At 42.1% G+C, this 71,626-nt stretch overlaps 1 protein-coding gene, 12 non-coding genes and 1 pseudogene across 13 annotated transcripts; 7 read left to right on the plus strand and 7 right to left on the minus strand.

Annotated features, from left to right (window-relative positions):
* The first annotated feature begins 1,519 nt into the window (after window positions 1-1,519).
* Window positions 1,520-8,093, plus strand: LOC116675299 (G2/M phase-specific E3 ubiquitin-protein ligase-like; annotated as a pseudogene).
* Window positions 8,094-12,705: 4,612 nt separating this feature from the next.
* trnak-cuu (transfer RNA lysine (anticodon CUU)) lies at window positions 12,706-12,778 on the plus strand. The gene has a single exon. It is a non-coding gene; the product is annotated as a tRNA-Lys (tRNA).
* Window positions 12,779-15,581: 2,803 nt separating this feature from the next.
* On the minus strand, window positions 15,582-15,654 carry trnak-uuu (transfer RNA lysine (anticodon UUU)). Its single transcript has one exon. It is a non-coding gene; the product is annotated as a tRNA-Lys (tRNA).
* Window positions 15,655-17,027: 1,373 nt separating this feature from the next.
* On the plus strand, window positions 17,028-17,243 carry LOC116675300 (small nucleolar RNA U3). Its single transcript, XR_004328377.1, has one exon. It is a non-coding gene; the product is annotated as a small nucleolar RNA U3 (small nucleolar RNA).
* Window positions 17,244-18,654: 1,411 nt separating this feature from the next.
* Window positions 18,655-18,870, plus strand: LOC116675301 (small nucleolar RNA U3). The gene has a single exon (XR_004328378.1). It is a non-coding gene; the product is annotated as a small nucleolar RNA U3 (small nucleolar RNA).
* A 3,020-nt stretch (window positions 18,871-21,890) lies between these two features.
* Window positions 21,891-21,962, minus strand: trnae-cuc (transfer RNA glutamic acid (anticodon CUC)). The gene has a single exon. It is a non-coding gene; the product is annotated as a tRNA-Glu (tRNA).
* Window positions 21,963-23,891: 1,929 nt separating this feature from the next.
* On the plus strand, window positions 23,892-23,964 carry trnar-acg (transfer RNA arginine (anticodon ACG)). Its single transcript has one exon. It is a non-coding gene; the product is annotated as a tRNA-Arg (tRNA).
* A 6,431-nt stretch (window positions 23,965-30,395) lies between these two features.
* trnak-cuu (transfer RNA lysine (anticodon CUU)) lies at window positions 30,396-30,468 on the minus strand. The gene has a single exon. It is a non-coding gene; the product is annotated as a tRNA-Lys (tRNA).
* A 999-nt stretch (window positions 30,469-31,467) lies between these two features.
* trnae-uuc (transfer RNA glutamic acid (anticodon UUC)) lies at window positions 31,468-31,539 on the minus strand. Its single transcript has one exon. It is a non-coding gene; the product is annotated as a tRNA-Glu (tRNA).
* Window positions 31,540-33,649: 2,110 nt separating this feature from the next.
* trnak-cuu (transfer RNA lysine (anticodon CUU)) lies at window positions 33,650-33,722 on the plus strand. The gene has a single exon. It is a non-coding gene; the product is annotated as a tRNA-Lys (tRNA).
* An 847-nt stretch (window positions 33,723-34,569) lies between these two features.
* On the minus strand, window positions 34,570-34,641 carry trnap-cgg (transfer RNA proline (anticodon CGG)). Its single transcript has one exon. It is a non-coding gene; the product is annotated as a tRNA-Pro (tRNA).
* A 1,315-nt stretch (window positions 34,642-35,956) lies between these two features.
* LOC116675302 (U5 spliceosomal RNA) lies at window positions 35,957-36,070 on the minus strand. Its single transcript, XR_004328379.1, has one exon. It is a non-coding gene; the product is annotated as a U5 spliceosomal RNA (small nuclear RNA).
* A 2,974-nt stretch (window positions 36,071-39,044) lies between these two features.
* Window positions 39,045-46,677, minus strand: LOC116675298 (zinc finger protein 3). The gene is made up of 2 exons (XM_032507228.1): window positions 46,577-46,677; window positions 39,045-41,015 (listed from the first exon to the last, which is right to left on the minus strand). Exon 2 carries the CDS (start codon window positions 40,790-40,792, stop codon window positions 40,139-40,141), a length of 654 nt encoding a protein of 217 aa, XP_032363119.1. The 5' UTR covers window positions 40,793-41,015; window positions 46,577-46,677; the 3' UTR covers window positions 39,045-40,138.
* A 10,996-nt stretch (window positions 46,678-57,673) lies between these two features.
* On the plus strand, window positions 57,674-57,745 carry trnaa-ugc (transfer RNA alanine (anticodon UGC)). Its single transcript has one exon. It is a non-coding gene; the product is annotated as a tRNA-Ala (tRNA).
* Window positions 57,746-71,626: the final 13,881 nt, after the last annotated feature.

Here is a 71,626-nt window from a genome sequence, read left to right on the forward strand (position 1 = left end):
ACAAATTTACATTTAAAAACAATTAACAAAACGCAAAACACTTTTACCAAGAACAAAACCAATTACATTTTAAAAAACAAATTTGCTCCTCTTATGGTGGGGTGCCCCAGGGTTCAATTCTTGGCCTATCTTGTCTCTTTATATATGTGCCATTAGGAGCTATTCGAAAGCACAACCTGTCTTTCATGTTATGCGATGACCTGCAAATTTATCTGCCTATACAACCCAATGACAGTGTTGCACTAACTGCCTCCTAAATGGCATTAATGATATCAAGTTGTGGCTATCTCGCAATTTCTGACCCTGAATGAGGACAGACCGAATGTATTATCTTCAGTACTAAATACATGTCAAACAATCAAACTTTAAGTCTGGGAGCTCTGACTTCATGCGCCAAGCAAACTGTAAAAAATCTGGGTGTGACATTTGATTGTAGCATGAAATTTGACAAACAGATAAGCAATGTTGTCAAAACAAGCTTTTTCCAACTTCGTCTCCTGGCTAAAGTAAAGCCTTTTCTTAACAGGCACGATTTGGAAAAGGCTATTCATGCCTTTATTAGTTCACGTCTCGATTATTGCAACGCTCTTTATGGTGGCCTCAATCAAAAATCCATCGCACGTCTGCAGCTTGTGCAAAATGCCGCTGCTCGCTTTCTCACAATACTTCTCGGAGTGCACACATCACTCCCGTTCTTTTTACTCTACACTGGCTTCCGGTGCGTTTTAGAATTGATTTTAAAATTGCATTGTTTGTTTTTTAAGCCCTAAATGGCCTTCCCCAAAGTATTTGTCCGAGCTTTTAACTTTGGGTGGGCAAAATCGGTTGTTGCGGTCTTCCACTGCGGACTCTAGAAGTCCCGAGGTCGAGGTACAAGCAGTGGGGCGATCGGCTTTCGCTGTTGCTGGCCCAAAACTCTGGAACAAGCTCCCGCCAGACATTCGCATTATAACGGATGTTGTTCATTTTAAATCAAAACTTAAACTTATTTATTAGAATGGCTTTTAATACACAGTAGTGGTGTAACAATTCTTCTTCTGATGATTATAGGTTACTTAATCTGTCTGTTTTTTTTATGCTTTGTCTGTTTGTTGTTTTGTTTGTTTGTGTCTCACGTGAATGTTGTGTTTGTTTTCTTGATGATGTAAAGCACTTTGGACACCTGCTGGTGCTGTAAAGTGCTATATAAATAAATGTTGATTGATTGATTGATTGAAATTAACAAGACTCAAAACACTTTTACAAAGAACAAAACAAATTTACATTTTAAAAAACAAATTAACAAGACTCAAACACTTTTACAAAGAACAAAACAAATTTACAAACGACAGATTCTTCACGGAAAGGGAATGTTCCACACACCGGAAGTGACACGAAGTAATACGGAAGTGACACGGTGTTGTTGGTGAGCGCGGGCAATTCGCGTTGTAGTTGTGGAGTAAATGGCGTAAATGAAGTTTATGGTGACCGAGCATGGACTGCGACCGAGGGATATTTTGCCCGTTTTGTGGCAAACACATTAACGCGGTTTTGCTTCACGTGTGGCCGGTGTTTGGAGTTTCTAAAGGACGCGGACCAGACGGAAACACTTGAAACGCAGGCGTCGTCTCGACAGCCGGACAGTGTTAATCAAAGTAAGTGTAGCAAAACAAAAAATGCTATCTATCTGGGGCCATGTGACTAAAAGTCAGTAATGCTATGATTTTCTTGAGCGGCTGCTGACTTTCTATTTTGAAACGGAACTCTGTCCATTTCAGCCGAACATCCATGCCCATCATACAAACAGTTCATGGAGTACAGAAGCTCCAAGTCTAAAGAACGACAGGCTTTTAACTACGGGCCAAAACGAAGAAATAGGCCTAAAGAAAGAAAAAACGTCCAGGTAAGTTTGACCGTCCTATACAATTTGCAAAGCTCTATATGTATTTGTGTGTATGTGTATATTTATTTTACCTACGTATAAATTATTTATATATTATTTTACTAGATAAACGTAGGATTGATGGTGCCACATGGAACTGATTTAAAACCTCTAAGAGGGAAAACGCTCCCGGTATTTACAGACCCAGAAGTAGCAGCACCCGATCTACTGAAACAAGCTGTGCAGAAAATGAGAACATTTAACAAGGACATGCACGAAGGACCTTATGTCCTTTTGTATCCAGACTGCTCAGAGGTGGTCCATGTGCCCGGTCAGAAAGGCCATTCAAATTGGCAGAATATAAAAAGGAAATAGGAAAGGCATATTCCAGGATCACTTTTTCATTTGCCTAGAAAAACACTATAAAGGAGGTTAGTGGATCTCATGATTTCATATTTTTTACATATTTAGATACTCTGCTGGAGAATAGATAATGGTTGTTTGATTTATTATTTTGAGTGGATGATACCTCAGACTCTGATTCTGAAATTGTCATCACAACAAGGAGCAGAGCCGAATTCAATCAAGCTGACACTTTGGTACATGAGTTACTTCTCTTTTTAAAATATGTATGTATTTATGTAAATATTTGTATTGTATTACTTTATTAGATGTACATTGGATTTTAAGCATAAAATATGTCCTGGTCTATATTTCAGTGGTAAAAGTGGCTTGTTTTGATTATTTTGCGGTACTATTATACAGTAACACAGACAACCATTCAGCATTGATTTATGGTGTATGTGGTAATGGAACAACAATAGAAGCTATTGATAATTTTATCAATTTCCTCTCAGGTTTTTGAACCAAAAAATCGAAGTACTCCTAAACACAAACTAGAAGATGAAAGGTAGGTGTTGCACGCTTGGACACAAAGAAACTTTCTGGCTTGCATGGGTTGAAATTATTTCTTTAGTTCTTGACTGGAAATAATAATTAATTTTATTGGGTTACAGTGCTTTCAACCGGGTAGAGTGCTATTTAGCAGATATTTCACTACTCATTCACATACACATTAAACATTTATATTGCTATTTTTGGAGATGTATTTTCCACTTTTGCTCACCTGGAAATACAGAAACCCTGCACATGAGCTCAACGTTGCTACATGCTATTGACTGTTTCTGTAACTTGCTCCCTACCTAAAGGACACACAGCTGCCTGTCTGAGCTTTACTTAACAGAATAAACCTACAGAAATACAGTTTCTCTTTCAGGTGAATAAACACAAATGACACAAATTAACCAAACTATTAAAAAATATGAGAATGATCCAGACCTTTATTGAATTGGCGCAGTCAACCTGAACCAATTAAACAAACTTTTTTTCTGAACTTTGTCAGGGAGTCAAATAGATGTAATGAGAGACAGTGTTTTGTATCTAGTGATAATCAACCAATAGGAATTTGGGCTGCATACATAATGTTTACATGATTTGACTATTGTATGCTGGAAGGACACTTGCTGGTTTTAAGATGTCCACAACACCCACTCTAGCCCAAAGCACCCTGGCCACTAGAAAAGACCCACCTACTACTATGTGTTACTCAAAACTACATTATAGTCTTTATCATGGAGCTAATCATTTTGTGTTTTTATCATGTTTCAGACAAGCACCAGGACATTCAACAATTCAGCCAGGACAGGTAATAAGGGAGACTGTGGCTGCATGACATTTCTTGCTTCCAATGTTGTTGTTGTTTCAGACATTTTAATCTGTTTTTCAGATAGTAATATCTGATGCTGAGGATCTGGATCAACCTGAAACAAATCCAGAAAAAAATTCTTGCTACAGGTAAGTAAAAAAAATAAAATAATGACTGACATAATTTATATTTACTGATTACACGGGGAAGGCATTTTTGTTTGTAAGATGTTTTGACATGGAAATGGTCATTACCAACAGTAAATACACAGACCTGTTTTCACCCAATGTTGAGCCAGAGGATGAAGAGCCTGTTGCTGTCAATGTGAAGAATATCCAACACACAGCAATGTAATATGACAGCTTTTGACTATAGCACTCCATTATTTTACAGTGCAATAGTTCTGGTATATCTGGAATATTCACAAATGAAGTCACTTTTGTCATTACAGGGAGGAGACGGACATTTCATTACCTGACATCGTGGCAAACCTGTCGCTTCCTATTGATCATAAAAGAGTCAGTCGGTTCAACATCTCAAGGGCTAATGTTTGGGATGGGCAGTCAGAGGTTTCAAGCGTACAACATATTCTGAAACCTGTGACATGCTGGTCAAATTCACTGATGATACTGGTGTTTTGGAAAAGGGAATTGACACGGGTGGTCCAAGACGAGAGTTTTTAACTCTACTAATGAAACACCTAAAACAGTGATTCCCGAAGTGGGGGTCGCGACCGCCAGAGAGGGGGGGTCGCGAGTTGATTTCCAGAAATAAAATAAAAATTTAAAAACGATTAGAAATAGCATGTTAGCCATGATTTTAACACAAGATAAAACTAGTGGATACATTTAAAATAAAACCAAGCAACTAAATAAAAAGGGAACAGCTGTTTTGATTTTCTTTCTTTCCGAGTAGCGGTCTCCAACATTAACACTACAACTGCCGGGATTCCAAAAGTAGGCTACTGGAACCGCAAGACTCTAAACTCTATAATCTGTCATGATAAATACCTAATTGCAATTTTAATGCAGGTACTGTGTTAGGATATCTTTAGAAAAACGAAATAACACCAAAATGTACAATTTAACGTGTTTAATTATACACTTGAGTTGCCCAGGTACTTCAATAACTCATAACATGGCATAGTAGTAAAACGTAATTATTCCATTCACATCTGAAAAATATGGTATGTAAACATGCAAATAACACCTAAAAGTATTTTCTTTGAACATTTATAACCTAACCTAACCTGTCACTGCCTCCGTGTTGGTGTCTGCCGTAGTGCGCATTGCTCCTCGGACCGCGTCCCCCCACCCCGGGGTTCGGACCGCGCCCCGCTCCCTTTCCTCCTCTAAACTCGTGTCTCAGCTCCTCTGCCAGTTGCTGCCTGAACTTCCTCCAGACAATGTCCCTGCTGGTGCCCTCCTTGGAGAGGATGTGTGTGATTCCAGGCAGTTTGAGGATGTATAAAGTTGTATAAACACGTAGGCAGCCACCGGCCATCTAGCTCCGTGTCCCGCTCCGTCCACAGAGCGAGCGCCCGGCGCTGCCTCCTGGTCCAGAACGGAGTCCATCCCCGCCGTACTCACGGTGGTAGCAGCGTTACCAACCCGGGCTTTACCTTCGCCCCATCGCTGATGCCCACAGTTGTTACTCCAGACCGATTAAAACCAACACCACGAAATGCCGAATACTGTAAGGCCGAAATAGGTAAAAGGGATTTTTCTTTTTTTTGGCCTAGTGTGTAATGTATATAAAAACTATTTTAAATTAAAATATAGAGCTTTTTAACTTGCTGTGCTCCAAACATACTGCACATCCACCTCATTAGGTGAGATTAAGTTCAAATTAAAGTAATGAGTAAATTACTGTAGAATAATGTCATGGCTGTTGTGTTATTTTGTGTTGTCAATATGCTCATGTTTGGATACGCCTGTAGTGCGTGCGCGGTTGCGCGCAATGTTTATAGTGGGGGGGTGGGGGGGGGGGGGGGGGGGTCGCGAGTCACTTGCACCGTTACTTTGGGGGTCGCGGGCTGAAAGTTTTGGGAACCCCTGACCTAAAAGACCGGCCCATTTTTGATGGACCAGAAGGACATCGGTTCTTGGTCTACAATGCAAATGGTATGCATATGGGTTAGATGTGTACTATAGGCTACTAATGGTTGGTTAATGATCATTGACCATATATATCACATGACATATGCTTGTATATTACAGTATATAATGCATTTTGTTATAATTTTGCATTATGACTTCATTCACAGCTGTTAGGGAGGATGAGTACTACCTGGCAGGAAAGATGATTGCTGTGTCAGTTGTGCATGGAGGTCCAGGACCCCATTTCCTGTCAGAAGATCTTGTACATTATCTTTCAGGCCAGCCTTCATTCAAAGCACCAATTAATTTAATAACTGATGAAGACATAGGGAAAGCTTTGCAAGAGGTGAGAATAGCATAAGGGCTACAGTATGGTATGGCAGAGTTTTACATAGTTCCTGCAGTGTTTTGAGACAATGTTTAATTCCTATATCACGTGCAGAATTTGTTTCATTGATTTATTAGTCTTTGATGCTGTAAAATTACACCATGCTATGTATGTCATTAAAAATAGGCTAGGAGATATAGTGCATACAGTTATTGACTGGGGTGTTTGTCTTTTCATGTCTTTCAGATTGAGAGTGCTGCTTCATTGGATGCTCTGCAAGAATGCATGATGAGACACAGCACAATGTTACAGACAGCAGGTTGTCTGAGGCACGTGGCTACTGTCGAAGAAAAGAAAGAAATCGTGTCCGACTACCTTCAGTGGTATATTATTGACCGCAACTCATCTGTAATTGACAGGTAAGATTCTTTTTATAAATGTTATGTAAGATTTTTTAGTTAAATGCCTCATTGTCTCCATGTTTGGTTTATGCAAACATGTATATCTGTTATCAATTTGTCACTGTGACAGAATTTGTACCTTAGTGTATTTCAACTATGTGATGTCGCTTCCTTCTGTCTTGTGTCACACTACAGTGCCTTCATTAAGTCTGCACATCTTATATATTCAATTAAAAATAGATATTAATCTTTTTCCTCATCAATCTACACACAAAACATCATAATGACAAAGCAAAAACAGAAATTAGATTCTCTTCCTGACTAACTCCATAAAGTTCAAGAGGAAAATAAGTCCAGTTACCCCTTAAAGTTATCCATCCACATCTGCTACACATCTGGCTGCAGAGTGATGGTTTGAGGCTCACTTGATCCATCAAACCCTTGATGACTGCTGCTTTTTATCCAACCACCTGCTCAATACTGTACCAGTGTCACTTACATCTGAATCTATTCCTGCCCTCAGTTCTCATAGAGATCCAGTCACACGCAGAGGTTTTAGTGTACTTGTCCATGAAAATATATACAGATATAAAGAGTGTGGGGATGTTGATGGGTGTGTAAAGGCTGTAGCTTCATACACGAGGAATCCAGGCTGGAATTACTTCCATAGGTGCTCAATACTGTACCAGTGTCACTGAGAAAAGGCTCACTAACTTCTGCAAATGTGATATTTCAGTTTTTTTCTTCTTTTTTTATTAAATTTGCTACAATTTTCTCAAAACCTGTTTTTGCCTAGCTTATGATGTATTGTGTGTAGACTGATGACGAATAATATTTTAAATGAAATCTCTAACTCAAAGTTTTGAAACATTGCATGGGCTGTGTAGACTTTCTGAAGGCACTGTATAAGTGCTCAAGCCACATAGCCATTCCAGTCTTTGTCGTTTAAAACTTAGATTGTAACAATTAACTTTTAATGTGCAATGCAAAAATAGTTTTTTTTTTAATTCAATGGTCAACAGAACAATTTCCTCCCAAATGTTTAAGGTAGATAGTAATTGAAGAGAACATTTGTTTTCTTAGGTAATTTAAATTGGCACTATACAACAGTGAATCAATGTTTGTGTTCACCATGTAGATTCAGAGATGGTCTTTCAACCCTGGAGTTTTTGACTGCACTACAGCAACACCCTACTTTGCTGGCCCCTGTTCTGTGCCACTCTGAAAAGCGACTCACTGCTTTTGAACTTGAGAAACTCTTCAAACCTGACCTCAGTCCATCAGGGAGTAATCGACGACTTAAAGAAAGTCAACCCATGGCCTATTGGGCAGATTATCTCCTTGATTGTGAAGGTTTGTTAGTTTGTTTTTTATAACAAGTTAAGAAAACGCATGCCAAAGATTTATCTGAATTGTTTTTCTTTGTAGAAGGCCAGGCTGCTGTGTCTGTGGAAGATGTTTTGATGTTTGCTACTGGGCTGTCTTCACTTCCCCCATCTGGCTTGGAACCACCGCCACAAATAGAGTTCCTGAATGACTCTGCGTTCCCCATGGCAAACACATGTTCAAACTCCTTGAGATTACCACTCCTAGACTCATTCACTTTGTTTAAGTCACAAATGGACTTTGGAATTCAAAATAGTCCAGGATTTGGCTGTTTCTAAGCTATATGATGAATGACTCAGAGTTAAAGCTGTTGTTAAAGGTGCACTTTAAAGTGAAGTTGATTTTATAATGTAACAGTATGTGAGCATGTTTTTTTTTTCTCAGTTAACATTTTAAAAATGTTTTAGATATGTGACTGGGATCCCTTAATTTGTCACTGTTTTAGATGAAGAAGTACTTAAAAGAAGTTGTTCTTTACTACAAAATTTTAATAAATATTCATTATTATTTTTGATTAATTTACTTTACACTTAAACAGCAAAGCTGTGGGTGACAGATTCGTAAACATTGTGTTCAGACAGTGTTCCACCACTACAATAAAAACTCCCTTTTTGATCCTTTCATAGCTGAGCAATTTCTTTTAGATTCATGTACAGTTCTGATGCAGACTCCCAGTTTTCTGGCTTCAGTAACTGATTGTGGTCCATGGCAAAGTCCAAGTACTCCTGCATGTTTGGGTCCCCACAAGGAGTAATGAACAGGCTAGCCTCAGGAAGGGCATCCAATTCAGCCTGTTGAATTGGAAATGCACAGTCTCTGGAACCAAACCTATGTTAAATAGAAAACATAATTGCATTTGTTTTCATTTAAACTAAAACGTTAGATTAATACTTTTACCTATTTATCACCAATGTATCACCTGTGTGGTAAGTAGTAGAGTTCATTGGGCACTCCTCCTGGACATGCTGCTGTTCTGGAAGGGCGAATCCTGTGACTGTTCCACAGTCTCACACACTCATCTAAGTCCTTCTGAATAACCTCACCGAAGCAGTATCTCAAGAGACACTGGTGCTCATGACTCCCGTTAAAGTATCCGGCATCTCTAAGGTCCGTAAATAACTCCATCCAGAACTGAGACCTATAGAAACGGATAGACATTTTAGTTAAACCTTTAAGTGTATACACGTTGGAATAATAAAATCAAAGATTAGTTGTAATTAAATTTATGGGTTGTGCATCTTTTGGTCATTCAATTTTCTTTTCAGAAACTACCTTCCTTATATTTTTTCAGATATTTTTATTGTGCTCGTTTTTTCTTTTTCTATTACTCGTTCCAGAGAAGAAAATCGAATGACCAAAAGATGCAATGAGCCTTTATGAACGTTCACTCATCTCCCCTTTCTAAATATAGACCACCAGGACTCAATACGCTGGTTATTTATAGATGAGCCGTACATGTGACTGGACGCTCCAGAGTAGTAGTCACTGTGATGGTAGCGTAGGGTACATTGAATTGCAGCCATTATGCCGTTCTCAGTGCCGCAATCAGTCCTCAGTCTCATGGGGATGACACCGAGGTTTTGCACACATGACATGAAATAGTGAGCAATCACCGTTGGGTTATTATTTGTTGGTCCACATTCAAGCCACAGTACTTTACGTGAAAATCCATCTATGCATCCCAAAATGGCCACACCGAATGGCTTAAGTTTATCATAACCATCTGCGTGCCACATATAGTTAGGTCCCATTGAGTGGTAGGTTCTTCTTGTAAACCTTCTGCGTGTTCTGCTCTCACACCCTCGAGGATTAAGCTCCCGGAGCAAATTCATCACATCATCTCTCTTCACTCGAAGATTGTACTTTTGTTTAAGTACCTGCCACATCGTGCGGTAGCCAAATAGTTATCCAGGTCCACGAAGTTCCAATCTGATGGCGTTACTCACGGTGTTTGGAGAGGAATAATCCTTTCGGCGGTACAACCCGGCTTCGTTCAGTTTACTTTTAAGAGTCCTCAAGCTGATGTTTACACCGTGTAGGCTTGACATCATGTCCACGATTACAGCGTAGGAATGGCCCTCGTTAAAATACTGAACGCAATGATGCAGTATGTCCGGTGTTTCCGTCTGGTCCGCGTCCTTTAGAAACTCCAAACACCGGCCACACGTGAAGCAAAACCGCGTTAATGTGTTCATGTGTTTGCCACAAAACGGGAAAAATATCCCTCGGTCGCAGTCCATGTTCGGTCACCATAAACTTCATTTACGCCATTTACTCCACAACTACAACGCGAATTGCCCGCGCTCACCAACAACACCATGTCACTTCCGTATTACTTCGTGTCACTTCCGGTGTGTGGTACATTCCCTTTCCGTGAAGAATCTGTCGTTTGTAAATTTGTTTCGGGACTTGTAAAAGTGTTTTGAGTCTTGTTAATTTGTTTTTTAAAATGTAAATTTGTTTTGTTCTTTGTAAAAGTGTTTTGAGTCTTGTTAATTTGTTTTTTAAATGTAAATTTGTTTGTTCTTTGTAAAGTGTTTTGCGTTTTGTTAATTTGTTTTTTAAATGTAAATTTGTCTCGATCTTTGTAAAAGTGTTTCAGACTTTGTAATGTTGTCTTGCACTTCCCGGCCACCGTAGCATGTACTGACAGAAGACGCATCGACCTTGTGGAAGTAGCGTGTCCAAACAAGAAGATGGAACATGATGGAACGAGATGGAAGAATAAATTAAAATTTTTTAGATAACACAAACACACACACACACACAAAGAAAGACAATTGTACGGCAATGGTACAAAAAACAAAACGAAAACAACAACAAAGCAACAAATACAACACCTTGAAATGGCACCAGCTGCTCGTCCACCTTCACGTCGGTGCCCGGGTTGTAGAGGCGAGGCAGCTGCCGCGTCCACTCGTCCCACACCTCTCGTTCGGCCGCCAGTTTGTCCGAGGCTCGGCGGGCAGCTCTCGACTCGCGGTCGTCGAATCGCAACAGTCTAGAGTACGCGTGGAACTGCTTGATTGGCATCGTGGCGCGGAAAATGGCCCTGCCGCTCTCCTCGTGCCACAGGCTCTCCAAGGCCCTGTTGCGGGACCGGTACACGCCCGCGAGGAGCAGCAGCTCGAGGTAGGCTTGCAGGTCCGTGACGTCCATCACTTTCCACTTGCCGGCTGTGGCACATCTCCTTTGACCCTCGAGGTTCGTGACGGCCACAACCATGTCTTCGATTTGCCGCGTGACAAACAGGCCAAACGCAGACACTATGTCGTGGACGTGTTCCGCGGCGTACTCTGTGGGTTCCGGGCGCTGTAGCAGCGCGGTAGCCGCGTCTGTCGTGTCCTCTTCTTGGTCGGGTTTGTCCTTTTCGGTGGTGTGGCAATGAGGTCTAGGGACACTGGGATGACACGTTTTTGAGGACCATTTGACTTTGCCATCTTTTGACACAAAGGTTTCCTCATCCTTCTCTTGCCCTCGTCTTCAATACCCTCTTCTTCTTCTTCTTTTTTCTTCTTCTTCTTCTTCTTCTCTTCTTCTCGTCTTCTCCTACTTGTACTTCTTCATCTCTGTCTTCGTCTTCTTCTTCTTCTTCTATTTCTTCTTCTTCTTCTTCGTCCCTTGCATGTCCACCCTCTTCTTCTTCTTCTTCATTCACTTGTTCTCCTTCTTTGTCTATACTTCAACGTCCACTTGGCCTTGGTCATCATCTTTGTCATCGTCGTCGTAGCAGCAGTAGTCTTTTTCTCTGCTGTGGTTGTGTGTGTGTTGGTCCTCCTGTGACGCACACCCGTTGCCATCACAGTCACGGTGGTGGTTGTCGTCGTCGTGTTTGTCGCGGGCCTCTTGTGGGTTTTCTCCTTTTGTACCTTGGCCTCAGCGGGGACATTGCGAGCGGCACCGCTGCTCACGAGAATCCGATGCAGCTTCAACTCCAGAGTCAAACGACGGGCCATGCTGCAGCTGCTCCCCCGCTGTGCCGAGCCACGTGCAACAAGTGCACAGGTCCAAAACAAGATGACGTGAAAAAAAATGACAACAACAAGAAGACAAATGTGTCTAAAGTGTATATTGTGTGTGTGTGTGTGTGTGTGTGTGTGTGTGTAATAAAAATAATTAGAAGACTAATGTCAAGCCTTTAGTTTTCTTTTTTTAACCTCCCTTTCCACTTGCCTTTGCCTTTCCTGTTTTTACTACAACTACAAGCCACTGGCCAGAATTTCAGGGACTCAAAGGCAGGACGATGCGAGGGTAGCAGAACTAATACGACCGATTGAGTGTACCACGGGTCCCTGGGACCCGAAGGACAATGTCAAGGGTCCCCGTGTCCTGAAGGACAATACCACGGGTCCCTTGGACCCGAAGGGCAATGTTGCGGGTCCTAGGGACCCGAAGGACAACGCCACGTGTCCCCGTGACCCGAAAGGACAATGCCACGGGTCCCTAGGACCCAAAGGACAACGTCAAGGGTCCCCGGGACCCAAAGGACAATGCCACGGGTCCCAAGGACCCATAAGGCCAATGCCAAGGGTCCCTGGAACCCGAAGGACAATGTCATGGGTCCCCTGGACCCGAAGGACAATGCCACGGGTCCTTGGGACCCGCAAGGCCAATGCCACGGGTCCTATGGACCCGAAGGACAACGTCAAGGGTCCCCGGGACCCGAAGGACAACGTCAAGGGTCCTATGGACCCGAAGGACAATGTAAAGGGTCCTATGGACCCGAGGGACAATGTCAAGGGTCCTATGGACCCGAAGGACAATGCCACAGGTCCTTGGGACCCGCAAGGCCAGTGCCACGGGTCCTATGGACCTGAAGGACAATGTCAAGGGTCCCTGGGACCCGAAAAGGAACGTCAAGGGTCCCCAGGACCCAAACGATAATGTCATGCGTCCCAACTAGGACAACAAAAGGGTTAAGAAGTGCCTGGCTAGCTCAGTCGGTAGAGCATGAGACTCTTAATCTCAGGGTCGTGGGTTCGACCCCCACGTTGGGCGGTGCTGTTTTAGAGAGTGGGAATCACTGAGTTCTGCACCGTATAATGTGGCTGTATTGGGGCAGATCGTCTGTCAAGATTAGCAGGTCCATCCCAGTGTAAAAATCCCTGTAATTTACCAGACTAAAATGTGCCTGCATTCTACAATCATGGCCTGTGCTGACCTACTGTTCCTCAGATCAAACTAAAGTCTGCTGACAATGCATGTTCAAATTCTAAAACTTCAACCTATTGTTCTAGAACTGCAGCTTAACATTCCAGAACTGCAGGTTAACATTCATATTCGTAAAAAGGAAATGCAGCTTGAGTCAGTTTCCCAATATCTTTTGCCAACAGGAAACATTTGATACAAAATATTTTTACCAAAACACAGACTTGATTTTGCCAGTAAAAAGTAATAGTAATATTGTGATGAATTTGCCAAATAGGTGACACTCTCTTCTCCATCACACTCAATAAATAAACCAGATTATTCAATCCATACCTCCACCTCTATGCAAAGTAGTCTCATCCAGGAACTATCGCACCCTAAGCAAGAATCATAAACCTAGACCAACGAACAAGGAGAGTCCTGTCCTGCTCGTTTGTTCCTCACATTTTTTCCCAGTTTTTTCTATTGCGTGCAGTTGAAACAGGATATGAAAAATTGCCAACACATTGCTTGCTCCTAATCTGTGTTAAATTAACGATAAACTGGATTTTAAATTACAGATTAGGATCGTAACAGCTCCTGCCATCAGGGCTTGTCCGGAAGTTGAACCCGGGACCTCTCACACCCAAAGCAAGAATCATGCCGCTAGACCAACTAGCCACTTAAAAGCATCTTATTAGCAATTTTCCATCAAGTAAATGTGATCAGTCAGTGACTTGAAAGGCAATTGCTAAGTAGTTTGTTTGGCATGTAGTGTTTTTATGGCAACACTGCCAGATTGAGCTTTCTGATTATATTGGATGAAAGACTACTTTTGAAGCAAAATATTTTACCAAAATTCAAACTTGATTTTTTCAGTCAAAAGTGACAGCAGATAAGCCTAGTTTCCACCATCTATTGGACAACAGACTACTTTAGCCAAAATTGGAACTTGAATTTTGGTAGAAAGAAAAGCAGTTTAAAAAGGAAATGCAGCTTGGATTTGTCACTGACTTGAAAGGCTATGGTCAGGTAGATTGGCGTGGGGTCTTTTCATGGCTCCACTGCCCGATTCAGCTTTCCAATATCATTTGACAACAGGAAACATTTGATACAAAATATTTTTACCAAAACACAGACTTGATTTTGCCAGTAAAAAGTAATAGTAATATTGTGATGAATTTGCCAAATAGGTGACACTCTCTCGTCCATCACACTCAATAAATAAACCAGATTATTCAATCCATACCTCCACTTCTATGCTAAGTAGTCTCATCCAGACCCTATCGCACCCTAAGCGAGAATCATAAACCTAGACCAACGAACAAGGAGAGTCCTGTTTGTTCCTCACATTTTTTCCCAGTTTTTTCTATTGCGTGCTGTTGAAGCAGGATATGAAAAATTGCCAACACAATGCTTGCTCCTAATCTGTGTTAAATTAACAATAAACTGGATTTTAAATTACAGATTAGGGTTGTAACCGCTCCTGCCATCAGGGCTTATCCGCGAGAATCATACCACTAGACCAACGGAAACAACAGGAAACATTTGATTTGATTTTTACCAAAATACAGACTTGATTTTGTCAGTAAAAAGTGACAATTTAGAAAATTAAGTTACTTTACACTTTAAACTGTTACATCTCCTCTGAATCACCATCTGCAAATTTCCAAGCCTCATTGGAACGCCGACCACCATCTACAGGAGGTAAATCTCTGGCTAGCTATGCAGGAGTACCTCATACCTTTTACCAGGTTCAGGTGGTTAATAGTTATGGTCATATGAAGCTTCATTAAGCTTTCTGAACAATGTTCTTCATTTTCTGAACGCATTCACCCAGTAGTGTTTTATTATTGGTTGTGCATCTGTGATTGTCCTAGAGGTCTCTCAGTCCAGCACCTCTCCCGCTCATCTTTGTTAGTTTTACACTGTCCAGCATAAATCGCTGACACCATACCTCACACTCATCCATGCATACACCTTGCATACATGTATACAACCTTTGCACACAGTCTTTTGTCTCCCCTTTTCATGGGGTCATGACAAAGCATATAGGGTCAATCTTAGCCTTTGTGTGAGAACATAGGTCTCCGCATACATTGTTTTTATTAAGATTGACGACCAAATTGTTAGTTTTTCTGAAATTTTGCGAATCATTGCAATGCCTTTCATAGCCTCGTTGGCGCAGTAGGTAGTCTCATAATCTGAAGGTCGTGAATTCAACCCTCACATGGGGCAGGTGTTTTAAAAAACAAAATAACACTACTGCTGCTAAAAATACAGTGACAGGTGGTTGAATACTGGCACAAGCACATTAATGGAATTTGTCATTCTTTGGTTATTTCTGAGATTGATACAATGAAAGGAATTATTTAAGTGTGGTAGCAAACCAATGAAAAGGGTTATAGAACATATGTGGTATGTCCTTGGACATACTATCCAAGCAGGGAGATGAGTACAGAGATTTGGGTGCTAGCAAGATGGATGTAGGTTGCCCATTGTTCATTTAGACTTACCAGCAACATTGTTATGATACAAACCTGCTTGAAAAACAGTCACAATTCTTTTTAAAGACTTGCGCATGGAACACACATGAGATGATAGTGTCTGAATTTGTCCATGTCCATACAAGCATGTCAAATGGACAACTCATCTAGCAGAACGTGCAACTCTACGCCTGAACAGGGACTTGAACCCTGGACCCTCAGATTAAAAGTCTGATGCTCTACCGACTGAGCTACCCAGGCTTCAAAAGCAAGTGACTGTGGAAAAAACAATCTGCTGAACTACAGATTAAAGTGCAAGTAAATGAAGACCATTGAGCTGTTGCCATGATCACAGTCTTCTGGACAGCAGGAGGGTAGACCATAATTTGCACAATGCAACACCAAATGTTATTGCACAAACTGGTTGAAAATTGGCCAAAAAGGTTAATTAAAAAGCTCAAAGTCACAACTCATGGCGACTAGCAGACTGTGAACATCCAGCAAACCTGCATGACAGATGACAATAGCGAGCACTTCATACAAATCCCAGAATCAAGCTGTTGCCTTACCAGGGACTTGAGCTGTGGTTTTCTTTTTCGCTGAAAACGTTGATAACCTAATGCAATTTTATGGCTCCAGACAAATAAACTTTACTGCTAGTTGGTACAATAAAACAACTCTCCCTCTTGATCAGCTTCCTCTTGATGGAAAAAATCCACCAGATGACTTGCCATCCAAGCAGGGAGATCAGAACAGAGATTTGGGTGCTATCAAGATGGATGTAGGTTGCCCATTGATCATTTAGAGATAGCACCCGCATTGTTATGATGCAAACCTGCATAAAAAACAGTCACATTTCTTTTTGATACAGTGTCTGAAAGTGTTAAGGATTGCCAAAGTGTACAATTTATCATGGCATCAAGCAAAATGTGCAACTGCACGCCTGAACAGGGACTTGAACCCTGGACCCTCAGAATAAAAGTTTGATGCTCTACCAACTGAGCTACCCACGCTTCTGAAAAAGAGGGCTGTGGGAAAAAGAAGTGCCGTTATTGCTTCCTAAACCCAACCGTCCAATTGTTGTCCCACATGTCATGGTTAACACAAATATGCCCGTTTCGTTATTTTGTTAATTATTTGGCTGCTGGCTTTTCCTCCTCTTCCTCATCCCAGTCAGTCGCCGTAGTTCTAGTGCCAGGCTGAGACTTCGCTCCCCAGTGTGACGTCATCGCCGAATTGACTTAATAAACCAGCGAATACTAAAAATTACCAAAAACTAACTTTTAACATTATTTGGAGACATTTAAAAAATGATATAAATACATATATCTTGAGTGCTTTTTGTACCCAATAATCAACAGTGGTGGTTAACCTGCAACATTCTGAGACCAATTAATGCAAAGAAAGGACTGGAGCATTTATTGGATAGAATAAGTAGGCTGACACTGAAGTATTGAGACAACAGTGACTGAAAATCTAATTCAATCTACATATCGGTCTTCTTAAAGATCTAAATAGATTTTCTCACCTCAGAGTCATCTGGAGGACGTAAAGATTAGCTTCTGTCCCTCTGAACCCTGAGTGACAATCACTCTGCAGTGAATGAGATGCAGTTCCCCCCCCTCAGTCTAACTAAGACTATACTTTCAGGGATCATTTCTAAAGTTTCTGACTTGAGGAATGTGTTTCTAAAGTGTTTGGTCTCGCTGACCACGATGATGAGTCGTGATATTCCTTTCTGAGCGTGAGGCTGACAGAGAGTAATGATTCACTTCATGTGCTCTCTGTCATTGATGATCGTTCTTTGCTTCTTTATGGAGTATTGAAGAAGGGAATATGTTCAGAGTGGTAGTAGCAGATATGTGGAAAACTAACACGTGTGAAAGTAATAAAACATACTAAGCTTTCTATTTAACTGAAGTTATAGTCAGGCTTGAAGAATGTCCAGTCCATGCTGGACAAGGTTACTTGAAAGGGTTAACACCTACTTTCTTGACTTTGTAATGCCTTATGTCCGGTGTAAAAACGTAAACTGAGTTAAGCCATAATTCATTTTATTTCTACCTTTGCTTTTCCTACTTTGACATGTATAAAAATTTGCATTGTTTGAAAGCCCATCTGTACACAGTCATGTTCCACTCCCACAGGTGTTTCCACTTGACTAATCAGACTGTGTGGCCTTTACAGGCTCAGCTTGATTGACATGTATAAAAGGGGTGGAACGGTACACTGAAGTCCAGGTGGACGGGATGGCATGTTGGAACGAGGTTTGAGTACATACAGCAAATACTTGAAGCCAGGTTACTCTACGAGTGGATACGGGGCTTTGAAGGTGACGTGTAAATCCTGATTGATTCAGTGATTTTTTGGCCTTATTTGTATTTGGATCTAAAGGCTGGTTAACCACTGTAGGGAGGAGACGTTGGACAGTTTTTTTGTCTCGTTCCAGTGATTGGCATGTCTGGGTGATGGCGTTGGATATGTTGGATTTATTCCAATAACGTACCAACAACGCCGACCCACAGTCCTCGTTTTATCTACCACTTTCTCACCTGTACTACTGGAACTGACTGGGAAACCAAAGTTTCCCCGTGGGTCGCCACCACTCGCCGTAGGAGAGGCTGCTCTTCCTTAGTGCTGCTGGCTCTGACTCATATGAAGGGAAATATGGGGCAAAAGGTGAGAGCTTGCAGAACAAAAAAATCTGAATTTATATATTTAAATTTGCACTTGTAAAAATAAAATTTGCACTTGTAAAAATACACACGTGATCTTAATTTGATGTCACACAATGAAAAAAACACGAGAGCTTGTAGAAAAAATCTGAATTTGTAATTTGCACTCGTAGAAAATATTCACACACCGGTATTCTGAATGTGAAGTCACAGAAAAAATATTCACAAATGTGTAGATTGACATTTCCATGAACAGAATGACAGCTGCAAGCGTGTAGTGCAACATTCACTCGTGTACTTGTTTTTAATTCTGGTTCATTTTCCATCACAACCACAACTCAGTGATTACAACGTCTCAAACTAATTAGTACCTGTGGACTGAGTCTGTGAAGCTCTGAGCCAACAGGACGGGGGGGAATCAGGGTTCTATCACCAGATGAGGGACAACTCTGTCTGGCTTATTTATGTAACATTGAAGCTACCATAATCTGGAGCACGTAACGATTAGCTTCTGTCCCTCTGAACCCTGAGTGACAATCACTCTGCAGTGAATGAGATGCAGTTTCCCCCCCCCCCCAGTCTAAACAAGACTATACTTTCAGGGATCATTTCTAGAGTTTCTGACTTGAGGAATGTGTTTCTAAAGTGTTCGGTCTCGCTGACCACGATGATGATTCGTGATATTCCTTTCTGAGCGTGAAGCTGACAGAGAGTAATGATTCACTTCGTATGCTCTCTGTCATTGATGATCATTCTTTGCTTCTTTATGGAATATTGAGGAAGGGAATATGATCTGAGTGGCATTAGTAGATGTGTGGAAAACTAATGTGAATAAACATAATGAAACATGCTAAGCTATTTACTTAGCTACAGTTATTGCCAATCTTAAGTATTTATCTTGTCCATGTTGGACAATGTTACTCTAAAGAGGTTAGGGTTACCTCAGCGACCTCCATCAGGGAAATTGACGATAATCCCCCATTATCCTTCACCTCTGTCTCTACCACAGAGACCATGTCAGCTGGATTTAGGAGTTCCTCAAAGTGCTCCTTCCACCGCTCTAGTACTTCCTCAATTGAGGTCAACAACGTCCCATCCTTACTGTACACAGCTTGGATGGTTCCCCGCTTCTCTCTCCTGAGATGGCGAACAGTTTTCCAGAAGCACCTTGGTGCTGATCGAAAGTCCTTCTCCATATCTTCTCTGAACGTCTCCCTTGCTTTACCTCTGTCACGACAGAGGCTGCAGTCCTTTGGGCCCGTCGGTACCTTGCCACTGCCTCCAGAGTCCGCTGGGATAACATATCCCGGAAGGACTTCTTCAGTCGGACGGCTTCAATGACCACTGGTGTCCACCAGGGTGTCCGTGGGTTACCGCCCCTTGAGGCACCTAAGACTAGGGCTGCACAATTAATCGAATTTTAATCGCGATCACGATTTGGACTTCCCACGATCAAATTTGCGTGATCGAGCGATTATTTTTTATAAAGCGTCATTTCATAGAACGCTCCGGGTTTTTTGCAAAGCCAATCTCCCGCTCCGTAAAGCCGTCTGCTCATGAGCCAGTCAGAGTAGTTCACTGCACCATGTGCAGCTTATTTTCTAGATGTAGACAGTCCCAGAGGACAGAGTAGCTTGAGGAAAACTCAACAGATAGCAGTCGGTTATACGTCAGTCTCAAGGTTTACCAGTTTACCAGTAAACGCAACATTATGTCCCGTGACCCCGTCTGTTGTTTTTCAGACAACAGCAGTGACCAGAGCTAGTCGGTGCTAGTAGCGTCTGTTAGCTGTTAGCTCCTCTAGGACGCACCGGTGCTAATGTCCTCGCATCCGCTGCAATGCTGTTTATATTGATATGGTTTAATTTTGCGTTACATGACCCATTTCGTCTGTAAAGCCGTGCCTGTGTGGGATCTTTCTACGCTCTCTCGTCCTACTCTCTCTCCTCTACTCTCCGCGGCCGCCGGTTCAAACTTCTGACATTTGTCTACAAATTTAATTTTTTATTAACACAGCTGTATATTGTTAAATATGAGGGTTAAACCTGTATTTGTACCAGTGTTTCCATGGTAACTCTGCTATCGCGGCCGCCACGGCAAAGAACACAGGAGAAGTTATTGAATGCAGCTAACTTCAGTTGGTAGAGTAACAGCGTGAGACGGAGCTGCTGGACCTGGACCTGGGCCAGAGATGTGACCCATGGCCAGAATATCATAGTTCATAAAAATGCAGCGCAGTGAAGATACAGACGTTTCATACACACGCCGTGTTTATCCGCCATTCGACCCGTGCGGGACCCGTTCATGATGAGCCAGCCGTCTCTCTGTGAGTAGCGTCCATCACACTCCCTCTTGCAGTTATAAATAGCCTATATGACAATACAATTTGTTTTGGTTAAAATCAACAAATAATCGTGAGAATAATCGCGATCAAAATTTTGATCAAAATAATCGTGATTATCATTTTGGCCATAATCGTGCAGCCCTACCTAAGACCCTAAGACCACAGCTCGCCACCACAGCTTCAGCAATGGAAACTTTGAACATTGTCCACTCAGGTTCAATGCCCCCAGCCTCCACAGGGATGCACGAAAAGCTCCGCCGGAGGTGTCAGTTGAAAGTCTGGGGCCTCCTCCAGACGTTCCCAATTTACCCGTACCACCCGTTTGGGCTTACCAGGTCTGTCCAGAGTCCTCCCCCATACCCTGACCCAACTCACCACCAGATGGTGATCAGTAGACAGTTCCGCTCCTCTCTTCACCCAAGTGTCCAAAACATACAGCCTCAGATCAGATAAAACAATTATGAAATCGATCATTGATCTTCGGCCTAGGGTGCTCTGGTACCACGCACACTTATGAGCACCCTATGTTTGAACATGGTGTTTGTTATGGACCATCCATGACTAGCACAGAAGTCCAACAACAGACAATCACTCTGGTTCAGATCAGGGTGGCCGTTCCTCCCAATCACGCTTCTCCAAGTATCTCCATCATTGCCCACGTGTGCGTTGAAGTCCCACAGCAGAACTATGGAGTCCCCTACTGGAGCCCCATAGAGGACTCTATTCAAGGTCTCCAAGAAGGCCAAATACCCCAAACTCTTGTTTGGTGCATATGCACAAACATGTGGAAAAAATAATGTTCCTTAATAAAAATCGATGAGTGGTCCCTGTCCCACATACCCCCCGGCCATAGTTACACAAGCATATCCTCTGTTTCCCCAAGCACTCATTACCTAATACCCAATAATACATTACACAATCTTTATTTAAAAAAAAATGCTATCCCATTGTTAGTACACGTCAGTGTCACTAGTCTAAAGCCTCCTGTCCACTATCTTGTCGGGATCATTTGGATGCAGCCTTGGCCCTTCACCAGGCGAGGTCGCTGTTACTGAAGCTTCTAGTAATGAACCCATTTTCAAACCAATTCCTCTGAGTGGTTCAGTGCTTCACCAAAGCTTCATTTGCCCTTCACTATCAGCACCTAGTTTCTTGACTTTGTAATGCCTTATTTCTACTGTAAAAATCTAAATTGAGTTGAGCCATAATTCATTTTTATTTATACCTTTGCTTTTCCTACTGTGACATTTCAAAATGTCAAAAGGTACATTGTTTGAAAGCCCATCTCTACACATCCATGTTCCACTCCCACAGGTGGTTTCACACGTGCTAGTTGTCCCTTAAATTCACAGTTTATTTTTGTAATTTATTGGTGTTTTTCTGTATTTAAAAAAAAACAACAGAAAAATTCTGTTAAGTTAACATGAAAATGTATGTAAAAGTACAGATCTGCTTTAGAGTGTATCGAGTCCTGACCATTCCCTGACCGGGAATCGAACCCTGGCCGCGGCGGTGAGAGCGCCGAATCCTAGCCACTAGACCATCAGGGAGTCACATCTTACAAATTTATCTTTGTAGATGTGAGTTTCCTCTTCACTTACTGGAATGACTCATGTTGTTTTAGGCGAGGAATGGCGCCTGGCTAGAGCTTCAGAAGGCAGGACATGACAGATTACACATCTGTCACATAGTCAGTTTGAATTCTTAAATACCAAGTCTCTTGCTGTTCCTTGACTAGTTGGCCACCCCTGCTTTGCATCGCTCCAGGTAAGTAGAAAGCAATCTGTTATGCACCTTTGCATTGCACTAAAATGTTAAAATTTGGACCTGAATCCAAAATAACATTACTTCCTTGACATTCCCAGACATTGTTTTTTTGGAAAAAAATGTTGGTTAGGGGTTTAGTTATTGTTTGAAAAATAAAAAGAATTGTTATTGAAATGGAGGCAGATGAAGTGTTTATGATCAATGATGTCAACAGGATACACCCGCTGTCTAGGGTTTGATTTAAAGGGAATGGAACTCTTTAACACTGTTGGGGTTCTAGCGTTAAACTAATGAGGAAGAATTTGACAAATCTAAATCAACCAAAAACAAGTCTAGGAACTTACTCTTTCAAATGTTGCACCTGTATCTGTCAAGTCCTGACCAGGAACTGAACCCAGGCCGCGGCAGTGCGAGCTCCAAATCCTAGCCACTAGACCATCAGGGAGTCCCATCCGTCAAATTTTATTTTTGTAGATGTGATTTTTCTTTGTGTGTAATTTAGCATCTTTCTCATCTTTTCTCTCATTACCTCCCTCTTCCCCTTTTTCCTCTTCCCCCCATGAGACTATTGTTCCCCAGCTTTGACGCAATGGATAATGTGTCTGATTACAGATCAGAAGATTCTAGGTCTGATTCCTGGCTAGCTCGTAGTGCTCTTTGGCGACTAAATCCTTGTTCGTCATTTCCAACTTTACCCCCCAGGACAAACTCTACAAAGAAAATGTACATGTATAAAGAGCCAAATGATGAGTAACTATAATAGCTTTACAATTGTAATTGTAAAATTGTAAAGCTAGTTCTCTGTAATGCCTCCACATTTTTCCATCCTCTGCTTCATTTTACATTGATAGAAACTGGACAGCTTAGGATAAAGTTCCTGCAGGAGGCCCCACATTTTGGACTACAACAAAGATTTGACTGGCTTTCTGCACATTTGCCAACAAAGATCACCACTGTTTGCATAGAATGGTGTGAGAAGCCAGGTACTCCCAATGCTCTCAACGTAGGGCTAGTGGGGCAATGGGTAACGCGTCTGGCTACAGATCACAAGATGTTAGGGTTGACTCCTGGATAATTTGTTCTGTTCTTTAGCTATTAAATTACTTGATCCTCATTTCCAAGTTTACTCCTGTACAAACTGTCTATCACAGTAAATTTACACATATTTGGAGCCAAATGATGCGTAAATATCTTTTCATGTGCTAAAACAGCTCTAAATCCTTCAATTTAACTGAAGCACAGCTATCATCAAGCTTTCTCTGTTGTCTTTTTAGAATCAGCAGTACTAGATAAACTATCCCTGGAATTGTCAGTTGTTACTCATCAATTAGGGGAACCTAGAACATAGCAGCATATTTGTGGATCCGATTTCCGACTATGCTATCACAACAACGCGGTGATTTTAATACCAAATGGTCGCGATCTTATAGTGCTTGGTACTCTGCGTTGCGGTGGCTGCAGCAACCTCGGTAGGAATCTGGGTCACGGCACCTGTGAGAAGCTACTTTCCTGTTGTTTCTTTGAATTACTACATCTTCTGCTTTACTTTACATTGATAGAAACTAGACAGCGTAGCCTAAAAGTCCTGCAAGAATCCCCAAATTTTGGACTGTAACAAACGGTTAACTGGCCTTCTATACACTTGCCAACAAAGATCAACCCTGTTTGCATACGATGGTGTGAGAACGTAGCTATTGCTAATGCTAAACGTAAGGCTAGTGGCGCAATGGATAACGCGTCTGATTACGAATCAGAAGATTCTAGGTTTGAATCCTGGCTAGCTCATACTGTCAACCGTTGATATTTCAGAGTTCCCACTATGCTTTCACAACAACAAGGCCCTACTGCTACCAAGTGGCCGTGATCTTCTAGTGCAGGGGTGGCGAACCTGCGGCTCGTGAGCTGCATGCTGCTCTTTGCCTGCTCCTGTGAGGCTCTTGCCTTACTGCGTGGCTGGGTTAAAAAAATAAATGAAAAAACTTAATTTTACATATTTATAAATACATATACTGTGTATATAAGACCCTTTTGCGTTTGGTATCGCGTCGGTCTGTAACATTATAGGACATCGAACAATTTTCAGTCCGATTGTGATTGTACCTATTGGCTAGTTAGCTAACGGTAGCTTCCATGCTACATAAATAAGCCAGACAGAGTTCCAGAGTTCCAAATGCTCCAGTCCTTTCTTTGCATTAATACTGGTTCTTAACATGCTTCCACTGGCTCAGATTATGGAAAACAACAAAATAAGTTACCATAGTTATACGGACAACACACAAATTTGCATAACCCTATCGCCGGGGACTATAGTCCAATACATAAACTGACTGAGTGCATCGAACAAATTAACGACTGGATGTGCCAGAACTTTCTGAAATTAAATGAAGGAAAAACTGAGGTGGTTGTTTTTGGAGCAAAAGAGGAACGATTAAAAGTCTGCACTCAGCTTCAAACAACAATGTTAAAAACAACAGACAAAGCCAGAAATCTTGGTGTAGTCATGGACTCAGACCTGAATTTTAACAGCCACATTAAGACAATTACAAAGTCAGCCTATTATTACCATAAGAATATATCAAGGGTAAAAGGACTTATGTGTCAACAGGATTTGGAAAAACTGGTCCATGCTTTCATCTTCAGTAGACTTGACTACTGTAACGGTGTCTTTACAGCTCTCTCTAAAAAATCAATCAGACAGCTGCAGCTGATTCAGAACGCTGAAGGCTGAAGACCTTTCTTTTTGATGTTGCCTTTCTTTAAATGGTTGTTAATTTCTTTAATGTTTGATTTTGTATACTGCACTGTAACTTTTATTCTTGTGTTTTATCTATTTTTATTTTTTAACTCTTTTTTAACTCTTTTTGTGTAAAGCACTTTGAATTGCCCTATGGCTGAAAGGTGCAATACAAATAAAGCTTCCTTGCCTTGCCTTGAATAGGTTATCACTATTAGTGGAAATCGGTATTTCTCTGCTTTTTAGGTTGCCGTGGCCGAGTGGTTAAGGCGAATGACTTGAAATCCATTGGGGACTCCCCTCGCAAGTTTGAATCCTGCCGACAAAGAAAGCCATCCTTTAATGGTGGTCACACATCCTTCTATGGCAGATGTACCTTCATGGACAATATTGTAATACCTCATAGGTACTGGAAGCCACTGTTGCATCTCTGAGCATTTATTTTCAGTCTCAATGACCAGATGTGTTGCAAGATTTGCAGTGAACGTTATATTGTCCAGCAATGTTGGTATAATGGTGAGCATAGCTGCCTTCCAAGCAGTTGATATGGCTTAGATTCAAAGCAGGTATTATGGTAGACTCTTTTAAAAGAGCTGCAAAAGGTATTAATTTGTACTGTAGTATATTTATTGTTTTATGCTCCAGTATTTAGGTGGAACCATTTCATTTCAGAAACTGATGCCTTGTTAAACATCAACAGACAGGAAATAGATACAAAGCATAGCAATTAGCAGAGGATGGTTTCGATTCATCGACCTCTGGGTTATGGGCCCAGCACGCTTCCGCTGCGACACTCTGCTCTGGAATTGCTGCCCAGGTCTGTGATTGACACTTTGATGGAAGGTGGCAACCAAGGTTCCAACCGCTCACGGGTTGGAAAGTTAAGCATTTGGTAGACCTTGCAACTATCTTTTATGTGAGCTTCCTGATTACTCACACATTGATTGTTCACATGTAACACTTGTGATTTTCTGTTTTTTTTAAAACAGGGCATTGTGAGTACAGATATAAACATCAGTAAGGAGTCTACCAAGTAGCCTCGTATCATTTTAGTTTGGACACCAAGTGAGGCTTACCACGATGGTTTGGACTGGGTCGACTAGGGTTTCCGGCTGCTCTTGTAATTGTCAGCACAAACATATGGGCGTTCATGGAGACATGGAAGAAAGTCACTAGGGTGGCAATTTGCTTGACAATGGCAATACATTGCACGAGATGTTAATGGAATCTTATTGACCTTGTAGCCCAATGTGCAATACAGGCTAAATCCCATGGTGGGAATAAAGATCCACCAATGTTTCTGTCCACAATGTCCACCTGAATCAAGAAATGTCCCTGCCAAATGGGAAATAGACTGACAATTGGGTCAACATTGTGCAATTATCTTCAAAATGTCCAACTGAGTCCACAAGTATACCTGCCAGATGGGAAATAAACTGATAACTGTCTTCATGGTCTAAACGTGTCAAATATTGCCGTACAATGCCCACAGTGTCCGTTTTGGTTCCTGATCCATGCTATTACCCCTAAAGATCACAACTAGGCCAAGGGCAACTGGACTTGGTGAAAGGTTCTCTGCAGAAGTTTTGTCTCTCATCCAAGAGACTTCTTTAGTTGTTTTTTTTTACACAGAAAGGGTTGGACGCAGTGCCTACTCCCCCAACCATATCTGACAATTAGTAGCTGTGGGGAAAGGGGGGTTTCAAAGCTAATAGACCATTCAACAAGCAATTCTGATGCACTATACTTGCCCATTCAGGATGAGCACTGTATACTCTGACTGCAGCAACACAAGTTCAAATTTCAGTGATACCTAATTTTTATGGTGATTACGAGACTGAATGCAAAGTGATCTGTTTAATGTGTAGCAGGGGGATTGAGTGGACATGATGATGGGATGCAAACAGAGGTAATCTCTGCAACAACAAGGTGCTGGGATTTGAACCCAGAATCTCCTGTTTACTAGACAGGCACTTTAACCAACTAAGCCACAGCACCTCCATTAGCAGGTGTAATGTTAATTCTCAATTTCTCTTTTACCTTGAATAAGCTAAACATGCAGTGTACTGATTGGCAGTATTGGGAGTAACGTGTTACAAAAGTAACGCAAATAAAGTAATGTATTCCTTTTTGCTTTAACACAGTAATATAACTCTTTACTAATTACATTTCAGTAATATTATACTTGTTAAAACAACAAGAAACACAAACATTAAAGTGGAGCCAGTGAAGCTCGGTCCACCAGGTGGACCAGTCACCATTTGAACCAGACTGGGGAGGACGCTTCAGAGCCCAGCACGAATCGTGGAGCAACAGCTACGTCCGCAACAGTGCCTTCTGACGTCCACTGTTCCTTCCAACATGGAGCTCTTCCAGATCATTGAGAAGCTCTATCAGCTGGATGTGCTGCAATACAAAAATGAGAAAGTGGTGACCAGGTCTAGATGCCTCCTGGGGACCTCCCTAGGGAGGTGGTCCAGGCACGTCCAGCTGGGAGTAGGTCTCGGGGAGGATCCAGGACTAGGTGGAGGGAATATATCTCTAACCTGGCCTGGGAACGCACCAAGGATCCCCCAGTTGCTCAGAAAAGGGAAGTTCGGGGTCCCCTGCTGGAGCTGCTTGACAAAGATGGATGGATGGTTGGAACCCTGGTCACTAGCTCATTGTAATCTTGCATGACACATAAACCTGTAGGAGGCGCTGTAGCTTAGTGGTTAAAACACCTGTCTTGTAAACAAGAGATCCTGGGTCCAAATTCAGTGCCTTAATTATCAGTCAATATTTATGTTATCAGCACTAGAAAGAGTGTATATATATATTTTTTTGTTGTTGTTGTTTTTGCTATAGTGCCTAACAAGCATTATTTAATTTTGCCCAGTTGTGGCCTGTTGATGGGCAATAAAGGGAAATGGATTGGACCCATTTTATAATGCTTGTTTTGTTGGGGCTGAACATGGCCCAAGTGTACACCAGGACCCTGTGACATCACTGTCGGGTGGGGTTTTAGGTGCATGTGATGCTGACTGAGGTCAGAGGTGAAATAAACATGAACTTTTGGCACTGACTGCCTGATTTTAACGTCTTCAGTATACATCACTGAATTCTTATTTATTTATTATTATTTATTTATTTATTTTGGATTTCAAGTCCAAATCACAGCTGTAAAATATGTTCTGTTTTTACAGCAGTGGGTTCTCTGCTGAGGCCTGACAGACTCCATTACAGTTGGTACCATCAATCAGACAAAAAGAGCCTATTTCACAAGTACCTTGTGCAGTTCTGAATGACTGATGGGGATTCCTAAGCATTTCAGTCCCATGTGTACAGACAAGATTAGCAGCAACATCGCCACGTCAGAAAAGTTTCTGGTGTGCAAAGACCAAGAAAATGCCACGCTCACGCCACACAGGAGGCCTTACCCCTGACTTCCACCAGCGCCAGATCCACTCCGCTTCGTGTCTGCTCCGTGATCCGCAGTCCATCAACACCCACCAGATGACACACACACACACACACACACTAGGGCTGCACGATCTTGACAAAATGTGATATTGCAATATTGATTATGAATACTGCAATATCAATATGAATTCTGATATTTTTAAACATATGTAAATCACAAAATAGATTAATAACAAATTAAACAAGTTTTCTTACAACAAAAAAGGTTTGTTTCTACTGACAGTCTGCCGTTGGGCCACAAGGTCTACTTACTAATGAATATAGACATGCACTTTCTTTTTGATTAATGCATATACACATCAACTTTCTTTTTGATTAATGTCAACTTTCTTTTAAGCTGCAGTTCTGGAATGTTAAATTGCAGTTCTAGAACAATAGGTTGAAATTTTAGAATTTGAACATGCATTGTCACCAGACTTTAGTTTGATCTGAGGAACAGGAGGTCAGCACAGGCCACGATCGTAGAATGCAAGCACATTTTAGTCTGGTAAATTTCAGGGATTTTTACACTGGGATGGAAGTGCTAATCTTGCGATTGACATTCGATCTGCCCCAATACAGCAACCTGATACTGTGCAGAACTCAGGCATTCGCACTCTCTAAAACACCATCACCCAACGTAGGGCTCGAACCCACGACCCTGAAATTAAAAGTGTCATGCTCTACCGACTGAGCTAGCCAGGCACTTCCAAGTTTTGAGTTGCGGTCCAAATTTTCACTCAAAAGTTCTGAAATGTTACAGTTCTAGAATGTTAGGTTGAAGTTCTAGAATGTTAAGCTGCCATTCTACAATGTTAGCTTTAAATTCCAGAATGTTAAGCTGCAGTTCTAGAATGTTAGGTTGAAGTTCTAGAATGTTAAGCTGCCATTCTACAATGTTAGCTTTAAATTCTAGAATGTTAAGCTGCAGTTCTAGAATGTTTTGAAGTTCTAGAAGGTAAAGATGCAGTTCTAGAAAGTTAAGCTTTCATTCTAGAAATTTGAGTTGCAATTCCAGAACAATAGGTTGAAGTTTAGAATTTGTATAAGTTGCATTCCCAAAAGGTTGCTCATAGTCCTAAAATGTTACATTGTAGTTTTAGAATGGTAAGCTGCAGTTCTGGAATGTTAAGTTGCAGTTGTAGAACAATAGATTGTAGTTCTAGAATTTTAAGAGTCATGGTCCTAAAATGTTACTTACAGTTCAACAATGTTATGTTGTAGTTCTAGAACGTTAAGCTGCCATTATACAATGTAAAGTTGCAATTCAAGAACAATAGGTTGAAGTTTAGAATATTTGTAAGTTGCGGTCCCAAAATGTTACTTACAGTTCTAAAAGGTTACATCTTAGTTCTAGAATGGTAAGTTGCAGTTCTAGAATGTTAGGTTTGAGTTCTAGAATGTTAATATTCAGTTCTAGAATGTTAGATTTAAGTTCAAGAATGTTAAGCTGCAGTTCTAGAATGTTAGATTTAAGTTCAAGAATGTTAAGCTGCAGTTCTGGAAGGTTAAGTTGCAGTTCTAGAACAATAGGTTGCAGTTTTAGAATTTTAAGAGTTATGGTCCTAAAATGTTACTTACAGTTCTACAATGTTGTGTTGTAGTTCTAGAATGTTATGTTTAATTTCTAGAATGTTAAGCTGTTAATCTAGAATGTTAGGTCAAAGTTCAAGAATGTTAACCTGCAGTTCTGGAATGTTAAGTTGCAGTTCTGGAACAATAGGTTGAAGTTGTAGAATTTTAAGAGTTGCGGCCCTAAACTGTTAATTACAGTTCTAAAATGTTACATTGAATGTTAAGCTGCAGTTCTAGAACAATAGGTTGAAGAACATGCATTGTCCCCAGACTTTAGTTTGATCTGAGGAACAGGAGGTCAGCACAGGCCATGATCATAGAATGCAGGAACATTTTAGTCTGGTAAATTTCAGGGATTTTTACACTGGGATGGAACTGCTGATCATGCGATTGACAGACGATCCACCCCAATACAACCATCTAATACTGATCAGATCTGAGGGATTCCCACTCTCTCAAACACCACCACCCAACGTGGGACTCGAACCCACGGCCCTGAGATTAAGAGTCTCATGCTCTACCGACTGAGCTAGCCAGGCGCTCCTCAAGGTTTGAGTTGCGGTCCAAAAATTTCACTTACAACTTCTGAAATGTTACAGTTCTAGAATGTTACTTGGCAGTTCTAGAATGTTAGGTTGAAGTTCAAGAATGTTAAGCTGCCATTCTACAATGTTAGCTTTAAATTCTAGAATGTTAAGCTGCAGTTCTAGAAAGTTAAGCTTTCATTCTAGAAATTTGAGCTGCAATTCAAGAACAACTGGCATAGTGGTGCCAGTTATGTCATGCAGGTTTGCAGGATTTTCACAATCTGCTAGTGGCCATGATGAGTTGTGACTTTGAGCTTTTTAACCGTTTTGGCCAATTTAGCCAATTTTCAACCAGTTTGTGCAATAACATTTGGTGTTCTCAGGCATTGTGCAAATTATGGTCTACTCTCCTGCTGTCCAGAAGACCGTGATCATGGCAACAAGCTTAATGGTCTTCATTTACTTGCACTTCAATTTGTAGTTCAGCAGATTGTTTTTTCCACAGTCAGCTGCTTCAGAAGCCTGGGTAGCTCAGTCGGTAGAGCATCAGACTTTTAATCTGAGGGTCAGGGGTTCAAGTCCCTGTTCAGGCGTAGAGTGAGTTGTCCATTTGACATATCTGAACACTTCAGACATTGTCATATCATTTGTGTTCCATACACAAGTCTTTAAAAAGAATTGTTCAAGCAGGTTTGTATCATAACAATGTTGCTGGTAAGTCTAAATGAAGAATGGGCAACCTATATCCGTATATATATATATATATATATATCTGTATAACCATATAACCTTCCGTCAGCCTGGCTACAGTGCTGAAGACAAACCTGGGGTTGTTACTATTTTCCTCCATTAATGACGAGTAGTACGTCAAACTACATCTATGATTTAATTTAACCTTTAATCTCGTTGCACAAGTACCGTGTACTTGTGTATAATGACAATAAAGGCATTCTATTCTAATACAAGACCAATAATAAAGAGCTTACTTATCTTGCTAGAGACCTTCATCGATTCCCATACCGGGAGTTGAACCCGGGCCACCTGGGTGAAAACCAGGAATCCTAAACGCTAGACCATATGGGACTGATTACTATCGTTTCCAGTCAATACTGTCAAATGTGGAGCTTCTTCAAGTTACATTAGCGACCAGGGACTACTCAACATGCCCCATGTGTGTGTTTATCCAAAACAGATTCAAGGTTTGTTCGGGGCTTTGTCCACGCGGCCCTTTGTGGCGGGCAACGCCCCCGGCAGCTCAGGCTTGTTTTTGCCCATCGTGCCCACCGTGGTGAGGTGCCGCTCGACGAGCAGCCGCTGGGCCAGCGCGTAGGAGGTGAAAAAGTTGTCGCACGTCACGTTACGCGGGCCCCTCAGGCCCTCGGTCACGTCCAGCACCACGCGGGCGACCAGATCCCTCTCGGGTGTGTGAAAGTGGCGTGTCCAAACAAGAAGATGGAACATGATGGAAAGAGATGGAAGAAAAAATGTAACACACACACACACTAAGACAATTGTACGGCAATGGTACAAAAAAAACAAACGAAAACAACAACAAAGCAACAAATACAACACCTCGAAAGGGCACCAGCTGCTCGTCCACCGTCACGTCGGTGCCCGGGTTGTAGAGGCGAGGCAGCTGCTGCGTCCACTCGTCCCACACCTCTCGTACGGCCGCCAGTTTGTCCGAGGCTCATTGGGCAGCTCTTGACACACGGTCGTCAAATCGCAACAGTCTAGAGTACGCGTGGAACTGCTTGATTGGCATTGTGGCGCGGAAAATGGCCCTGCCGCTCTCCTCGTGCCACAGGCTCTCCAAGGCCTCGTTGCGGGACCGGTACACGCCCGCGAGGAGCAGCAGCCCGAGGTAGGCTCGCAGGTCCGTGACGTCCATCTCTTTCCACTTTCCGGCTGTGGCGCATCTCCTTTGACCCTCGAGATTTGTGGCAGCCACAAACAGCAGCGTCTGTTGTGTCCTCTTCTTAGTCGGGTTTGTCTTTTTCGGTAGCGTGGCAATGACAAATGTTTCCTCATCCTCCTCTTGCCCCTCGTCTTCACTACCATCTTCTTCTTCTTCTTCTTCTTCTTCTTCTTCTTTTTCTTCTTCGTCGTCTTCTCCTACTTGTACTTTTTTGTCTTTGTCTTCTTCTTCCTCTACTTCTTCTTCTTCATTCACTTGTTCTCCTTCTTCGTCTTGAACGTCAACGTCCACTTGGCCTTGGTCATCATCTTTGTTGTCGTCGTCGTAGCAGCAGTAGTCTTTTTCGCCGCTGTGGTCGTGTATGTGTTGGTCCTCTTGTGACGCACACCCACCGCCATCACAGTCACGGTGGTGGTTGTCGTCGTCGTGTTTGTCGCAGGCCTCTTGTGGGTTTTCTCCTTTTTGTACCTTGACTTCAGCGGAGACATTGCTAGCGGCAACGCCGCTCACGAGAATCCGATGCAGCTTCAACTCCAGAGTCAAAAGACGGGCCATGCTGCAGCTGCTCCCCCGGCTGTGCCGAGCCACGTGCAACAAGTGCACAGGTCCAAAACAAGATGACGTGAAAAAAAATGACGACAACAAGAAGACAAATGTGTCTAAAGTGTATATTGTGTGTGTGTGTGTGTGTGTAATGAAAATAATGAGTAGACTGATGTCAAGCCTTTAGTTTTATTTTTTAACCTCCCTTTCCACTCGCCTTTGCCTTTCCTGTTTTTACTACAACTACAAGCCACTGGCCAGAATCCCGGGACTCAAAAGCAGGACGATGGGAGGGTAGCAGAACTAATACGTCCGATTGAGTGTACCACCAATGCCAAGGGTCCCTGTGACCTGAAGGACAATTATTCCACGAGTCCCTGGGACCCGAAGGACAATGTAAAGGGTCCTATGGACCCAAGGGACAATGGCAAGGGTCCTATGGACCCGACGGACAACGTAAAGGTCCCCGGGACCCGAAGGACAATGCCACAGGTCCTTGGGACCCGCAAGGCCAATGCCACGGGTCCTATGGACCCGAAGGACAATGTCAAGGGTCCCCGGGACCCAAAGGACCCTTGACGTGGTCCTTTGGGTCCCCGGACCCAAGGGACAATGCTACGGCTCCCTGGAACCCAAAGTACAACGCCACGGTCCCGGGACTCGAAGGACAACACTATGGGTAAAACTGCACGGGTCCCCAGGACCCGAAGGACAACAAAAGGGTTAAGAAGTGCCTGGCTAGCTCAGTCGGTAGAGCATGAGACTCTTAATCTCAGGGTCGTGGGTTCGAGCCCCACGTTGGGCTGTGGTGTTTTAGAGAGTAGGAATGCCTGAGTTCTGCACTGTATAATGTGGCTGTATTGGGTCTGTCAATCGCAAGAATAGCAGTTCCATCCCAGTGTAAAAATCCCTGTAATTTACCAGACTAAAATGTGCCTGCATTCTACAATCATGGCCTGTGCTGAACTCCTGTTCCTCAGATCAAACTAAAGTCTGGTGACAATGCATGTTCAAATTCTAAAACTTCAACCTGTTGTTCTAGAACTGCAGCTTAACATTCTAGAAGTACAATGTACCATTTTAGAACTGTAATTAACAGTTTTGGACCGCAACTCTTGAAATTCTACAACTTCAACCTATCGTTCCAGAACTGCAACTTAACATTCCAGGACTGCAGGTTAACATTCATATTCGTAAAAAGGAAATGCAGCTTGAGTCAGTTTCCCGATATCATTTGCCAACAGGAAACATTTGATACAGAATATTATTACCAAAACACAGACTTGATTTTGCCAGTAAAAAGTAATAGTAATATTGTGATGAATTTGCCAAATAGGTGACACTTTCTCGTCCATCACACTCAATAAATAAACCAGATTATTCAATCCATAACTCCACCTCTATGCAAAGTAGTCTCATCCAGGAACTATCGCACCACCCTAAGGGAGAATCATAAACCTAGACCAACGAACAAGGAGAGTCCTGTCCTGCTTGTTTGTTCCTCACATTTTTACCCAGTTTTTTCTATTGCGTGCAGTCGAAGCAGGATATGAAAAATTGCCAACACATTGCTTGCTCCTAATCTGTGTTAAATTAACTGGATTAACTGGATTTTAAATTACAGATTAGGGTTTTAACAGCTCCTGCCATCAGGGCTCGTTCGGGAGTTGAACCCGGGACCTCTCACACCCGAAGCAAGAATCATACCACTAGACCAACGAGCCACTTAAAAGCTATTTAAGTCTAGTAGACTGTCATGGGGTGCTTTCATGGCTCCACGGCCCGATTCAGCTTTCCGATCTCATTTGACAACAGGAAACATTTGATACAAAATTGCAAGAGTACCTCATACCTTTTACCAGGTTCAGGTGGTTAATAGTTATGGTCAAATGAAGCTTCATTAAGCTTTCTGAACAGTGGTCTTCATTTTGGGTTCAAATCCCACTTCTGACAAAAATTGTTTTCATTTGGAACTAACATCTAAGACATGATATTGGGAATTAAGAACATAGCAGTTCTTTGTATTCAAGAGGACATGAATGTGCACGAGAAACGCAATTGCAAGTACCGCGTTTTGTGAGCATCTTTATTGTCACCACATATAAAGTTACTGACTGTGATTTAACTGAAGGGTTTTGGTAAAAGTTATCTTCTTTTTGTAAAACTTTGGGTTGTGCACAAAACAGAGAAAAGGGTTCTTTGTTGCATCCAGGCTGTTATGTATAACAGATAAAAAGCGCAAATTGACATCATTCCATCCAATACGGACCAGACGGGGTTGACAGATAGATTTTAAAATCCTTACAGATAAACAGTCATCGTAGCTGTTTGCAGGATTTCCGCAAAATTTACCGAGATTAAACTGGGCCGTATAGTGACGATTATAGGAAAAGAGAGAAGTACTTCCACTCGTTGTTACCTGGCGTGGCTATGGTAACAAGAGTTCACAGTCACACGTTTCCTTAGGGGCCCGTAGTGGATGAAATGGTAAAACATTTGGCCCTGGATGCATAGAATGCCTGCCATATTGAGCGACAAAATTTAGGTGTCCTGAAAAAAGGTTCTTTAACTCTATCTCCCACACTTCTTATTTTGATTTTTGTTATGTGTCGGCAAGAAGTATTATGCTTTTGGGTCGTCTGTCCATCTCTACATCAGAATCAGAAATACTTTATAGATCCCCGAAGGGAAACTCTGGAAAAAAGTGCTCCTTCGAGCCAGATTTGAACCAGCAACCGAAGGATTTCAACTTTATGCCTCTACAGTCCTCCGCTCTACCAACTGAGCTATCGAAGGGAGCTACTACAGGATCCCCTGGAGGGAAACAAAAACATTCACATAAAATCGTAGATCAATTGACAAGTATCCCACCCAGAAAAGAGATTCTGGCCATTTTTCAGTCAGGGGGAGTCCTGTCGTCTCAGCCGCTGTCCACGGCCCATGAAAATTGGCAAGGCTCTTGCTTCTATTATTTAGCTGCTGTTAAGAATCTGAGTCTAGTTGAGGACAGCATATTTGTTTTTAACAAGTACAAAAGGCTTGGCTAAACAGCAAAGCCCACCAAAAATAGTTTATACTCATTGGCTTTCCCCTCCAAGGAAGTCTTTAGTAAAAGGCAAAAGACTTGTGCGTTATAAAGAGAAACCAGAGTGAGTACAGCCGTCTGCTCGAGAGCAGCAGAAAACCCTAGTCGACCCAGTCCAAACCATCGCGGTAAGCCTCACTGGGTGTCCAAACTAAAATGATAAGAGGAAACATGGTAGACTCCTTACTGATGTTTATATCTGTACTCACAATGCCCTGTTTTAAAACACCAGCCAATCTCAAGTGTCAAATGTGAATAATCACTGTGTGAGTAATCAGGAAGCTCACATAAAAGATAGTTGCAAGGTCTACCAAATGTTTAACTTTAAAACCCGTAAGCGGTTGGAACCTTGGTTGCCACAGATTCCTGAACCTGAAGGTCAGAAAAGCGGAGCAGAGTGGCCCAGCGGAAGCGTGCTGGGCCCATAACCCAGAGGTCGATGGATCGAAACCATCCTCTGCTAATTACTGTGCTTTGTTTCAAATCAAGCCTATTTCCTGTTTGTTGATGTTTAACAATGCATCTGTGTCTGAAGTGAAATCTCTGCAATTGCATAATACAATATTTACAATTACAATATTTACAATTACTATGTAAAGTTAGAGTAATTCAATTGAGCCCATTAGGCAAAATGTACACAATTCACGATGCCATATGGCAACAAATTAATTTGAGCCTTTTACAGAAAAAATACAAAATTTTAACTGGTTTAAATGATGAAAATTAAAGGTTACTTATTCCAGATAACAGTTGAATTTTTTATTTTTCAAAGAAATGCTTCTAAAATTGAGAAAAACAACTACATTTTGGCTGATCCTGGAGCGTGAGCCTTAGTGTGGCACATGTCTGGGAAAGGGGGGGGGGGGGGGGGGGGGACAGGACTCTGTGGGTATGTGAAGTCATCAAATGAGTACAACTTCAAAACAAAGACCTATTTACACAATTAAACAAAAAACAATGCATTTTACATGGTTTATTGTGAAAAACACTAAGAAAAAGAATTTGTTGCCATATGGCAACAACATGCAATAGAGGGTTAAACAGCCTGTAGGAGCAGACGTATGTGAATAATTTAGCCAGTCTTCTACAACGTTGTCCTAGGAAAAGGGGGGGCAATTCATTTTCCCAAGGGGCCACATGAGAAACAGGGGCTGTTGTGGAGGAAGTATCAAGGTAGTATTAAAAGCTAAATGTACAACGTATACGTCGATGTATATGTCACACGGAGGCCACTTGGAGAGATACCTGCTACTGTACAAGTTGCTGATCTTTAGCTCATTAGATGGTCAGTTAGCTCCATCTAGTGGACAGATAGTAGAACTCCATCATCTGATGGGGGACTTCTCTCACACTGAGTGGGTCCAAGAGTGTATGGCTGCAGCCTGGAGCGTCCCATGTCATGCCGTCCCACCTGGTGCCGTCCCGGAGATCTAAATTTCAAAATAAAAGCTTGCATCTGGAATAAAATACTTTAAACAATAGGCTCTCTCTCTTACTTTTCAAAGTAAAAGCTCACGTCAAATAACATGCTAATGAATAAAATACTTGAATTTTTTTTTTTATATTTAAAAATATATGTCCATCTCTAAAATAAATGATTAGAAATAAGAGATTAGAGAGAGATTATAGGCAAACTATAAGATTCCTGGGAACAGGTTGGACTGGTTCTGACGTCTCTCTGACTCTGAAGTTATGAAGACGTCACGGCGTCATCGGATCAAATGCACATCGACACCAGAAATTCATACGTTGTAGAATTATTCTATTAATGTCAAGAAGTAACACAGATGTAGAAGAAAGACATCCCTTTATACGTATATCTGGTGAGGGGAAATTCACATAGTTCACTCAGTTTGGTTCATTTAATACACACTGGACAGTGAGTTATTGGCAGAGGTGGAAAATAATAAAATACATTACTTACGTTACTGTATTGAGCAGTTTTGTTGTGTATTTTTCAAGTAGTTTTCAAAATGTACTTGATTTTAAATGAAGGATTGTATTTTGCTACATTACAAATCCTATCGTTACTGAGTAAAAAGAAATTAATGAAAACTGAAAAGAAGAAAAATAAAAATAAATCACACCAGCTATAACCACTACACCAGACCTGGGCTTTCTTTTTTGTGCCAATGTATTCAGCTTCTTCTTCTCTGGTGGCAAGGCGCTATTAAAAAGCAGTAGAAGAAGTGTAAGGTGTGGGAGCGGTCGGACCCATGGATGTATTAAGAGAACGGTCAAACCCCTGTGGCGGCGAGCTGAGAACTGAATCAGCTGTTATCCCTCAAAAACATCAGCTCATGGGAAAAAAAGAGAGGTCGATGCAGAGCGCCGAGGTTTTAACCAAACATGGACGCACAACATCGCCACAACACTACGCCATTTTCTGAAGGGGAGCTTCTAGTTACTTTTCAGGTTTTTACCCTTCTTGTCCAATGAAAACCACGTATCTCCAGATGTGTGTTGATGTTGAATGTTTGTGATAAACTGAAGTATGATGTCATACGAGTGTCATAAAAAAGAATAAATCTGTAAAATAAGAAGAAACTAAATGTCAAAGTTCAACTCAGTTCAGTTTATTTAAGAAGAAGAAGACAGATCAAATTAATAAAACAAATGATTATACATGGGTTAAAAATGCCAGAATTAGCCAAAAGCTCGCAACCCCCCCCCCCTGAACACAATCAGCTGTTCTCATGGCACAGGGAACATTTTACGAGTAGAAGGAAAAATAGATTCAATACAATTTCAGCAAATTTTGGACGCTAACTTGATGCCATCTGTGAAAAAGCTCAAGTTAAAGAGAGGATGGCTTCTACAAATGGATAATGATCCTAAACACACCTCAAAATCCACGGGGGATTACATCAAGAGGCGTAAACTGAAGGTTTTGCCATGGCCTTCACAATCTCCTGATCTCAACATAATGTAATAATAATAATGTCATTTCTATGTTTTCTGTTATTTTGATAGTCCAAATGATGAAATAAAACTTTTTGTGACAAATTTTTTACGAATGTCTAATCTGTCATTTGATGCCTTTTGGAAATTTTTCCATCTTTTCTTGGCTTCTTTATGCACATTAATAAGAAAGTTTTAACTGGGGGGCCCAAACTTTCGAACCCCACTGTACTAGCTCACAGGGCTCTAGGGTGCTAGTTAGCGTCTGTTAGCTTACAGGGCTCTAGGGTGCTAGTTAGTGTCTGTTAGCTCACAGGGCTCTAGGGTGCTAGTTAGTGTCTGTTAGCTCACAGGGCTCTAGGTTGCTAGTTAATGTCTGTTAGCTCCCAGGGCTCTAGGGTGCTAGTCGGTGTCTGTTAGCTCACAGGGCTCTAGGGTGCTAGTTAATGTCTATTAGCTCACAGGGCTTTAGGGTGCTAGTTAATGTCTGTTAGCTCACAGGGCTCTAGGTTGCTAGTTAATGTCTGTTAGCTCCCAGGGCTCTAGGGTGCTAGTCGGTGTCTGTTAGTTCACAGGGCTCTAGGGTGCTAGTTGTTGTCTGTTAACTCACAGGGCTCTAGGGTGCTAGTTGTTGTCTATTAGCTCACAGGGCTCTAGGGTGCTAGTTAGCTCACAGGGCTCTAGGGTGCTAGTCGGTGTCTGTTAGCTCACAGGGCTCCACGGCGAAAAACACAGAAGCAGTTATTAAACGCAACTAACTTCAGTTGGTAGAGTAACGGAGCCTAATGAGTCAGGCGTCTCGCTGTGAGTACGTCCATCGCACCCCCCCCTCTCCCTAGCTATTTGAATCAGTTATTGTAGAAAACAAGTGACGGAGCTTTCACAGAGATACATTAAAAAAAATATATATCCTAAGCTATTTCAGATAATGTTCCATGTGTTGCAGCTGTAGGTTTGTACAACATACAACGTCAACATAAGAGGAATGTAACACAATATGGATGCAGTTATAAATAGCCTTGGTGACTATGCTGTTGGTTAAAATCAAATAATCGTAATCATCACCTTGGCCATAATTGTGCAGCCCTAATTTATAAGACAGGATACTTGATTAAATTAACATATACACACATATCTCTCTAAATACATAGATAGATGATAGTTTTCTCTTGAAGCTGCACTTTCATGTGTCCCGTTGTAGTTTTGCTTATTTAAAGCTAATGTACCTGTTCAGACTATTTCGGATTCTCTCCAGTGTGAAGGCACTGGTGTCGTTTAAGGTTACAGCTGTGAGAAAACATTTTCCCACATTGTTCACACCAGTACGGCTTCTCTCCAGTGTGAACACGTTGGTGAGATTTAAGGTGAGTACTGCCAGAAAACGTTTTTCCACAGTGTTCACACGGGTACGGCTTCTCTCCACTATGAACACGTTGGTGAGATTTAAGTCGACTACTCACAGAAAACGTTTTCCCACATTGTTCACAAGAGTATGGCTTCTCTCCGGTGTGTCTGCGCTGGTGAGCTTTAAGGCTACCGCTCTGAGAAAATGTTTCCCCACAGTGTTCACAGCTGTACGGCTTCTCTCCAGTGTGAATGCGCTGGTGATATTTTAAGCCATTACTAGTAGTAAAGGTTTTCCCACATTGATCACACCGGTATGGTTTCTCCACAGTGTGAACACGTTGGTGATATTTAAGGCTGCTACTCACAACATACGTTTTCCCACATTGTTTACACGAGTACGGCTTTTCTCCAGTGTGAACACGTCGGTGAGATTTAAGGCTACTGCTCTCAGAAAAGGTTTTACCACATATATCACAGCTGTACGGCTTCTCTCCAGTGTGAATGCGTTGATGTATTTTAAGGGCATTACTTCGAGAAAACATTTTCCCACAGTATTCACACCAGTATGGCTTCTCACCGGTGTGAACAAGCTGGTGAGATTTAAGGCCACTACTATCAGTAAAGGTTTTACCACATTGATCACAGCTGTAGGGCTTCTCTCCAGTGTGACTGCGTTGATGTATTAATAGGGTTCTCTTCAGTGTGAAAGCTGCTCCACATTGATCACAGCTGTGTAGATTCTCTCCAGTGTGAACTCTGATGAATCTTTAAAGTTCCAGATGTTGTGAAGGATTTGTCACAGTGTTGACAGTGGTGACGTTTGGGAGAGAGAGAGAGAGAGAGAGAGAGAGAGTATTAATTAGTTAGGGCTGGCTCAGAAGAGTCCTGAACCATCCCTTAGTTTTGCTGCTATAGTCCTAGACTGCTGGGGGACTTCCCATGATGCACCCATGATGGAGGTTAGAGCGCCATCACAGAGACAGAGGACGGGGACGGAGGTTAGAACGCCGACACAGAGACAGAGGACGGGAACGGAGGTTAGAGCCCCAACACAGAGACGGAGGACAAGGTCAAAACAACTTATTAAAAACTGTTTCTTTCAATTAAGGAACATTTCAAAGATAAGAGCCTTGGTGTCAAAAGCCGAGTTGGAGATGATCATTCATGCTTTTATCTTGTCTCGCTTAGACTATTGTAACAGTCTTTTTATTTGCCTTAATAAGAAGGATCTTTGTCGTCTCCAGACTGTCCAAAATTCTGCTGCTAGGCTTTTAACCCACACGAGTAAAAGGGCACATATTACTCCAGTTTTAGCTTCACTTCATTGGTTACCAGTGATATTTAGAATGCACTTTAAAATTTTGGTCCTAACTTTTAGAACCCTACAAGGACAGGCACCCCCATACATATCTGACCTGATACAGCTGCGTACATCCTCACGTAGTCTGAGATCAACAGGCCAGAGACTATTAGTTGTCCCCCTTACACATTTTAAAACTAGGGGGGACCTCTCTTTTCAAGTTGTTGCACCTAGGCTGTGGAACGCTTTGCCTCCTTCCATGCGCTGCTTAGATTGTGTGGTAAACTTTAAAACTCAGTTGAAATCTCTGCTTTTTAAAAGAGGCTTTTAACTAGAGTGTAGGGTGGTTAGGGTGGTCTTATGTGTACGTGTTATTCTTTTGTTTTTTGTGATGTATTGTTTTTATGAGAGTTGTTAAATGTTTCCTTTTGTTGTGAAGCACTTTGTGATCTTCATCTGAGAAAAGTGCTATACAAATAAATTTTACTTACTTACTTACTTACTAAAGCGCCGACACAGAGAGAGGACGGAAGTGGAACTACGTGGGTTAAGACCAGGCCGACACACACTGACAGCTAACAAGCCCCCCCCCCCCCCGAGATGCATACCTGACAGATTATAATACACGGATGGTTTCTATTAACTCTGATACTTCCACTGTGAAAACCACCCAGAGGCTGATTCAGGGTCACTTTAAACACATTGTGGAAAAAGATTGAGCTGAATATAAGATATATAATACATATATTATAGATATATATAATACATATAGCCCATATATTATAGATACAGCTACAGTAGGTACTAGTACTGAGCATTAGAACTGCTACTGCTACAGTAGGTACTAGTACTGAGCATTAGTACTGATACTGCTACAGTAGGTACTAGTACTGAGCATTTGAACAACTAAATGACAACATAGCTTCACTCCAGATGGAGTGTGGAAAAGAAGTGACCAGTATTACAGAGTGTAGCCCTATGGTTGGTTCATGGCTTCCCTAAAAAATATTGAATTCTATTGTTATTTGGACGTGGGTTAATAGGAAATACATGTATTTATATACATATATATATAAAAATACATGTATTTTCAGAAAACATTACAACTATGAACAGAGTGTAATTTAACATATAATCGTTTTATTTGAGACAAATTGCAGAATTTTAAAATGTATCCATCAAAAGACGTTGTTTCGGGAAAACACACACACACACACACACACACACACACACACACACACACACACACACACACACACACACACACACACACACACACACACACACACACACACACACACACACACACACACACACACACACACACACACACACACACACACACACACACACACACACACACACACACACACACACACACACACACACACACACACACACACACACACACGGCAACGTTAGTTAATGTCCGCTAGCATACAAACGGGCTAACTATAGCCAGTTAGCTTTTTTTATAACTTGACAAAAACCCACCCGTCGTAAGAGCAAAGCTTATTTCATATAATAAGATGACGGCTCAAAAGGACTAACGCCCCAGGTCTTATGTTGACAACGTGGACGCAGGTAGCCCACATGTTTCAGTCCATTTGTCTTTTAATTGTTTAACCCTGTGCTTGTTGTTGTGTGTCTGCTGTAACTCTTGCAGCAAAGTTACTCAGTGTCCCGAACTAATGTCTCCTCAGGGAGACTAATAAAGACATTTTGACTTTGAGGACGTTTGGTCCGTGCGCTCCGCGTGCCGGTTGCTAAATGACACGCGAGCGCTCCAGATTACTTTAAACTGATGTCAAATAATACAGAATAAAATGTAATTTCCCACCAAACAGCAGCTGGTGGAGATGCTGAGTGGCTGGTGGGTAAAAAACTGAAAATGTTCCCTCGGTCCAAGAATCCGTGTGACATCATTTCCTGATGAAAGAACGTTGATGTGAGAATTAGAATCAGAACCAGAACCAGAACCAGAATCATTGTGACATTATTATTGTGACATCATTGGTGCCTCTGAGCAGTCTTTAAATACAGGATGTCCGTGCACATTCAGTCATTTCACAACGTTGAACTGTTGGTAGAAAAAGCACAGAGACATCTGTCTGCAACGTGGAGTTATTTTACCGACTGAGCTGAAGAACATGGAGATCCAAGAAGATAACGGAGATCCAGAAGCCCCCCCCCCACGCAGGCCCAGGTCTGCTCTGGAGAAGCCCTCCCCAAAAAAGCACTCGCTTCGGAAGAGAATTAAGAGTTTCTCCAGAAAGAAATTCAAACGCACAAAAAGCAAAGGTGAGTCTCCGAGGAAAGAGGAGTCTGATGAGTTTTCGTCCACAAGAGACAAGGAACCCAAACTGGACCGCTCTGATATGAATGATGAGTTAAAGGACACATTCAGCTTGCAGGAACCAGAAAATGACTCAAAAAGCAAACGCAACATCAAGAAAGACCTCGACTGGAAGCAGGGGGGGTCTGACAAAGACTCTGAGAGCAAAGGCGAATCCGACAGTGAAGACGGGGACTGGAGTAGGGGGGAGTCAGATGACGAGTTAAACAGTCGAGTCATTGCAATGTTGGGATGACCCTCTCGACTGGGAGTGGTGGGGGCTTGGTGATGAGTTCAGGGGTCTACGTGGGTTCCTGGAAGGCGAGTCCCTCTATGACGTGAACAAGAAGCAGGGGGAGTCGGAGGAGAAGATGGAGACTACCGGTGACACCAAACCCCAGCCGGATAGCGCTGATGGGGATGTGGATGGGTGGACCGCCTACGGGGCCTTCAAGGCCTGGGAAGCGTCTCAGGTCTTCAGTTCATTCAGACATCAGAGGCCAGACTATGTGTGTTGTATTAGATGGTATGTCATATACCATTAAAAATAATAGTATGCAAATAAAGGCCAAAAAAATGAAATCCATCTGCCTGTGTCCTCTATTTAACAGGAAATCATGTTTAAATGCACTGGTTAATTCATTTGTGACACACACAAACACACAGGCACACACACACATGCACACGCACAAATACATCCAATCACACTCCAGGGAGAGACTCCTCTGCAAATTCCAGGACAGTTTTTATGTGAAGTTTTGCTCCTTAAAAGGAAAATTCCGGTCAATTTCAACATGTAGCTGTGTTTTATTTTTTATTTTTAAAGTTGTAGTGCTGCCGGTAGCGAGACAAATGAAACCAACCGGTGCTGCTACTCCGAGTTCTCCTCCTGCTAGCGTTAGCAGCCAACAGGCTTCAACAGGCAAAGTTATTAACGTGTTTTTAGCCTCTTAACAGGCTCAAAGAAACCACAGACTATGGAGACCTTTAAAAATTATGTAATAATAATATTGTTGCACTATCTACATATATTTTACACTGATGTTTTTACCTTGCTTCTATGATCTTACCTGCAGCACTTTGAGGTTTGTCTTAAACGTAAAGTGCATTACAAATAAAATTATATTATTATTATTATTAAAATGGCATTTCCAGTGCCTACCCACGTGCAGAAATTCCTTCCAAGTGAACACAGTGAATCTTACTGCAGTAGATACAGAAAATAAAAGCTGTGATAATCAGCTATTGTGGACTTCACCGGAAAACAGGACATAACCAGAGATGTGTGCACCGGCTGAATTAATTCAGCTTTTACAACTTTCTGTGTTCACTTGGAAAGAATAACTGAACATACCTCCTCCTCTCCATCTGTATGCAACCTCATCCCATTAAAATTCTCTTTTCTGGGTGGGATACTCGTCAATTGATCTGCAAGTTCATGTGAATGTTTTTGCAAAATTTGAAGAAATTCCCTCCACCAATGTCCTGCTTTACTCAGCAATTTAGGATGATTTAGAAGCACCTCTCTCCTCAACCTTTTCTCTATCTGTATGCTTCTTCCCTTTCCCTCCTATCACTTCCCATAGGTGGTTCTGGTTCTGGATCTGTGGAGTCTGGATCTGTAGTTGGAGTCACCTGCTGACTCCATGTTCCTGCTCGACACCCTCTGCTACAATTCTCTCTCTCTCTTTGTCTCTGTCTGTCTCTCTCTCTCACCCCCAACCGGTCGAGGCAGATGCCCCCCCACCATGAGCCATGGTTCTGCTCCAGGTTTCTGCCTCTTAAAAGAAGTTTTTCCTTGCCTCTGTGGCCTAGAGCTTGCACTTGGTGAATTTTTGGGTTTCTGTAAATAACATCCCAGAGTCCGGTCTAGACCTGGTCTTTATGGAAAGCGCAGTGAGATAACTGTTGTTGTGATTTGGCGATATATAAATACAATTTAATTGAATAAACATCTGACATCTGAAATCATCTAACTTGAATTTGGTATCTGCGTTTCAAAGCCGTCTCCGGGCGGTGACGGTTTTGGTGGAGATGTTCGTTTCATCGTCCATCAACACAACAGCATGATGAGTTCAACAATTGTATTGTGAGCGGCAGCCAACGTGCGTCAGCCCCATTTCTGATAGCGTGTCAGAAGAACTGTTACCATGACGATGCACAACAATAAAACCAACAGAGGAAACACTGGAACATGTTGCTCAGTAAAACAAACTGAGAATAAGCCTCATCTATTACAACACACACATCCATAACGGAGCAAACAGTGTAATACACCTTTAACAGAGAAGCACATGGCTCCACAGGATGGTCTGTTTACTGGTGATTACCCGTTGCTAGGAAACAACCTAAACATCAACAACCTGAATATGGAGGCTGCACAAGTCATATTAAACAATCTGAAAATCTATCAGCTACGCAATAAGAAACACAGCAACAGTAATATTATCAAGACTATCTCTCTCTCTCTCTCTCTGTGTGCACGTGTGTCTCTCTCTGTGTGTCTGTGTGTGTGTGTGTGTGTGTGTGTGTGTGTGTGTGTGTGTGTGTGAGTGTCTCTCTCTCTCTCTCTCTCTCTATGTGTGTGTGTGTGTGTCTCTCTCTCTGTGAAAGCGTCTGTGTGCATTCATTAATATTGAGATTAGATTCCTGGGTCTCTTTAGTCTGGAGTAACCTCTTTCCTTCACTTACCTCCTTCTTCCTCTTGCTCTCTCGCTCCTCTGAGTCTCCCGAGGCCTCCCTGACACCTTTCCTCTTGCCCTCCTTCTTCTTCTTCTTCTCCTCCTCCTCGTGTTTCTGCAGGTACTCGGTGATCAGGTCCAGGTCCAGGTTGTCTTGCGGCTCCCATGTGTTCTCCTCACTGGAAAGGTGAGTGCAGACAGAAGAACATCTCCTCACACTTTGTTTTTTAGGAAATACATTCTCACTCTAGCTGCTAATTTGGATTATTCCTTTTATCTGTTGCCATGGTGTACGGTTATTTGCGGGTCTGCACCTTAGTGTCAAAATACCAAACATTCAACTTTGAGAATGCCGAAAATGATGCTGTTGTGTGATGCTGTGTGTGTGTGTGTGTGTGTGTGTATGTATATATATATATATATATATATATATATATATATATATATATATATATATATATATATATATATATATTCAGGACCAAAATCACCAATTATTAATATTCTAGACTCATACTTACTCTGAGAACCCCTTCCATTTCAGCAGAAACTCCACTCTTCCCTTCACCACTCTGCGGTCCAGAACCTTCTCCACCACATACTCCTCTTCTTCCTCCTTCACTGCTGCAGGCTGCTCCTCCTCTTCCTCCTTCACTGCTGCAGGCTGCTCCTCCTCTTCCTCCTCCAATGCTGCAGGCTCCTCCTTCTCTTCCTCCTTCACTGCTGCAGGCTGCTCCTCCTCTTCCTCCTTCACTGCTGCAGGCTGCTCCTCCTCTTCCTCCTCCAATGCTGCAGGCTCCTCCTTCTCTTCCTCCTTCACTGCTGCAGGTTCCTCCTCCTCTTCCTCCTTCACTGCTGCAGGCTCCTCCTCCTCTTCCTCCTTCACTCCTGCTGCAGGCTCCTCCTCCTCTTCCTCCTTCACTGCTACAGGCTCCTCCTCCTCTTCCTCCTTCACTGCTACAAGCTCCTCCTCTTCCTCCTTCTTTCTGGTCGCCAGCTTGACGTCTGCCCCAAGAGGGGGTGGGAGGTTCAAATTGAGTAACCGGGGTAACCAATGATTTTTCTTGATTGGGGTTCACTACTTAACTCTCAGAGGAGAAACCCTGGAAAACAGAATCACGGAGTTAGTGAGTGAGAGAACGAACCGCCGTCCTCGTCTCCAAATCTCTGTTTATTACAAATTCTCCCAAACACAAAAGCATAAAACAGTCCTCAACAACAACATTCCCCTCGTGGAAACATGTTTCACTTCAATTTAAGAACCGGAACACCATTTTCTTTACTCCCCATTTTTCAGTGGGCAAAATCTTCCACACTCAAATTCCCAGAAGTAGTCTCGTCCTTACCAACATAAATATCACCCTTACTGTACCGTTTCAATAATAATATATATCTATTCTTTCTACCTCCAAAACTCCTCCATTATACTAATGTCATCATGGAAATCATAAACCCTCTTTGGCTGGAAATAAATATTCAAACAACTTCAGAGTCAAAACATGAGCCATCATACACCTGGAGATAATAGTTCAACTTATAATACATTCCTTTACTAATACTCTGTACAACTTTTAGGAGGAACTCCCCTTTAAGAGTTAAACAACATTTAACATTAACAATCCTGTCAGGATACGTTAAAAACCACAAAATAACTCATTACCAGGGAATGGAAGCACCAGCACCCAGAATCACACACACAACCCTACGCTAACTAGCATGTTAGTTAGCAGTAATTAGCCTGTGTCTATGTTAATGTTAACTAGCATGTTAGCTAGCAGTAATCAGCCTGTGTCTATGTTAATGTTAACTAGCATGTTAGTTAGCAGTAGTTAGCCTGTGTCTATGTTAATGTTAACTAGCATGTTAGTTAGCATTAATTAGCCTGTGTCTATGTTAATGTTAACTAGCATGTTAGTTAGCGGTAATAAGCCTGTGTCTATGTTAATGTTAACTAGCATGTTAGTTAGCAGTAATTAGCCTGTTTCTATGTTAATGTTAACTAGCATGTTAGCAGTAATGAGCCTGTGTCTATGTTAATGTTAACTAGCATGTTAGTTAGCAGTAAATAGACTGTGTCTATGTTAACTAGCATGATAGTTAGCAGTAATTAGTCTGTGCCTATGTTAATGCTAACTAGCATGTTAGTTAGCAGTAATTAGCCTGTGTCTATGTTATCTCCTAACATATACATACCTCTCCATCTCTGCTGATTGGGAATGATTGAGATTTGTCTTGCACAGCTACCAGAAGACTTACAGCTTTCAGACAGGTTGCTCACGTCACATCTACGTCTTCAAGCTCAGTTGGAGGCTGCGCAGTAACGCTCAGCATCACCGGGAAAGAGCTTCTAATAGACTTCACTGGTCTCCGTCCATTTCTTTAGCTGTCTATGATCCCACCCCGATACACACCTGTTAGCTAGCCGCGAGCTCTATTGTTTACGAAACCCGTTTCCGGTTACAAACGCGGCTCTGTAGCTCGCCTTTACACATCATAACCTCCATAACTAACCCCCCACAGCTTCAGTACACCATACGCACGTCAGAAGGAAACCGTCGTTTGTCATTTTTACCGAGTACCAACCTGGAAAGCAGAATTACGGCATCAGTGAGTGAGAAAACAAACCGCCATCCTCATCTCCAAAGAGTGTCCGTCAGCTGGGCACCGTGGTGTACCGATCCCCGCACATTGGTTCCGCTTTCTTTGTTTCCCCGCTACGTTAATATTGCTTACCAATAAAATTTGAAATTCGTACTAAACGCTACGCTGGTTATTATGTTATCCCTTAAGGGTGTATCACACATTCAAGCTGAAATAAATGTAACCATATGCTGCTCTTTACACGCTAAAAGTGGTGATTATTTAAATGGAGTCTGGTGGAGATATGTTGCTCTATACACACTAAAAGTACTGATTATTTACATGGAGTCTGGTGGAGATATGCTGCTCTATACACACTAAAAGTAGTGATTATTTACATGGAGTCTGGTGGAGATATGCTGCTCTGTACACGCTAAAAGTAGTAATTATTTACATGGAGTCTGGTGAAGATATGCTGCTCTATACACACTAAAAGTAGTGATTATTTACATTGAGTCTGGTGGAGATATGCTGCTCTATAAACGCTAAAAGTAGTGATTATTTACATGGAGTCTGGTGGGTTTGGTGATGGTGATTTCGGGGCTGATTCATGTTAAACTAAAAGGATCTTACTCTTTAACTAAAGGTCTATCTCTGTAGGGATTAGATTAGATTAGATTAGATTATACTTTATTTATCCCACGACGGGGAAATTCTGTCGTTACAAGTAGCAGCATAGCAGCAACAGCAAAAAACAGAAAAACAAAACAATAACACACAAACAAGTAAGCACGAAAGAAATACAAGGCAAGAAATACAAGGCAAGAAATACAGGCAAGAAATAGACAATGAAAATATGGTAGACTGAGTAAGTAAAATGCCGTCAAACAAAAGGAATTTTAAAGTGCGGTTGCCATGATAAGAGAAACAATATTGCGGTGTAAGTGACGTTAAAAATTAAGTTAAGTTGAATGTGTAATTAGAGCAAAGAAGCAAGAGTCGGTAGCATAATTTAAATTATATTAACCTGAGACCATAAATATTGAAAAGTAAGTACTTGTAATAAAATAATATAAATACCAATATTAAAGATAAACAGAAAGTGTGTGATGTAGATGGGAGAAAAACAGGAACAGACTACAACACTATCAGTAGAGCAGGTGTTGTAGAGTCTGACAGCGGCCGGGATGAAGGACCTGCGGTACCTCTCCTTCTTACACCGTGGGTGTATCAGTCTGCTGCTGAAGGAGCTGCTCAGGGACCCCACAGTGTCATGTAGGGGGTGAGAGGTGTTGTCCATGATGGATGTCAGCTTGGCTAACATCCTCCTCTCCCCTACTTCCTCTATGGGGTCCAGAGGACAGTCCAGGACAGAGCTCGCTCTCCGGATCAGTCTATTGAGTCTGCTCCTGTCCCGGTCCGAGCTGCCCCCCCTCCAGCAGACCACAGCGTAGAGGATGGCAGAGGCCACCACAGAGTCATAGAAGGTCCTGAGGAGAGTCCTACACACTCCAAAGGACCTGAGTCTCCTCAGCAGATGGAGGCGACTCTGGCCCTTCTTGTAGAGTGCTTGGGTGTTATCAGTCCAGTTCAGTTTATTGTTTAGGTGAACACCCAGGAATTTGTAGCTCTCCACTACATCAATGTCCAATCCCTGGATGCTCACCGGTGAGAAGGGGGATGTTTTCCTCCTGAAGTCGACTATCATCTCCTTTGTCTTGCTGGTGTTAAGCTGAAGCTGGTTGAGCTCACACCAGCTGACAAAGTCCTTGATAACCGACCTGTATTCCAGATCGTTCCCCTCAGAGACACAACCAACAACGGCTGTGTCATCAGAGAACTTCTGGATGTGGCAGTGGGTGGTGTTGTGTGTGAAGTCCGAGGTGTAGAGGGTGAAAAGGAAGGGGGAGAGCACCGTACCCTGAGGGGCACCTGTGCTGCAGTGCACCACGTCACTGCACAGAGTGGAGGACTGTAGAGGCATGTAGCTGAAATCCTTAGGTCGCTGGTTCAAATCCGGCTCGAAGAAGAAGATTTTTTCCAGAGTTTCCCTTCAGGGATCAATCAAGAATTTCTGATTCAGATGTAGAGCTGGACGGACGACCCAAAAGCATAATACTTCTTGCCAAGACATAACATGAAACAAAAAAAAGAGGTGGGCTAGATATGAGCGCAGAAATCCTCTTACGACAGGATTTACGTGATATTAATGAAACGTTCGTATCACGCCAATCAGAGCGTAAGAATGATCGTACATTGATAAACGCAGCGGCTGGAAAGCTAAGAAGTGATAGTAGTATTTTGATGAATTTGCGTCACGTATGACACTCTCTTTTCCATCACATTCAATAAATAAACAAGATTATTCAATCCATGCCTCCCCTTCTATGCAAAGTAGTCTCATCCAGGACCTATCACACCATAAGCGAGAATCATAAACCTAGACCAATGAACAAGGAGAGTCATGTCCTGCTTGTTTGTTCCTTATATTTTTTTCTCAGTTGTTTTTGTAGCATGTTGTTGAAGCAGGATATGAAAAATTGCCAACATGCTGTACTACAATTGTGCTGGCTCCTAATCTGGGTTAATTTAACATAAACTGGATTTTAAAGTACAGATTATGGTTGGAACAGTGCCCTGCTTCAAGGCTCGTCCGGGAGTTGAACCCGCGACCTCTCACACTCAAAGTGAGAATCATAGCCCTAGACCAACGAGACACATAAAATTATTCTATCAGCAATTTTCCATCAAGTAAATGTGACCAGTCAGTGACTCAAAAGGCAATCGTTAAGTAGTTTGTTTGGCATGTAGTGTTTTTATGGCTCCACTGCCAGATTGAGCTGTCTGATTATATTGGACGAAAGACTACTTTAGAAGCAAAACATTTTACCAACATTTGAACTTGAATTTTTCGGTCAGAAGTGACAGCAGAAAAGCCTAGTTTCCACCATCTATTGGACGACAGACTACTTTTGCCATAATTGGAAATTGAATATTGGTAAAAAGGAATGCAGCTTGAAAAAGGAAATGCAGCTTGGATTTGTCACTGACTTGAAAGACTATGGTCAGGTAGATTGGCATGGGGTCTTTTCATGGCTCCACGGCCCGATTCAGCTTTCCAATATCATTTGACAACAGGAAACATTTGATACAATTTTTTTACCAAAACACACACTTGATTTTGTCAGTAAAAAGTGATAGTAAAATCGTGATGAATTTGCGGGGGCAATGACACTCTTTTCCATCACACTCAATAAATAAACCAGATTATTCAATCCATGCTTCCACTTCTATGCAAAGTGGTCTCATCCAGGACCTATCGCACCCTAAGGGAGAATCATACCCATAGACCAAGGGTCGGCAACCGCATGCGGCTCTTTGATGCTCCTCCTCAGCTTTTGAAAATAATTAATGAGTATTTAATTAAAATGTATTTTATTTTAGTTTGTTCATGTTCAAAATGTATTTCTAGGAAGATTATGGCGATCTTGTAACTTCTAAAATAGTTAAATATTTAAATATTATTATTTTGTTGTTGTTGTTGTCGCTCTTAATACACGTCACAATGTGCGACACCCGCCAGTGAGTGTTTTTTTTTTAAACTTTTTGACCCCAGGTAGGCCAACTATGGAGAATTCAAAGAAAAGAAAAGAATGTGATGAAAACAGGACGTTCAATGCTACGTGGGCAGATTCATTTGCTTTCACTGCTGACGAGACTGGTTTACCAGTGTGCCTAAAATGTAATGACAAACTAGCTAACAACAAAAAGTCAAATGTCACAAGACATTTCCAGAATAAACACGCAGCCTTTGCTCAGAAATATCCAGTTGGAGATTAGAGAAAAAAAGCTGTTTTGGAACTGACACAGAGGACTGATCAGAGCAAAAATCACTTCAAGAAGTGGATGAAGTTCAAGTACATATGCTAGTTTTGTTGCCGCTCAGGAACTAGTGAGGCACGGGAAGCCGTTTACAGATGGAGAATATAGAAAAAGAATCTTTCATTAAGATTTCAGAATGTACTGTTCAAGGACTTTAAAAACAAGAGTGAAATTGTGCAGAAAATCAGGGATATGTCCCTCTCTGCAAAGACTGTCAAAGACAGAACCATAAAAATGGCAGAAGACATCACCAGACAGCAAATTAAAGACATCAATTCAGCTGTGGCCTACTTAATTTCAATTCAATTTCAATTCAATCAATTGCTTGTGATGAATCTAAAGACGAAGGTGATATTGAACAAATAGCGCTGTTCTGCCGGTATGTAAACTTGATACCACTAAAAGGCCAAACACGGGGGGGAAGGACGTTTGTGAGGCTGTCTTGAATTGTTTAAGATCAAAAGGAATCAATACCACCTACCTGGTGTCAGTGGTGCAGACGGAGCACAGAGTATGACTGGAGCGCATGACAGCTTTGTGGCTTTCCTGCAGAGGTCGCTGGACAGAAAGTTGCTGACTTTTCATTGCATCCTGCACCAAGAAGCACTGTGTGCTCAAACATTTCTTCCGGAATGCACAGAAGTCATGAATGGTGTCATTCAGATTGTGAGCAAAATAATGGCGAAAGGTGTAAATCCCCGTCAGTTCCGTTCGTTACTGGACGAGCTGGAAAGCACGTATTCTGATCTCCTGCTGCACAACAAAGTCCGGTGGCTGCCCACAGGCGAGGCGCTGAAACGCTTTGTGGCATGTCTGGAGGAAGTGAAAACCTTCCTGGGCAGCAAAGGGCTCACATTTCCTGAGCTAGAACAGCCAGTGTGGCTCGAAAAGCTTCACTTCTTGGTAGACATGACATCGCACCTGAACACAGCTCTTCAGGGTAAAGGACGCACAGCCCGGCACATGTTGGAGGAGGTTTTGGCATTCGAGCGCAAGTTGACGGTGCTTGCCAGAGATATACAGAAAGGCACACTGTCACACTTCCCCAGTTTGAGAGAGTTCAGAGAAGCTCACATGATCAATTTAGAGTATTTACATTCTGCAGTCATCGCAATGCAAACATCGTTCGGGAAACGATTCAGTGAGTTCAGAGAGGAAAAACCCACATTATCCTTCCCTGTCACTCCCCTAAGCCTCGATCCATCCCTGTTGAATATGACAGCATTTCCAGGGGTGAGTCCACCTGATCTTGAGATGGAACTGGCAGACATAGCCGACAAAGAAATGTGGGTGTCTAAGTTCAAGCGCTTGACAGCGGACCTTGAAGATGTTTCACGTCAGAAGGCTGTTCTTGCTCAGAATCACAAATGGCGTGATATTGAAAACCTCCCCAAACCAGACCAACTTGTGTTTGAAACCTGGAATGCAATCCCCGACATTTATGTCAACATGAAAAAGTATGCACTTGGAGTCCTGTCGATCTTTGGATCCACATATGTATGCGAGCAGGTGTTCTCCAACATGAACTTTATTAAAAACAAACACCGCCCACGTCTCACAGATGACAGCTTACAGTCCTGTGTGAAGATGAAGGTGACCGCGTACAGCCCCGATGTGCAGACGCTGTGCGCTGAGGTTCAGGAGCAGAAATCACATTGACCAAGTATGATCAGTATTTTAATTGCCTATTATTTTGCAAATATTCACATTTTTTCATTGTTCAGTGAAATAGACATTTTATTATTCAGGTTGACGGCTGACTGCACGGCGCCGGTAAAAGGATGACGGCACGCAGAGAGAGGACGGCATTTTTGTTTACTGCCAGTGGATAATTTAAGTTCGGTGTTTTGTTTCATTACTACAAGGACTCAAATAGACATTGAGTGTTTTATTTAACGTTCAACACAACGTCTTTTTTTTGGAGTTAAAAATGTTTTGTTGTATGCAGAAATTCATTTTCCCTGCAGTTGTTCATTGATATTATAATTGTAACACAGTATAGTTTGTTTATACATAGCACAAAGGCAAAAAAAAGTGATATACAGTGTTATTTAATTTAAAATTTCAAAAGGGTTTTGTGGCTCCCAGTGCTTTCTTTTCTGTGGGAAACGGGTCCAAATGGCTCTTTGAGTGGTAAAGGTTGCTGACCCCTGCCCTAGACCAACGAGCCACGTAAAACCACTTTCAGCAATTAGCAATTACCAATTTTCCATCAAGTACGTGTGATCAGTCAGTGACTAGAAAGGCAAATGTTAAGTAGTTTGGTGTTTTTATGGCTCCACTGCCAGATTGAGCTTTCTGATTACATTGGACGAAAGACTACTTTAGAAGCAAAACATTTTACCAACATTGGAACTTGAATTTTGGGAAAAAGGAAATGCAGCTTGGATTTGTCACTGACTTGAAAGACTATGGTCAGGTAGATTGTCATGGGGTCTTTTCACGGCTCCACTGAATGAGTCAGTTTCCTGATCTCATTTGATACAAAATATTTTTACCAAAACACAGACTTGATTTTGTCAGTAAAAAGTGATAGTAAAATCGTGATGAATTTGCCACGCCGATGACACTCTTTTCCATCACACTCAATAAATAAACCAGATTATTTAATTAATGCAAAGTGGTCTCATCAGCGACCTACTGGACCCAACGCAAGAATCATACCCACAGACCAACAAGCCATGAAACACAGAGTTCTAGCAATTTTCCATCAAGGAAATTCAGCTACAATCTGTCAGGGTCTTAAGTATTAGCCTGTATAACATCCAGGGACCTGCATCAGCAGAGGATGGTTTTGATCCATCAACCTCTGGGTTACGACCCAAGCACGCTTCCGCTGCGCCACTCTGCTCTGCTGTCTACACTCAGGGGAAGGAAAATTCTGGGATTTACATTTTGAGGGACAGTGGCAACCAAGGTTCCAACAGCTTTTGGGTTGCAAAGTTAAACATTTGGTAGACCTTGCAACTATCATTTATGTGAGCTTCCTGCTTACCTCGAAGAATCTTGAAGCAGTCTACTGAAGCAATAATGAGCCAATACCTTGTTAAAAAATGTTATCAACACCCTTCACTCTTTGCAATTTTTCTCTGACATTGTTTATTTTAGAAAATTGTAACCAGCATTAAATGAGTAGTTTTAGGTCTGTGTGAATGTGGTCTGAGTATTTACCTCGGCTGAACTTGTGAACATCTCTTTGGCATATTCCCAGTCTGATCAAGTCCAGGTGCTGGAAAATCTGTGATTCACGTTTTGAGGGAATGGGATCTGCATGTGCTTTCTTACCAGAAAGTTTCTGGAAGTCCAAATGGCATCTTTGATGGCGGCCAGGGTGAGCCACTGATTTGCAAAGTTACATGCTGGTATCTGTTTCTTTGGCCTGACGGATGGACAGACGACCCAAAAGCATAATACTTCTTGCCAAGACATAACAAGAAACAAAAAAAAGAGGCGGGGGAGACAGAGTTAAGCCCTGAAAGAATAGAGAACTACAGACAAAAGATGTGAAATAGTGCCAAGTGTGACCAGAAGAATTGGGAAAAAAACTAGAACGTCCACAAGTACAAACCTTTCTTCAAGAACTTTTTATTGTGCTCACATTGGCCCTCATTTCTGAAACGTGCATACGACCTAAAACCGGCGTAGGACGGGCGTACGCCGATTCCTACGCAAAGTTTGGCAAAGTATGTGGAGTGCTTAGGTCTCCACATACATTGTTTTTATTAAGATTGAAGACCAAATTTTACGGAATTTTCCCAACCTTGAGAGTGCCTCGTTGGCGCAGTAGGCAGGGTGTCAATCTCATAATCTGAAGGTCGTGAGTTCAACCCTCACACGGGGCAGGTGTTTTAAAAACAAAAAAACACAACTGATACTGGAAATACAGCGACTTTCAGGTGGTTGAATACTGGCACAAGCATGGAAGTTGTGATTCTGTGGTTATTTCTGAGACAAGGAAAGGCTTCTTTAAGAGGGTGGGGGGGCGTCTGCCTCAACTGATTGGGGTGACAGACAGACAGAGAGAGAAAAGACATGGAGAATTGTAGCAGAGGGTGTCTAGCAGGTGACTCCAACCACCGATCTAAACTCCTTAACAGTAGGAGTAGGGCAGGTCACCACTACATCGTAGTGATTTGTGATTATGCAACATGTTACCCAGAGGCTTTCTCCCTCAGAAACACCAAGGCTAGACAAGTGGCCAATAGTTTACTTCAACATTTTTCCCGGGTAGGGGTCCCCACAGAAATCTTAACCGATCAGAAAACTAACTCAACATTGAAGGAGGTAGACTCCCTGTTAGGGATCCGGGGCATTAAAACAACACCCTACATAGTTTGTGGCTTCATAAACAATATTGTATTATCTCATAGGTACTGGAAGCAACCCGTCTCCACCAGTGCATTTCTCAATGCCCAGATGTGTTACAAGATTGCAGTGAGTGTTGTATTGTCCAGCAGAAGGGCAACAGATGTGTTACCTTTGAACTAGATTTACACCATAGCAGTGCAAGCATTTTGCCAAGGCTCACTTTCCAGCCACCGTCATGTTTTGAAACCATATACAATAAATATTACATATTTCACCCAGGTGTCTTCTCTTATTTAATGATCTCACAAAAAGTAAAAAAAAAAGCTAAAAACATTCAGGGGATGTAGCTCAGTGGTAGAGCGCATGCTTTGCATGTATGAGGCCCTGGGTTCAATCCCCAGCATCTCCAACAGGTGTTATTGTTCGGTCTGTAAAAGAGCTCCAAACGCTCTTATTCTGAAAGAGAAAAGTATTAAAAGGCAATCTCCTTGTGTTCATGGTAATTAATGCAAAAATAAGTCTCAATGACCAAGATTTGCATTGAGCAGTGCATTGTCCAGTGATGGTATAGTGGTGAGCATAGCTACCTTCCAAGTAGTTGACCTGGGTTTGATTCCCAGCCATCGCAGCAGTTTTCATTGTGTGGTTACTTGCTTTATTTGTCATGAAGTAACCAGAAAGGTTACTTGCCCCTCTGATTTGATGAAATATTAGATCTCTTTTATGGTACAAATAAGGGACTTTATCAATCAATCAAGCTGCCTCCACGAGGATCCACAGACACAGGGAGTGCTCTGCGATTTGCACTTTGCCCGTGTCTGGTAACTACTACTAACCAATTGAAAAGTTTATCAACAGAGCAGAAAGCAGCAGAAAGGCAACAGGTGTGTTACTTTTCAACTATGATTTATATCGTAGCAGTGCAAGTATTTTGCCCAGGTTTGATTTCCAGCCATCGCAGTTGCATTTACAGGTTTTGAAGCCAAATACAACAATACCATTACATGTTTTACCCAGGTTTCTTCTTTTATTCCGTAATATTTCAATTTCTTCATGGTGAGTCATCCCAAAAGGATTAATAAAGATAAGTCTTAGTCTATCTTGGAAAAAAGTAAAAAAAATCTGAAAATCTTCAGGGGATGTTGTTCAGTGGTAGAGCGCATTTGACACAAACTAAACGGTGTCCCTTGTATACCTCAGACTATCAGATAGCACTACAAGCACTTTAAATGTAGCATATTTATTGTATTACGCTCCAGTTTTTATAGGTGTTACAGCAAGTATGAGCACTGTAGTTTGCATATTCATGGATGAAATATAATTGACATGCCATTAAGTTTATTTTTCAGCAGGTGGAGACATTTCACTTCAGACAGATGCAGCAACAGATGCTTCGTTAAACATGAACACACAGGAAAATAGAAGCAATGCTGACACAATTAGCAGAGGATGGTTTCGATCCATCAACCTCAGGTTTATGGGCCCAGCACGCTTCCGCTGCGCCAAAGCTGGGGAACAATAGTCTGTAAGGGGGGGGGAAGAAGAGGAAAAAGGGGAAGAGGGAGGGAAGAAGGAAAAAGAGGAAAAGGAAGAGGAAAAAGGAGGAAAAAAGAAGAAATGAGAGAAAAGATGAGAAAGATGCTAAATTACCCACAAAGTGTAAGAGTTTCATAGTTTCTATTAAGTCAGATTTGAATTTAATTGCTGAAATTGGAATGTTTCTGGGAAATAAGGGAAGTTTAACGTAGATTCAAAGGTCACAGGTTCGATCCCCACCTAGCACCAGATCTTAGGTTCCATCCCCACCTAGTGCCAGAAGATCCAATTCCACTGTCCACAACTTTATTGTTCTACTAAACAAAGTTTTGGAGGAATAAGATATTAGTAAGGTTGGGAAACAATTTAAACAAATAATTTATGACGTTTAGATTGACTTTTGAACAATATATCTGTTTTTAGTACTGCATACATTTAGTAATCGTGCTATATTTGGTCAAAATTAAAAGTTAGTCTTTATAACAAGTATTGTTTAGTAATAAATCATTTTCTTTTTCTTTAAACAATGTATGACAGGTAAAACCAAGCATTTTTAGTTCTCTTTTCTCTAAAAGCTAGTATGTCTTACAGTAATCATTGCAGGGAAGTAGGGTGTATAAAGGCAAGTCATATGCTCAGCAGTGTGTACACTATAATTTAGAATAATATTGAAATGAAGCCAATTAATATAATACATGCCAACTTTATTAAATTACTGATCTCAACAAAACAATATGTCTTTAGGTAACGAATAATATTGTTTAGCACAAGAAATGACTGACTATACAAAGGTTTTTACACCAGGGAGGAAAATGAGAGAATCAACAAACTACTTCTGTACAAAGAGTAAAACACACATAACATATAAACCACAATACATCATAGTATTGTTTGCATAGTAAAATCTAACTATTTACATTTTCTATGTACATTATACATTTAAATTTTTGATTTTTTAATCTGATCTAACCACAACTCTTTTGACAGTGTTTCTGTATTTGGGCAGTAGATAGTGCCTTGATATTGGCTGTGCCCAGTTTCTGCGGTTCTGAATTGTCCACACTTCCTGCAAGTGTTGTACTCCACCTTCCTCTTATTAAACCTTGCCTTAGAGGCAGGGCGACCACTGGCAGGTGGAGGTGCGGATGGAGCAAGAGGGGCAACCGGTACATGGGGGGCACGGTATGCTAGTGTTGGAACAGCAAACAAAGTTCCTGGGGCTTGAGGATAGACAGAGGTTGCTTGAGGGAAGAACGACAGAGGACCAGAAGCAGGAGGCTGTGGAAAAATCTGATTCTGGGCTGATGGCTTTGGCATAATAGCTTGTGGGGCAGCGGTGACAGGGGCAGGAGGCTGTAGAAAAAGTGGATTCTGGGCTGATGGCTTTGGCATGATAGCCTGTGGGGCAGTGGTGACGGGGGCTACTCTCTGCCACCACTTTGTCTTTGCCAACCCCACAGTGCTTGGGGGCAGGTTGTAAACATGTTCAGTGCGGTGTGTTTGAGGAGGAGCAGCAGCGTGGATGTTGGCAGGTGGAAGGGCCTCCGAGGCCACAGCAATTCGGGCAGGTAGATTTATTCCCTGCAGGATCAGTGTAACATCCTGGCGCTTCACCCGTTTATTATGCCACTGCATGAGGGTTGTTTGATTGATCTCAACCAGCTGCAGTGTAGTGCTCTGCATGATGGCTCCATTACCCAGAATAAGCTGCCGGATTTTGCGGTAATCCTGCAGGACACAACTCCATCTTGTAGCATAGTCCTGTACTTTACCCTTTACTTTCCTTTTTGGATTCTTGTGTAAATCACAGAGTCTGATACAAATGGCTTCCACCAAGCGGCAGCAGTCTGGCCACTGGGCAGGGGAGGCAATGGATCCCAGCACACACCGCTTCAGGCTCTCCACACCAGGAGTAAACTCTGCCCGTAGTTTTGGAGACCTGAACTTTCCTACTATGAGCCTGTCTTGGTGTCTGGCAGCAAACACCACCCGTTGCTGGTCATATGGCAGCAGGCTCTGCCAGAGGTCAATGATGGTGCTGGCCTGTTGGTTGCTCAAGGTCAAACCTGTATGGTTCTTCAGACCCACCAGATACTCTGCTAGACTGTCCACAAGATCCATTCCCGGCATGTTGTGTTCATCCACAGCCTGAAAAACAACATCAGACCAACGATTAAAAGTTATCACTAATATTACGCACACAATACTATGGAATAATTACACATTTAGGTATTCTTTTTCTTAGCTATTCTTTAATCCCTCTTACTAGTTGTTCTTCAGGCATGGAGACTGCTGCAGGCTGGGTAGCTGGGGTAGAAACAGAGGCGGCAGCAGGCTGGGTAGCTGGGGTAGAAACAGAGGCGGCAGCAGGCTGGGTAGCTGGGGTAGAAACAGAGGCGGCTGCAGGCTGGGTAGCTGGGGTAGAAACAGAGGCGGCTGCAGGCTGGGTAGCTGGGGTAGAAACAGAGGCGGCTGCAGGCTGGGTAGCTGGGGTAGACACAAAGGCAGCAGCAGGCTGGGTAGCTGGGGTAGACACAAAGGCAGCAGCAGGCTGGGTAGCTGGGGTAGACACAAAGGCAGCAGCAGGCTGGGTAGCTGGGGTAGACACAAAGGCAGCAGCAGGCTGGCTGGATGAAGCAACACACTGGCCTGGAACAGATGCTGATGTTATCAGGTTCACAACTGTTGGGTCTAGATCCTGGTCCTCAAAGCCTTCATCTTCCTGCTCCTCCTCAATGTTGATATCTTCCAACAGCTCATCTGTCTTCTCAGAGTCTGGGTTCATGTCCTGAATGGGCTGCCCTGTCTGATTATGCAAGTAGTCAACACCAATGAGCTCTCCTGGGAGGTGGACAACATAATAAAGAGAGATCTTATTAGCATGAATGAGCACAAATACATAAATCATCATCATCATCATCACTTTATTTATAAAGCGCTTTCACATCAGCAGTAGCTGAACAAAGTGCTGTACATGAAGGCAGCAAACACAGATAAAAATAACAATCACAATATCATAAAAATAAATAAACAATAATATGTAAATGCAGAGTTGATGAATGTTGAATAACATGCCTGCTGCTTAACATACCGGTGTATTTGGGCGGAGGCTGGAAAAACGGAACATACTTCCGACCAAGCACCTTCAGACTATTGGTGTTGACCGACTGGACAAGGTCTCCAGAGTAGCTGAGGAGATGCGAGGGTTTGGTGGCAAGAGACTGTGCAGCCCGGTCCTGGTTCCACCTGCTAAGGCCTTCTAGCAGAAACAGCTGAAAGTTTAGGCTGTTGGCCTTTGTTCCTGAAATTAAATTTGAATTCCCTCATTACTGAGAAGAATAGTCAACACTATATTATAATATAATGTAATATAAATTATAACATATATATACACATAAATAAATATACATAAAACAATCACCTGGAATAAACCTGTTCAGGTGCAAATGAAAGGATTCCAGTGATGTTGAGCCTCTTGCACACCTGTAGTTCTTCAGAACAATGCCCTCCTTGGTGGTGATGGAGCCGGTCTCTGTGTAGAGAGCCACGCCTGGCAAATCCTGAATGCACTTAACGTGTCTCTTTTGCACACGCCAGATATGCTCCATTCTGACCCGATCCAGGAGTGGAACACCCAGCAGATCTCTCCCCTTTTCCCCCATTAGTTCCTGCAAAAGGTGGTTTGTAAGATTGATGGTGGTCTCCTGTCCTCTGGTCTTTCTTCTGCAGTGGAGAGCAAGCTCGTATTTAGTGATGCTCTTATCCACCATTGCATCAGTAATACCAGGAACACCATCTTGCTGCATTTGCACTCTCTTGGAACGGCGTAAAACAGCAACATCCTCTGGATCCCACTCAAAAATACACGTTGATAGACGTGCCATGAAAATGGGGTACAGAGGATGGGCGTCTGTGGTACAACCAGCTGCTAGCCGTCGCATGAAGTGGTAGATGTCCAGACGTATGTTGAGGTCTGGCCATCCACCAAATCTTCTCTGGAGTTTGGTCTGTCCATCTGTCTCCATGCAGCAGCCAGTGTCCACATAAAGCAGCTTTGGGGGAGGCACACCTGCCTGGCTGTACCTTGTTATGATGCCATCCACCATGGCATCCAGGCCAGGTCCTTCCTGTGCAGTCAGCACACTGACAAGAATCTGACCCAGCTCATTACTTACAGAAGTCATCCACAGTGCCGTCCCCTTTGCTGCCCCTGACAGCTTCTTGGTGATCTGTCATTACACATACAAAACAAAAAGTGATTCATATCTTAAGTAAACCTGCTGTGGCAACTATGATAACACTGCATTTTTTATGTCATGTTTGTAATCTAAAAATGTTTTACCTTCTTGGTAGAGTCCATTTTTATAATAGACCCAAAGACAGAAGTGATTCTGGCCTTTATGTGGTCTATTCTACTCATGATGTCCTTTCCGTAGACTGTCATAAGCCACCTGTGGGTTGGTACAGCTACGGGCTCTGGGGGCTCCTGACAGACTACAGGAAGAAGGCTAGGACGTTCCATGAAGGCTGAACACTCGCCAAGGTACCTGGCCAGGCGCTGCAGCCACTCCTCACTGTGGTTCTCCTTTAATTGCTTGGCCAGGCGGGCCGAGCTGTTCCCCAGTGTCCTTTCCCTCAGTAGGCGTATGACACGAATGTCACATGCATACCTACAGTACATAATGCAAAATGAAAATCAAACAGAAATCAAGGGACTGTGACAAGATAAAGTCAAGAGAAGAAGAAAATCACTGAGGCTGGAGAGGAGGAAACGACTGTGATAAGGTCCAGCTGGTCTAAAATACTGACACCCGAAGACAGGTAGGATGCTTTGCATCCTGAGTTGCTGCACCTGAGGGTCTCCGTGATCATCAAATAGTTCCTGTCGATATCTAGTACCAGTCGTGCCCTTTTGTGACTACCTCCTCCTGTGAGGTGCCCCCCACATTTGGGACAGATCACTCTGATCCTCCACAGGTGGTATGGCATCCACACAAGAAGGCGGTGGCAGAAAAAGCGTTCTGGAGTGGGGACCTGGTGGTAGATCAGGGATGGGGTAGGTGGATCATACCAGAGTTTCAGGTCATCCCTTAGACGCTGGTTTCGCCACAGTGTAGATGAGATCCACTGCTGGTCTTGAACAGGGAGGCTATTTCTCAGTTTGACAGGCAACCAGGATTGACAGGATCCAGATGATGCAGGCAGAGGCACTAGTGGGGCAGATAAAGTAGATCCATCCTAATTGACAGAAAGAAAAAGATTGGTGTATAAAAAGATAGCTATTGTAAATTTGAAATGTTGAATAAAAAGAATAACTTTTGTAAATGTGAAACAAAACATTAAAAAAAGAATTACAGAGCCAGCTGAATCTGAGGGGATATCAATGGCAGGGCGCTTGTTGGTCCTCACAGAGACTGTAGAAGAGGAAGGGGGAAGAGAGAAAGGGGAGATTGTCCTTATGGTTTTAGGATTGGACGCAGAATGGGAGACAGTGGGACTGACAGAGGCCGCAGCAAGGTTTGATTGAGGTGCAGCAAGAGGGATGGTGGTTTTTATTGCAGAGGTGTCAATCAAACTGCCAGATGACGTAGTGGCAATGCTGGAAACAACCTGGAAGATAAGAGAAATTGCACGCAGAGTAGCACGCAAACTATTCTCCCAAAGAGATACAATTTTAAAGTTTCAAGTTTAACACAAGGTCTTTTTAATTCAGTTTATTTAAGAAAAAGGGAGTGCAAACTAATAAAAGGCATTATTAACTAAATGCATTATAATTAAACAATATGTGGCATCCTACCTGAGAAGGTTTCCTGGCCATACTGAGGTTGGGCTTCAGTGTTGCAGTATGTGAGCCACCGAACCGTGGTTTGAATAACTGGGGAAGGATGAAATGTCCCAAGTTACAGGAAATGATCATAGAGTTGTACAGGTCAAAGCAATATACATGTAATTAAAGCTACTGTTTGCATTGATTCTGTTTATATGTTTTATTAAATAGTAATGCTGGGTACCATTTCAAGGGAGAATTTGGGTTGCATTCGACCAGCAGAGGGTCCAGCAGCAGTTGGAGCAGCAGGGTCAGCAGCAGTTGACGGAGCTGGGCCAGCTGCAGCAGCCGGTGTGGCTGTCTGCACATTAGTTTTCTAATACAAATATCAAAGAAATCAACAGCCACAAATATAAGTCAATTTTAACAACATACATTATGATTGCATCTTTAGTATTTATCTATCATTTAAATATCCCAATTAACTTTACCTTCTTAGTGTGGAATCCACACGTGCAGACCTGTGCTCCACCAAAAAGAGACATCTGCCCCCGCTGCTGGAGTGGACACTTCTCTATCTGTAATTCACCAAAATTAAAATGCACCAGAATGTTACATGACATTAATTAATTGTTGATAGTTGTTAAAAAACATGTAAAAAGCTGTACCTTAAGATAGAGCTCATGCCATCTCTTTTGACTAGGGGCTGGTCTATTCCCAGCATCAGTAGGCCAGACCCCTGTAGCGGCAAACGTCCTCAGCCGGGACAGCCATTCATCGTCCCCCATGGCACGATGCTTCTTAGCCTTAGAAGCCATCTGAGATTAAAACTCAATAGGACAATAGGACAATAATGTCAATAGTTAGGCACTTAATAAGGTCCCTTTATTGTATCCAAAAAGACAAAACTATAGTATAAGATTTAATCAAATAATTATATATTACAGGCATGACCATGGAATAGCTAATTTCTATCATCTAAATCTATCTACCTTCATCTTATAGTAAAGCATGTTGTAACATTGCTAGTACAGGGGCTTGAGTCATAATTGAGGCTTAATATAATCATTATCAACATTAACATTATTATATTACAATTATATTTTATTGTCAACAAATACCACAGTGGACTAAAGTTGGGGTAAACGTTTGAATGCTAATCTTAAAGTAATATAAATTATAAGGGACTGATGTCAATTCAATCAATTTATCAGTTCTCTCTCACTCTCTCTCTCTCTCCCTCTAAAAATTATAAAATATATTATAATAATATTTTAAAATAAAAATTAAATTACAGCTAACGTTAACTTAAGATACTGACGTTACTTAACATATTGATGTTACTTTATACATAAAGTGATACACATAACGTAGCCTATCCTGTTGACTAACGTTATACTCTTCTCAACTAGAAAAGTGCACCGCAACATGACTTCGCAGGCAAATAAACACATAGCTACATACATTACGTGAACATGTAACAGGTTTAATGCACAACATGTGACGGTGACGTTTGGCCTAACGTTACCGTAGCGTTAATACACTAGCTACTACTGCTTACAGCAGCATAACGTTATAAGCTTGTTCTTAACTAGCAAAGTGCACAACAATATGACATTGCGGTCAAACAAATACATCAATTACATGAACTTTTGACAAGTTTAATTCATGAGATGTGGTGCCAGTAATAACTTACTTTATTTTCCGTGGAAAAATACCGAGATGAGTCGTCTTCTCTTGCGATTGCAGCAACTGCCATCGAAGCAGAAAATGCGTTTGGATTGGTAGGAAATGGAGATGGGCGTTGCCAAGAGGAGGCGCTTTTTTGATTGGCAAGAAATGGATATGAAGTCTCTCGTGATTGGCAAAAAATGGAAGGGAGCTTTGGGTTTGATTGGTAAGAAAAGGAGATGAGAAAGTGGACAAATACGTTCTGGGTAGCGCCACTCTGCTCTGCTAGCATCAATTAGGGGCTGGAAAATGTGTGATCGACATTTTGAGGGGAGGTTTGGGAATCTGTGGCAAACAAGGTTCCAACATTTTACGGCTTGTAAAGTTACACATTTGGTAGACCTTGCAACTATCTTTTATTTGAGCTCCCTGATTACTCACACATTGATCATTCACATGTAAGACTTGTGATTGGCTGGTGTTTTAAAAAAAGGCATTGTGAGTACAGATATAAACATCAGTAAGGAGTCTACCAAGTTGCCTCTTATCATTTTAGTTTGGACACCCAGTGAGGCTTACAATGTAAAGAGAGGAGCCTGGTTGGGCTAGAACTCTCCTCTGCTGGATCGGGCTGTACTGCACCGCCTAATGAAAATATACACCCTTGACATATGGATACTCCTAATATTAACATATAGGCTTATATTGGAATCTCGTCAACCTACATGTAGGTGTACCTATATTTAAATAAACACACAGTAGCAAAGCTTATGCAGCGTTTTTTAATTTTACCTGTGTTTTTTTCTGTGATCGACAACTCTGTCCGGCTTATTTACAGTGGGTACGGAAAGTATTCAGACCCCTTTAAATTTTTCACTCTTTGTTTCATTGCAGCCTTTTTCCCAAAAATCAAAAAAGTTCATTTTATTTCTCAGTAATGTACACTCAGCAACCCATCTTGACAGAAAAAAACAGAAATTTAGAAATTTTTGCATATTTATTAAAAAACAAAAACTGAAATATCACATGGTCATAAGTATTCAGACCCTTTGTTCAGTATTTAGTAGAAGCACCCTTTGATCTAATACAGCCATGAGTCGTTTTGGGAAAGATGCAACAAGTTTTTCACATCTGGATTTGGGTATCCTCTGCCATTCCTCCTTGCAGATCCTCTCCAGTTCTGTCAGGTTGGATGGTAAACGTTGGTGGACAGTCATTTTCAGGTCTCTCCAGAGATGCTCAATTGGGTTTAAGTCAGGGCTCTGGCTGGGCCATTCAAGAACAGCCACGGAGTTGTTGTGAAGCCACTCCTTCGTTATTTTAGCGGTGTGCTTAGGGTCATTGTCTTGTTGGAAGGTAAACTTCGGCCCAGTCTGAGGTCCAGAGCACTCTGGAAAAGGTTTTCGTCCAGGATATCCCTGTACTTGGCCGCATTCATCTTTCCCTCGATTGCAACCAGTCGTCCTGTCCCTGCAGCTGAAAAACACCCCCACAGCATGATGCTGCCACCACCATGCTTCACTGTTGAGACTGTATTGGACAGGTGATGAGCAGTGCCTGGTTTTCTCCACACATACCGCTTAGAATTAAGGCCAAAAAGTTCTATCTTGGTCTCATCAGACCAGAGGATTTTATTTATCACCATCTTGGAGTCCTTCAGGTGTTTTTTAGCAAACTCCATGCGGGCTTTCATGTGTCTTGCACTGAGGAGAGGCTTCCGTCGGGCCACTCTGCCATAAAGCCCCGACTGGTGGATTGCTGCAGTGATGGTTGACTTACTACAACTTTCTCCCATCTCCGACTGCATCTCTGGAGCTCAGCCACAGTGACCATTGGGTTCTTCTTTGCCTCTCTCACCAAGGCTCTTCTCCCCCGATAGCTCAGTTTGGCCGGACGGCCAGCTCTAGGAAGGGTTCTGGTCGTCCCAAACGTCTTCCATTGAGGATTATGGAGGCCACTGTGCTCTTAGGAACCTTAAGTGCAGCAGAAATTTTTTTGTAACCTTGACCAGATCTGTGCCTTGCCACAATTCTGTCTCTGAGCTCTTCAGGCAGTTCCTTTGACCTCATGATTGTCATTTGCTCTGACATGCACTGTGAGCTGTAAGGTCTTATATAGACAGGTGTGTGGCTTTCCTAATCAAGTCCAATCAGTATAATCAAACACAGCTGGACTCCAATGAAGGTGTAGAACCATCTCAAGGATGATCAGAAGAAATAGACAGCACCTGAGTTACATATGAGGGTCACGGCAAAGGGTCTGAATACTTATGACCATGTGATATTTCAGTTTTTCTTTTTTAATAAATTTGCAAAAATTTCTACATTTCTGTTTTTTTCTGTCCAAGATGGGGTGCTGAGTGTACATTACTGAGAAATAAAATGAACTTTTTGATTTTTGGAAAATGGCTGCAATGAAACAAAGAGTGAAAAATTTAAAGGGGTCTGAATACTTTCCGTACCCACTGTATGTAGCATGGAAGCTAGCGTTAGCTAACTAGCAGCCAGCCTGCTTCCAAACAAATACTTTTTAATTATCTCAACACTTTTTAACAGTCAAACTGAAACACTGGCGGTGAGCTCCAGGTCCTGCAGCTGCAGACGGACATGGATAGCTTCAGACCCGCTCACCACTAGTGTTGTTGGAATAGCAAGCTAGCGTTAGCAAACTAACCCCGCTTATAAATAAATACATTTAATTATCCTAACACTTTAAACAGTCAAACTGAAACACTGGCGGTGAGCAGCCACGGACGGACCGCCATCAATGGGTATAATGCGTGCCTTTTAAATTAAATTTTTATTTTTTTTAAGCGGGCTTGTTGGTTAGTTTGCTAACGCTAGCTTGCTATTCCCCAACACTGGCGGTGGGCTCATGGGGGTTGCGCCGCTGCTATCGGGTCTGGAGCTTTCCATGTCCCGCTGGAGATCAGATCCCGTTGAGGTTGGCAGCGGAGATTTCTAGCGATGTTTCCCCGCTGGCCGAGCCCCACTGACGGCGGTCCGTCTGCGTCTGCAGGACCTGGAGCTCAGCGCCAGTGTTTCAGTTTAACTGTTAAAAAGTGTTGAGCTAATTAAAAGGTATTTACAGTATTTAGAAGCAGGCTGGATGCTAGTAAGCTTATGCTAGCTTTCATGCTACATAAATAAGCGGACAGAGTTGTCCCTCATCTGGGGATAAAAACCCTGCTGCCCCCTCCCCCCCATCCTGTTGGCTCAGAGCTCCACAGACTAAGTCCACAGGTACAACTTAGTTTTGCACCAAATGTATCGCAAGAAGTGTTGCAAAAGTCGAGGGTGCAGACTCGCCGCTGTGGAAAAGTGACTGAAGTGAAAAAAAAAATGAAATAAAGTACAAGTACAGAATTTTTTCTACAAGCTCTCAAATCATATTCTCTAAGTGCTCACATCACATCTACGCGCTCTCACATTTGCACCATATTTACCTTCATATTCTTTGTTGAACTTTATTGCTTTACAAACACCAAAGCAAGTAAGCACTGTGACTAACATTACTCTTCTGAAGTGATTTTGGAGAGGGAAATTAGGTAGAAATACGCTGGTTGACACCATTGTATTCATATAATAATCAATCCAGGTTAACGTGAATGACAGTGACTACATGTTGCTTCCTCTAAATTTCAGGTTGTGGGTGACTAGCGGGGTCAGCTCGATAGTTTGATAAACTGACCAGACCTGCATGCCTCTTGTTTCTTTGGGCTAGTTGTATTAGCTTTAGCTTGGCTGATAGCAGCTTTCTGCTTGTTTCTTTAAGCTAACTATTTTAGCTTTAGCCTGGCTGGTAGCAGCTTTCTGCTTGTTTCTTTAAGCTAACAATATTAGCTTTAGCTTGGCTGATAGCAGCTTTCTGCGGTGGGAAATGCCCGGGAGACGTTGTGATTATGTTGCATAATCACGGGGTTTAGTTTGTATTTGAGGAGAACATAAAACCCAAACTACTGTAGCGTCACTCACTACCCATCAAATACTATGACATCACTGTGTCGGAGGCAGCTGTTGCCAACGGTAGGCTACTTTTCTACACAGGAAGAGCCTCACTTCCCATACCAAACCCGTCGGACTAACGTCACATACACACGTTGCCCACATGGCTACCTGTCTTAAAGGGGAATGGTCGGATGGTAATAATCATGTAAAGAAGAAACGGTGAAAGGTTACTTTTCTATCAAGCAGCAAAAAAGTATTAACGTCAACATCGTAACGTCCTGCAATGTGACTTTCGCGCATGCGCACATCGCGATGTCAATGCTAAAACACAATATCATTCAGCCCTAACTGACGGTATACTTCAGTAAGCTAGTTTGCCACTTTTATCTTGGGTAATGCCACATGTAAGTATATCTTAGTTTATTTAGATACCCAACATAAGGTTATACTACGTACACTGTATAACAATACATTACGTGTTTCTTTATTTCATCTTACATTTTTGCTAGCCTGTTGTGTAGTTATATTGTTTTTACAATTATCTTTGTTTAATATCTGTGACTCATTACTATCTAAGTAACTGGTCATTGTGTTTTCTCCCAGTTTCACCCTTTGTTACTCAAATAAACGTGTTACAAGGATCCCGGTCGCCAGTGCTTGATGGTGGAAGGTGTTTAGCCGCTGGTCAGATTGCACAGCGTTACGTACGTGAAGGACAAGACATATTTCATGGTAAGTATTTCCAGGTAATCTCTGCACCTCTAATCTCTGCACCTCTGTTATTCTAATATTACCATGTAATAAAATTGAAACAGGTAGTTTTGCATTTTCCACCACTGATTCATGGTTTTTATTTCAGAAACTACCAGAAGGATTTCCAAGTAATCACTACACCTCTGTTTTTGTATTATTACCATGTAATTAAATCGAAACAGGCAGTTTTCCATTTGGCACCATGCGCCATTTCTTGCCTAAAACAATATAACCAACAATATGTTAAATTAAATTTGATAGATGTAACTCCCTGATGGTCTAATGGCTAGGATTTGGCGCCCTCACCGCCGCGGCTGGGGTTCAGTTCCCGGTCAGGGAATGGTCAGGACTTGACAGATACAGATTTAAAAGAGCAAGTTTTTGGTTGATTTGTCAAATTCTTCCTCATTAGTTTAACGTTTTAAAGACTACCATTTCCTTTAAATCAGACCCCGACAGTGGATGTATCCTTTTGTCATCATTGATGGGTCATAAACACTTCATCTGCCTCCATCTCAATAACAATCTTTTCATTTTTTCAAGCAGTAACTAAACCCCTTACCAACATTTTTAACTGAAAACCAATGTATGTGAGTGTCAAGTAATGTTATTGTTG

The sequence above is a fragment of the Etheostoma spectabile genome, unplaced genomic scaffold (genome assembly GCF_008692095.1).
Source record: "Etheostoma spectabile isolate EspeVRDwgs_2016 unplaced genomic scaffold, UIUC_Espe_1.0 scaffold00001778, whole genome shotgun sequence".
In the NCBI taxonomy this organism is placed as follows: domain Eukaryota; kingdom Metazoa; phylum Chordata; class Actinopteri; order Perciformes; family Percidae; genus Etheostoma; species Etheostoma spectabile.

Coding starts and splice junctions, on each gene's coding strand:
- LOC116675298 (XM_032507228.1), bottom strand. CDS start 40,792: ATGTTTTCTCGAAGTAATGCCCTTAAAATACATCAACGCATTCACACT.